The sequence below is a fragment of the Zingiber officinale genome, chromosome 1B, assembly GCF_018446385.1.
Source record: "Zingiber officinale cultivar Zhangliang chromosome 1B, Zo_v1.1, whole genome shotgun sequence".
Taxonomy (NCBI): domain Eukaryota; kingdom Viridiplantae; phylum Streptophyta; class Magnoliopsida; order Zingiberales; family Zingiberaceae; genus Zingiber; species Zingiber officinale.
This window is the reverse complement of record NC_055986.1, coordinates 6,737,148-6,809,236: the sequence shown is the minus strand read 5'-3', so window position 1 is coordinate 6,809,236 and position 72,089 is coordinate 6,737,148. Positions and strand designations below refer to the sequence as shown.

Genomic DNA, 72,089 nt, shown 5'->3' with positions numbered 1-72,089 from the left:
ATATTTATCTAGGCATTTTGGAGATATTAGACACCCACCTAGGATGTCACTTGTTAATAAGTGTTGTTAAATGCCTTTTGTCCTTAATTACAAGGAATTAAACTTAATGCATGATAATGTTATGACATACATCAAAAAGAAATAATTTTCAAAAGAAAATATCCTATAATTACATGATGTATGAATGTCATGACATGGTATTTTTGGATTTTTCATAATAAAACATGAACGCAAAAATAGACATGATGTCATGACATATGATGGGCAAACAATCATGGCAAGATTTAGCATAAATAAAATATACCTAGATTAACTATCTAAGTATCCTTAAAACCTTAGCTAAACTTACAACTTAAACCTAGATTGCCCTAAAGTGCTTCAAGAAAATGTCAAAGCCTAAATTGGCATTTCTAATTCCCTTGATTAATTTATGCTAGTCGAAATTAAGCATATTCTCAAATGTTGGCATATTTCATTTTTCCACAAGAGTAGCACTTCAAAGTTAAGGCCCGGATTGCCTTAAATTTCCTAAGAACATACCAAAATCCCAACTTGGTAGCTCTTATGAATTTCCCAATATGTGCCTTTTAAGATTAAAATCAAATTTTCACCACTAGGCACATTTTACTCTTTCAAGGAGTAAATAATAGTTCCATTTCATTTTCAAAGGTTAACAAAAACCTTGAAAATGCTCCTTGAGTGTCAATTTCCTCAAAGTTGGGTTAACTACCCTTCTAATTGGAGTTGACACTCTCTAACCCATCTATGGGTAGAGAAGATGCTCCTAGGAACCCAACACCTATTGGTGCTCCTTGGATGCTCTAGGTACTCACTAGGGATAACTTCCCTAGATACCTTCCTAGTGACCTTGTTGGGCTTCTTAGAAGCCTTGGTCACATTTTCTAGGTCAACCCTAGGGATAGCCTCCCTTGTGACCTTGTTAGTGACTTTCTTAGACTTCTTAGAAGTCTTAGTCACTTTGGTTGCAAAAATACTCTTAGGGATGACTTCCCTAGTATTCTTGACTTGGCCACTAAACCTAGGGTTTGTTCCATAACTATATGGAACCCTATGATAACTAGGCACATCCTTCTTAGCCTTTGGTTTGTATCCCAAACCTCTATGGCTATTTGATGGCTTTGACTTTCCTAGCCCTAGGTTTTGCTCATTTTGCCCTTTTAGGATATTTTCCATCCTTTTAGGGTCTTTTCCATTTTATCAAGTCTTGATCTCAAGACTTGATTTTCTATCATTAAATCCTTAGAATTTGGTTTTTCATTAAGTCCATGAGCATTTTTGTTTCTAGGCTTGTATCTACAATCCTTAGAGTTCTTGCCTAGACTTTTACCTACATTCCTAGCCTTAGGTGTAGTAGTTTTGGCATGTAGGGCCACATGCTTTTCCTTAAAGCCCTCATGCTTCCTATTCTTATGGTAAATCGCATTAAAATGATAAAAATTAGAACTATCATGCTTTTTACCATAATTTAAAGGAGTAGGCTCAATAAATGTTACCTTCTTCTTTACCTTGGAGGCTCCCCCTTGACTAATGCCTCCTTGAGCCTTGACCATCTTCTTCCCCTTGAGGCATTGACTCCGGTAATGCCCCTTTTGATTGCAAGAGAAGCATATAATATGCTCCTTGCTCTTCTTTGTGTTGGGGATGGTCTCCTTGGGCTTCACCTTGCCCTTTTGTGCCACTTGGCCCTTCTTCTTGGCTAATTTAGGACACTTGCTCTTGTAGTGCCCATGTTCCCTACACTCAAAGCATATAATATGATTTTTATTATTAATTGAAATATTTATACCTTTTGTGTAGGGGTGGCATCTTTCCTTTGGATCCGGAGGTAGAAGCTTCCTCTTGATCGGACCTTGATTCTCCTCCATTTGATTTTTCTTGACTTGTGGAGGTAGAATCTTCTTCCTCCTCTTCGTCTCTTGACCCGAATGTAGAAGCTTCTCCTTCTTCTTGATCCGGCGTCACCAAGGATTGCTCCCCCTCAATCCTAGAGGTGGAGACTTCATCATCTTGAACATGAAACAAGGAATATGCTCCCTCCTTGTTCCCTTCGTTGCATTCCCTTGAGGATGAAGTTTCTTGGATTTCCTCTTCTTCGGAGGTTGAGCATCTCTCAACCTCGGAGTCCTCCTCTTGGTCTTGCTCCAAAGAGTCACCCTCTCTGGATTCTTCATGATCTTGTACAGTGGAGGGGATCTCTTCATGAAGCTTGGCCAATTTGCTCCATAGCTCCTTTGCATCTTCAAACTCTCCAATTTTGCAAAGGATGGTGCTTGGCAATAAATTGACCAAAAGCTTGGTCACTTTGTCATTGGCCTCGCACCTTTGGATTTGGTCTTGGCTCCACTTGCTCCTCTTAAGTACTTTGCCCTTTGAATTTCTTGGAGCCTTGAAGCCTTCCATTAGAGCAAACCATTGCTCTATCTCCATCATAAGAAAATTTTCGATTCTTGATTTCCAAGAATCGAAACTCGTAGAAGTGTATGGTGGAGCCACCCTTGTGTCAAATCCAAGTCCATCTTGGAATTGCATCTTGAAGTTGAGCTTGATAAAGTCTTGAACTTGAAGAATTTGCTCCAACTTCTTCACCCTCTAGCTTTTCTTGTTATGCTTGACCCTTCCGGCGATGATTCCGGTGAAGAGCGGCCTTGCTCTGATACCACTTGTTAGGACCAAAAGTAGCTAGAGGGGGGGGGGGTGAATAGCTCGTCGCGTTCGCTCGGTGCACTTCGTTGCTGGGCGTTGCTTGTTTCTTCTTGGATGTGCAGCGGAAAATACAGGAACAAACACAAGCACGCTAACACTAGGATTTTACTTGGTATCCACCTCACAAGAGGTGACTAATCCAAGGATCCACACCAACGCACACACCCTCCACTATGAATAACACTCCTTTATGGTAACTACCAAAGGCGGAGAAGCCCTACAACACTCTCAATACAAGAAGAAGAAAGGGAAATACAAGTTAAGCAAAAGCTTACAAGATGTGCAGTAAAAACCCTAACCCTAACTTCTTCCTCTTGCAATAGATCCGCCTCTTGACTTGGAAAGCCTCCAAGAACCTTCAAGAACTGGCGATCACGCGCTTGTAGAGAGCTGTGGAGGAGCTGGAATGAATCTGAGAAGAGCTCGTGAAGAGATGCCGAAGACCACGCTCGCTGCGGCTTTAAACCCGACGCAAGTCGGATCTCGATCGATTCGAATGTTCCGAATCGATCGGAGGCTTGGATCGATCCACGGATCGATCCGTGGCTCGATCAGAAAGCGCCGATCGATCCACGGATCAATCCATCGCTATCGCGCGAAGCAGCCGCGTCCCGCGATCGAGCACCTGATCGATCCACGGATCGATCCGTGGATCGCTCATCGGAAGAATCGGATCGATCCACCGATCGATCCACACCGGATCGATCCACGGATCGATCCAGCACTTGGTTTTTGCCCAAAACCAAGTCCCAAACCTCCCTAACCAACATCCGGTCAACCTTGACCTGTTGGTACATCATGCCTCGCATCTGGTCACCCCCTTGACCTGCTAGGACTCCCCACCAAGTGTCCGGTCAATCCCTTTGACCCACTTGGACTTTTACTCGTCGTGCCAAGTATCCGGTCACTCCATTGACCTACTTGGACTTCCACCAGATGTCTGGTCAACCTTGACCCATCTGGACTTCCTTGCTTGCCAAGTATCCAGTCAATCCTTTGACCTACTTGGACTTCCCAACACCAGATGTCCGATCATCCTTGATCCATCTGGATTTCCTTCCTTGCCTGGCTTCACTCACTAGGACTTTCACCTAGCTTCACTCACTAGGGTTTTCCATCTGCCTAGCTTCACTCACTAGGACTTTCACCTGGCTTCACTCACCAGGATTTCCTTCTGCCTAGCTTCACTCACTAGGACTTTCACCTGGCTTCACTCACCAGGATTTCCTTCTGCCTAGCTTCACTCACTAGGACTTTCACCTAGCTTCACTCACTAGGGTTTTCCATCTGCCTAGCTTCACTCACTAGGACTTTCACCTGGCTTCACTCACCAGGATTTTCCATCTGCCTAGCTTCACTCACTAGGACTTTCACCTGGCTTCACTCACCAGGACTTTCACCTAGCTTCACTCACTAGGGTTTTCCATCTGCCTAGCTTCACTCACTAGGACTTTCACCTGGCTTCACTCACCAGGATTTTCCATCTGCCTAGCTTCACTCACTAGGACTTTCACCTGGCTTCACTCACCAGGATTTTCACCTAGCTTCACTCACTAGGACTTTCACCTGGCTTCACTCACCAGGATTTTCACCTAGCTTCACTCACTAGGGTTTTCCATCTGCCTAACATGCCAGTTAGGACTTCCCAGTCAAGTATCCGGTCAACCTTGACCTACTTGACTCTTCTTCGATCAATATCTTATTGTCAAACATCTAAACCCAAACCAAGACTCAGCTTGGTTAACCAGGTCAACCTTGACCTGAGGGATGTTGCACCAACAATCTCCCCCTTTTTGATGTTTGACAATACCACAATAACACTTACAATCCCACATGTAAGTTAGGCTAATCCTATAGCCTCCTTCTTCATGCCACTAGGTAATGAACCCATAAATTAAGCTTTTCATTCTCCCCCTAAGAGGGCAAACTCCCTCTAGGTAATGAAAACCTAACTTACTTCCTTTCATTCTCCCCCTATTGGCACACATCAACCTCCTACTAATAAAACACATCAACCCGTCTTTGGACACACATCAACCTATGCTCCAATTTTGGGCACACTTCAACAACTCCATTTGTTGAAGACTCTCCCCCTGAAGAGTTGCTCATCGTGATCACAATTTCACTCATTGTGATCAACTTAATATCGAAGGTCCCATACCCTTCATTATCCTTAACTTCTCCCTCAATGTTGACAAATACCCAACCTTGAGCATTTTCAACCACTTGAGTTGCCACTTGAAATGATGAGGATATCCACTCCCCATTTATCCCCATTTCAAGTTTAAATGCTCAACCTTGAGCAAGTTCACAACAGAAGGTTAACCAACTTCCAAGGTTCATGAAAAATAATTTTCATGTCTTTAAAGAGTCCCTCCCCCTAAAGACATGGTGGAAACTTCTGTCATTGCACCAACAATGACTTGGAATCCCTAAACCTTTAGGAAACCCAGATTTAGAAGTTTTGAGGTTCAAATGTTCAAAATTTGAAACAAACCTCAACCTAAACTTCAACTTAGCCTTCCTTTACCATTCCATCCTTGTTTTCAACACGAAAACACCCTTTTTATGTATACAAATGTATTTTAAGGGTTTGGAATGAGTACCTAGACTAAAATAGGTTTAGAGTGCTGAAATCAGACCTTCCCAGCCAAAATCAGCGTCCTGGATCGATTGGAGTTGGGTTCCAATCGATTCAACCTTTTTGAATCGATCCACTGATCGATTCAGGATGTGTGGATCGATCGGCTGATCGATCCAGCGAGCTTCTGCTCGCGAGATTGCTTTCTGAATCGATCCATGGATCGATTCAGCACTCCAATCGATCCATGGATCGATCGAAACTCTGATAGTTGCTGAAATTCCATTTCAGTCAACTTCAGAAACCCCTAGAAAATTCTACAAAAATCCAAAAATTATGAAATTTCGTGTAGACATTGTTTAGGGCATATATTATCAAGAAAAAATAGTTTTCTATGAAAATACATCATATTTTCAAAGATTGACACAAACTTGAAAACTTGCAAAAACTTTAGTGTTTTCTTTAAGTTTGTGTCTAACTATTCAATGGTGATTACTATCAAAAGATAGCCTTCACCAAGGTTTTCCAAAATCATTTTGAAAACTTTTTCAAACCAATATCCCACCATATTCCTTGGGCTTAATGCACATGACTTGTACATTAGCTTTCCCAATGATGGGAAAACACATATCTATGTGTTTTGATGAAACTAAAACTCAAAAGAATGCACTAAATCAGCATCTTGAGTTTTGTTCATCATCCTAACATCTCACTTGTATCTAATGTGCACTAAAACACATACAAGTCATCTTATAGGTCTTTGTGAGATGTAGATTTTGGTTTTGCCCTAATCTAGGGATCATGCATATTTATCTAGGCATTTTGGAGATATTAGACACCCACCTAGGATGTCACTTGTTAATAAGTGTTGTTAAATGCCTTTTGTCCTTAATTACAAGGAATTAAACTTAATGCATGATAATGTTATGACATACATCAAAAAGAAATAATTTTCAAAAGAAAATATCCTATAATTACATGATGTATGAATGTCATGACATGGTATTTTTGGATTTTTCATAATAAAACATGAACGCAAAAATAGACATGATGTCATGACATATGATGGGCAAACAATCATGGCAAGATTTAGCATAAATAAAATATACCTAGATTAACTATCTAAGTATCCTTAAAACCTTAGCTAAACTTACAACTTAAACCTAGATTGCCCTAAAGTGCTTCAAGAAAATGTCAAAGCCTAAATTGGCATTTCTAATTCCCTTGATTAATTTATGCTAGTCGAAATTAAGCATATCCTCAAATGTTGGCATATTTCATTTTTCCACAAGAGTAGCACTTCAAAGTTAAGGCCCGGATTGCCTTAAATTTCCTAAGAACATACCAAAATCCCAACTTGGTAGCTCTTATGAATTTCCCAATATGTGCCTTTTAAGATTAAAATCAAATTTTCACCACTAGGCACATTTTACTCTTTCAAGGAGTAAATAATAGTTCCATTTCATTTTCAAAGGTTAACAAAACCTTGAAAATGCTCCTTGAGTGTCAATTTCTCAAAGTTGGGTTAACTACCCTTCTAATTGGAGTTGACACTCTCTAACCCATCTATGGGTAGAGAAGATGCTCCTAGGAACCCAACACCTATTGGTGCTCCTTGGATGCTCTAGGTACTCACTAGGGATAACTTCCTAGATACCTTCCTAGTGACCTTGTTGGGCTTCTTAGAAGCCTTGGTCACATTTTCTAGGTCAACCCTAGGGATAGCCTCCCTTGTGACCTTGTTAGTGACTTTCTTAGACTTCTTAGAAGTCTTAGTCACTTTGGTTGCAAAAATACTCTTAGGGATGACTTCCCTAGTATTCTTGACTTGGCCACTAAACCTAGGGTTTGTTCCATAACTATATGGAACCCTATGATAACTAGGCACATCCTTCTTAGCCTTTGGTTTGTATCCCAAACCTCTATGGCTATTTGATGGCTTTGACTTTCCTAGCCCTAGGTTTTGCTCATTTTGCCCTTTTAGGATATTTTCCATCCTTTTTAGGGTCTTTTCCATTTTATCAAGTCTTGATCTCAAGACTTGATTTTCTATCATTAAATCCTTAGAATTTGGTTTTTCATTAAGTCTATGAGCATTTTTGTTTCTAGGCTTGTATCTACAATCCTTAGAGTTCTTGCCTAGACTTTTACCTACATTCCTAGCCTTAGGTGTAGTAGTTTTGGCATGTAGGGCCACATGCTTTTCCTTAAAGCCCTCATGATTCCTATTCTTATGGTAAATCGCATTAAAATGATAAAAATTAGAACTATCATGCTTTTTACCATAATTTAAAGGAGTAGGCTCAATAAATGTTACCTTCTTCTTTACCTTGGAGGCTCCCCCTTGACTAATGCCTCCTTGAGCCTTGACCATCTTCTTCCCCTTGAGGCATTGACTCCGGTAATGCCCCTTTTGATTGCAAGAGAAGCATATAATATGCTCCTTGCTCTTCTTTGTGTTGGGGATGGTCTCCTTGGGCTTCACCTTGCCCTTTTGTGCCACTTGGCCCTTCTTCTTGGCTAATTTAGGACACTTGCTCTTGTAGTGCCCATGTTCCCTACACTCAAAGCATATAATATGATTTTTATTATTAATTGAAATATTTATACCTTTGCTTGTAGGGGTGGCATCTTTTCCTTTGGATCCGGAGGTAGAAGCTTCCTCTTGATCGGACCTTGATTCTCCTCCATTTGATTTTTCTTGACTTGTGGAGGTAGAATCTTCTTCCTCCTCTTCGTCTCTTGACCCGAATGTAGAAGCTTCTCCTTCTTCTTGATCCGGCGTCACCAAGGATTGCTCCCCCTCAATCCTAGAGGTGGAGACTTCATCATCTTGAACATGAAACAAGGAATATGCTCCCTCCTTGTTCCCTTCGTTGCATTCCCTTGAGGATGAAGTTTCTTGGATTTCCTCTTCTTCGGAGGTTGAGCATCTCTCAACCTCGGAGTCCTCCTCTTGGTCTTGCTCTAAAGAGTCACCCTCTCTGGATTCTTCATGATCTTGTACAGTGGAGGGGATCTTTTCATGAAGCTTGGCCAATTTGCTCCATAGCTCCTTTGCATCTTCAAACTCTCCAATTTTGCAAAGGATGGTGCTTGGCAATAAATTGACCAAAAGCTTGGTCACTTTGTCATTGGCCTCGCACCTTTGGATTTGGTCTTGGCTCCACTTGCTCCTCTTAAGTACTTTGCCCTTTGAATTTCTTGGAGCCTTGAAGCCTTCCATTAGAGCAAACCATTGCTCTATCTCCATCATAAGAAAATTTTCGATTCTTGATTTCCAAGAATCGAAACTCGTAGAAGTGTATGGTGGAGCCACCCTTGTGTCAAATCCAAGTCCATCTTGGAATTGCATCTTGAAGTTGAGCTTGATAAAGTCTTGAACTTGAAGAATTTGCTCCAACTTCTTCACCCTCTAGCTTTTCTTGTTATGCTTGACCCTTCCGGCGATGATTCCGGTGAAGAGCGGCCTTGCTCTGATACCACTTGTTAGGACCAAAAGTAGCTAGAGGGGGGGGGGGGGGAATAGCTCGTCGCGTTCGCTCGGTGCGCTTCGTTGCTGGGCGTTGCTTGTTTCTTCTTGGATGTGCAGCGGAAAATACAGAAACAAACACAAGCACGCTAACACTAGGATTTTACTTGGTATCCACCTCACAAGAGGTGACTAATCCAAGGATCCACACCAACGCACACACCCTCCACTATGAATAACACTCCTTTATGGTAACTACCAAAGGCGGAGAAGCCCTACAACACTCTCAATACAAGAAGAAGAAAGGGAAATACAAGTTAAGCAAAAGCTTACAAGATGTGCAGTAAAAACCCTAACCCTAACTTCTTCCTCTTGCAATAGATCCGCCTCTTGACTTGGAAAGCCTCCAAGAACCTTCAAGAACTGGCGATCACGTGCTTGTAGAGAGCTGTGGAGGAGCTGGAATGAATCTGAGAAGAGCTCGTGAAGAGATGCCGAAGACCACGCTCGCCTGCGGCTTTAAACCCGACGCAACGGTCGGATCCCGATCGATTCGAATGTTCCGAATCGATCGGAGAGGCTTTGGATCGATCTAGAGCGCCTCTGTGCTCAGGAAACGCGCCTGGATCGATCCACGGATCAATCCATCGCTTATCACGCGAAGCAGTATCGTCCCGATCGATCGGCTGATCGATCGGGACCTCTGGATCGATCCACGGATCGATCCAGAAGCTTTCTGTTCGCTGGGAAGAATCTGGATCGATCCACAGATCGATCCACAGCCTGGATCGATCCACGGATCGATCCAGCACTTGGTTTTTGCCCAAAACCAAGTCCCAAACCTCCCTAACCAACATCCGGTCAACCTTGACCTGTTGGTACATCATGCATCGCATCTGGTCACTCCCTTGACCTGCCAGGACTCCCCACCAAGTGTCCGGTCAATCCCTTTGACCCACTTGGACTTTTACTCGTCGTGCCAAGTATCCGGTCACTCCATTGACCTACTTGGACTTCCCCCAGATGTCTGGCCAACCTTGACCCATCTGGACTTCCTTCCTTGCCAAGTATCCAGTCAATCCCTTTGACCTACTTGGACTTCCCAACACCAGATGTCCGATCATCCTTGATCCATCTGGATTTCCTTCCTTGCCTGGCTTCACTCACCAGGACTTTCACCTAGCTTCACTCACTAGGGTTTTCCATCTGCCTAGCTTCACTCACTAGGACTTTCACCTGGCTTCACTCACCAGGATTTCCTTCTGCCTAGCTTCACTCACTAGGACTTTCACCTGGCTTCACTCACCAGGATTTCCTTCTGCCTAGCTTCACTCACTAGGACTTTCACCTAGCTTCACTCACTAGGGTTTTCCATCTGCCTAGCTTCACTCACTAGGACTTTCACCTGGCTTCACTCACCAGGATTTTCCATCTGCCTAGCTTCACTCACTAGGACTTTCACCTGGCTTCACTCACCAGGACTTTCACCTAGCTTCACTCACTAGGGTTTTCCATCTGCCTAGCTTCACTCACTAGGACTTTCACCTGGCTTCACTCACCAGGATTTTCCATCTGCCTAGCTTCACTCACTAGGACTTTCACCTGGCTTCACTCACCAGGATTTTCACCTAGCTTCACTCACTAGGACTTTCACCTGGCTTCACTCACCAGGATTTTCACCTAGCTTCACTCACTAGGACTTTCACCTGGCTTCACTCACCAGGATTTTCACCTAGCTTCACTCACTAGGGTTTTCCATCTGCCTAACATGCCAGTTAGGACTTCCCAGTCAAGTATCCGGTCAACCTTGACCTACTTGACTCTTCTTCGATCAATATCTTATTGTCAAACATCTAAACCCAAACCAAGACTCAGCTTGGTTAACCAGGTCAACCTTGACCTGAGGGATGTTGCACCAACATATAGATGACCTCAAATATTTTTTTTGAATTAAGATAAATGTTTACATCAAGGTCAATTGGATGAATTCGAATTTGATCATGAATGTGTTAGTGTTTTAAATCAAAATGGAGTTTAGTTGAACTTGGTGGATTTAAAAAATGATGTTCAAGTGCTCAGAACGACAGGAAATCAGTTTGTTAGGGAGCGTAAGGTTCTCGTGATTATATCCATGAATTAAAAATAATTACGGAGCTAATTTATTTTGATTTGTGAATTTTTAAACTTAAATTTAATTTTTCAAACACATTGGGGGTTGAAAAAATAAAAGAAAAAATATATAAAGTAAAAAAAATATTTGAGGGCACATATGAAGTCAGGATAAATAGAGGAGCACACAGGAACCGGTTTCATCCAATTCGGAGGTCTCTAGGTCGGTCAACCGTGATTTTAAGAATAGGAAGGGTTTCCAACGAATCTGAAATTCGTTGGAGATTTCCAACAAAACGGCAGATTCGTTGGAAACGTTTCCAACGAATCTGCCAATTCGTTGGAAATTTCCAACGAATCGCAGATTCGTTGGAAAGCATGCTATGATTTAAAAACCCATTTGACCGACCTAGAGATCTCGGAATCGGATGAAACAAGTTTCTATGTGCTCCTCTTGGTCTCCTGATTCTATAGATGACCTCAAATATTTTTTTTGAATTAAGATAAATTTTTACATCAAGGTCAATTGGATGAATTCGAATTTGATCATGAATATGTTAGTGTTTTAAATCAAAATGGAGTTTAGTTGAACTTGGTGGATTTAAAAAATGATGTTCGAGTGCTCAGAACGAGAGGAAATCAGTTTGTTAGAGAGCGTAAGGTTCTCGTGATTATATGCATGAATTAAAAATAATTACGGAGCTAATTTATTTTGATTTGTGAATTTTTAAACTTAAATTTAATTTTTCAAACACATTGGGGGTTGAAAAAATAAAAGAAAAAAATATATAAAGTAAAAAAAATATTTGAGGGCACATATGAAGTCGGGATAAATAGAGGAGCACACAGGAACCGGTTTCATCCAATTCGGAGGTCTCTAGGTCGGTCAACCTTGAATTTAAGAATAGGAAGGGTTTCCAACGAATCTGAAATTCGTTGGAAATTTCCAACAAAACGGCAGATTCGTTGGAAACGTTTCCAACGAATCTGCCAATTCGTTGGAAATTTCCAACGAATCGCAGATTCGTTGGAAAGCATGCTATGATTTAAAAACCCATTTGACCGACCTAGAGATCTCGGAATCGGATGAAACAAGTTTCTATGTGCTCCTCTTGGTCTCCTGATTCTATAGATGACCTCAAATATTTTTTTTGAATTAAGATAAATTTTTACATCAAGGTCAATTGGATGAATTCGAATTTGATCATGAATGTGTTAGTGTTTTAAATCAAAATGGAGTTTAGTTGAACTTGGTGGATTTAAAAAATGATGTTCGAGTGCTCAGAACGAGAGGAAATCAGTTTGTTAGGGAGCGTAAGGTTCTCGTGATTATATCCATGAATTAAAAATAATTACGGAGCTAATTTATTTTGATTTGTGAATTTTTAAACTTAAATTTAATTTTTCAAACACATTGGGGGTTGAAAAAATAAAAGAAAAAATATATAAAGTAAAAAAAATATTTGAGGGCACATATGAAGTCAGGATAAATAGAGGAGCACACAGGAACCGGTTTCATCCAATTCGGAGGTCTCTAGGTCGGTCAACCGTGATTTTAAGAATAGGAAGGGTTTCCAACGAATCTGAAATTCGTTGGAGATTTCCAACAAAACGGCAGATTCGTTGGAAACGTTTCCAACGAATCTGCCAATTCGTTGGAAATTTCCAACGAATCGCAGATTCGTTGGAAAGCATGCTATGATTTAAAAACCCATTTGACCGACCTAGAGATCTCGGAATCGGATGAAACAAGTTTCTATGTGCTCCTCTTGGTCTCCTGATTCTATAGTGTTAGGACCAAAAGTAGCTAGAGGGGGGGTGAATAGCTCGTCGCGTTCGCTCGGTGCACTTCGTTGCTGGGCGTTGCTTGTTTCTTCTTGGATGTGCAGCGGAAAATACAGGAACAAACACAAGCACGCTAACACTAGGATTTTACTTGGTATCCACCTCACAAGAGGTGACTAATCCAAGGATCCACACCAACGCACACACCCTCCACTATGAATAACACTCCTTTATGGTAACTACCAAAGGTGGAGAAGCCCTACAACACTCTCAATACAAGAAGAAGAAAGGGAAATACAAGTTAAGCAAAAGCTTACAAGATGTGCAGTAAAAACCCTAACCCTAACTTCTTCCTCTTGCAATAGATCCGCCTCTTGACTTGGAAAGCCTCCAAGAACCTTCAAGAACTGGCGATCACGTGCTTGTAGAGAGCTGTGGAGGAGCTGGAATGAATCTGAGAAGAGCTCGTGAAGAGATGCCGAAGACCACGCTCGCTTGCAAACGACGCCAACGGTCGGATCCCGATCGATTCGAATGTTCCGAATCGATCGAGAGGCTTTGGATCGATCCACGGATCGATCCGAGCCTTTCGCGCAGAAGCGTGCGGATCGATCCACGGATCAATCCATCGCTATCGCGGCGAAGATCGCCCGATCGATCGGCCGATCGATCGGGACCTCTGATCGATCCACGGATCGATCCGAGCTTCTCATTCGGAAGAATCGGATCGATCCACCGATCGATCAAACCGGATCGATCCACGGATCGATCCAGACTTGGTTTTGCCCAAAACCAAGTCCCAAACCTCTAACCAACATCCGGTCAACCTTGACTGTTGGTACATCATGCCTCGCATCCGGTCACTCCCTTGACTGCCAGGACTCCCCACCAAGTGTCCGGTCAATCCTTTGACCCACTTGGACTTTTACTCGTCATGTCAAGTATCCGGTCACTCCATTGACCTACTTGGACTTCCACGGATGTCCGGTCAACCTTGACCCATCTCGACTTCCTTGCTTGCCAAGTATCCATCAATCCTTTGACCTACTTGGACTTCCCAACACCGATGTCCGATCATCCTTGATCCATCTGGATTTCCTTCCTTGCACGGCTTCACTCACGGTGACTTTCACCTAGCTTCACTCACTAGGGTTTTCCATCCGCCAGCTTCACTCACTAGGACTTTCACCGGCTTCACTCACCAGGATTTCCTTACGCCTAGCTTCACTCACTAGGACTTTCACCGGCTTCACTCACCAGGATTTCCTTCCGCCCAGCTTCACTCACTAGGACTTTCACCCAGCTTCACTCACTAGGGTTTTCCATCCGCCTAGCTTCACTCACTAGGACTTTCACCGCCTCACTCACCAGGATTTTCCATCCGCCTAGCTTCACTCACTAGGACTTTCACCGCTTCACTCACCGGACTTTCACCTAGCTTCACTCACTAGGGTTTTCCATCCGCCTAGCTTCACTCACTAGGACTTTCACCGGCTTCACTCACCGTGATTTTCCATCCGCCTAGCTTCACTCACTAGGACTTTCACCGGCTTCACTCACCAGGATTTTCACCTAGCTTCACCACTAGGACTTTCACCTGGCTTCCTCACCAGGATTTTCACCCAGCTTCACTCACTAGGGTTTTCCATCGCCTAACATGCCTACTAGGACCCTTCGATCATCTCCACAACCTTGACCTACTTGACTCTTCTTCGATCAATATCTTATTGTCAAACATCTAAACCCAAACCAAGACTCAGCTTGGTTAACCAGGTCAACCTTGACCCGAGGGATGTTGCACCAACAATCTCCCCTTGATGTTTGACAATACCACAATAACACTTACAATCCCACATGTAAGTTAGGCTAATCCTATAGCCTCCTTCTTCATGCCACTAGGTAATGAACCCATAAATTAAGCTTTTCATTCTCCCCCTAAGAGGGCAAACTCCCTCTAGGTAATGAAAACCTAACTTACTTCCTTTCATTCTCCCCCTATTGGCACACATCAACCTCCTACTAATAAAACACATCAACCCGTCTTTGGACACACATCAACCTATGCTCCAATTTTGGGCACACTTCAACAACTCCATTTATTGAAGACTCTCCCCCTGAAGAGTTGCTCATCGTGATCACAATTTCACTCATTGTGATCAACTTAATATCGAAGGTCCCATACCCTTCATTATCCTTAACTTCTCCCTCAATGTTGACAAATACCCAACCTTGAGCATTTTCAACCACTTGAGTTGCCACTTGAAATGATGAGGATATCCACTCCCCATTTATCCCCATTTCAAGTTTAAATGCTCAACCTTGAGCAAGTTCACAATGTAGGTTAACCACCTTCCAAGGTTCATGAAAATAATTTTCATGTCTTTAAAGAGTCCCTCCCCCTAAAGACATGGTGGAAACTTCTGTCATTGCACCAACAATGACTTGGAATCCCTAAACCTTTAGGAAACCCAGATTTAGAAGTTTTGAGGTTCAAATGTTCAAAATTTGAAACAAACCTCAACCTAAACTTCAACTTAGCCTTCCTTTACCATTCCATCCTTGTTTTCAACACGAAAACACCCTTTTTATGTATACAAATGTATTTTAAGGGTTTGGAATGAGTACCTAGACTAAAAATAGGTTCAAAGTGCTGAAATCAGGCTTTCCCAGCCAAAATCAGCAACTTGGATCGATTGGAGTTGGGTTCCAATCGATTGAACCTTTCTGAATCGATCCACTGATCGATTCAGACTACCTGGATCGATCGGCTGATCGATCCAGCCTCGGCCAATCGATTTGGATTCTTGAATCGATCCATGGATCGATTCAGCACTCCAATCGATCCATGGATCGATCGGACTCGATAGTTGCTGAAATTCCATTTCAGTCAACTGAAACCCCTAGAAAATTCTACAAAAATCCAAAAATTATGAAATTTCGTGTAGACATTGTTTAGGGCATATATTATCAAGAAAAAATAGTTTTCTATGAAAATACATCATATTTTCAAAGATTGACACAAACTTGAAAACTTGCAAAAACTTTAGTGTTTTCTTTAAGTTTGTGTCTAACTATTCAATGGTGATTACTATCAAAAGATAGCCTTCACCAAGGTTTTCCAAAATCATTTTGAAAACTTTTTCAAACCAATATCCCACCATATTCCTTGGGCTTAATGCACATGACTTGTACATTAGCTTTCCCAATGATGGGAAAACACATATCTATGTGTTTTGATGAAACTAAAACTCAAAAGAATGCACTAAATCAGCATCTTGAGTTTTGTTCATCATCCTAACATCTCACTTGTATCTAATGTGCACTAAAACACATACAAGTCATCTTATAGGTCTTTGTGAGATGTAGATTTTGGTTTTGCCCTAATCTAGGGATCATGCATATTTATCTAGGCATTTTGGAGATATTAGACACCCACCTAGGATGTCACTTGTTAATAAGTGTTGTTAAATGCCTTTTGTCCTTAATTACAAGGAATTAAACTTAATGCATGATAATGTTATGACATACATCAAAAAGAAATAATTTTCAAAAGAAAATATCCTATAATTACATGATGTATGAATGTCATGACATGGTATTTTTGGATTTTTCATAATAAAACATGAACGCAAAAATAGACATGATGTCATGACATATGATGGGCAAACAATCATGGCAAGATTTAGCATAAATAAAATATACCTAGATTAACTATCTAAGTATCCTTAAAACCTTAGCTAAACTTACAACTTAAACCTAGATTGCCCTAAAGTGCTTCAAGAAAATGTCAAAGCCTAAATTGGCATTTCTAATTCCCTTGATTAATTTATGCTAGTCGAAATTAAGCATATCCTCAAATGTTGGCATATTTCATTTTTCCACAAGAGTAGCACTTCAAAGTTAAGGCCCGGATTGCCTTAAATTTCCTAAGAACATACCAAAATCCCAACTTGGTAGCTCTTATGAATTTCCCAATATGTGCCTTTTAAGATTAAAATCAAATTTTCACCACTAGGCACATTTTACTCTTTCAAGGAGTAAATAATAGTTCCATTTCATTTTCAAAGGTTAACAAAACCTTGAAAATGCTCCTTGAGTGTCAATTTCCTCAAAGTTGGGTTAACTACCCTTCTAATTGGAGTTGACACTCTCTAACCCATCTATGGGGTAGAGAAGATGCTCCTAGGAACCCAACACCTATTGGTGCTCCTTGGATGCTCTAGGTACTCACTAGGGATAACTTCCCTAGATACCTTCCTAGTGACCTTGTTGGGCTTCTTAGAAGCCTTGGTCACATTTTCTAGGTCAACCCTAGGGATAGCCTCCCTTGTGACCTTGTTAGTGACTTTCTTAGACTTCTTAGAAGTCTTAGTCACTTTGGTTGCAAAAATACTCTTAGGGATGACTTCCCTAGTATTATTGACTTGGCCACTAAACCTAGGGTTTGTTCCATAACTATATGGAACCCTATGATAACTAGGCACATCCTTCTTAGCCTTTGGTTTGTATCCCAAACCTCTATGGCTATTTGATGGCTTTGACTTTCCTAGCCCTAGGTTTTGCTCATTTTGCCCTTTTAGGATATTTTCCATCCTTTTTAGGGTCTTTTTCCATTTTATCAAGTCTTGATCTCAAGACTTGATTTTCTATCATTAAATCCTTAGAATTTGGTTTTTCATTAAGTCCATGAGCATTTTTGTTTCTAGGCTTGTATCTACAATCCTTAGAGTCTTGCCTAGACTTTTACCTACATTCCTAGCCTTAGGTGTAGTAGTTTTGGCATGTAGGGCCACATGCTTTTCCTTAAAGCCCTCATGCTTCCTATTCTTATGGTAAATCGCATTAAAATGATAAAAATTAGAACTATCATGCTTTTTACCATAATTTAAAGGAGTAGGCTCAATAAATGTTACCTTCTTCTTTACCTTGGAGGCTCCCCCTTGACTAATGCCTCCTTGAGCCTTGACCATCTTCTTCCCCTTGAGGCATTGACTCCGGTAATGCCCCTTTTGATTGCAAGAGAAGCATATAATATGCTCCTTGCTCTTCTTTGTGTTGGGGATGGTCTCCTTGGGCTTCACCTTGCCCTTTTGTGCCACTTGGCCCTTCTTCTTGGCTAATTTAGGACACTTGCTCTTGTAGTGCCCATGTTCCCTACACTCAAAGCATATAATATGATTTTTATTATTAATTGAAATATTTATACCTTTGCTTGTAGGGGTGGCATCTTTTCCTTTGGATCCGGAGGTAGAAGCTTCCTCTTGATCGGACCTTGATTCTCCTCCATTTGATTTTTCTTGACTTGTGGAGGTAGAATCTTCTTCCTCCTCTTCGTCTCTTGACCCGAATGTAGAAGCTTCTCCTTCTTCTTGATCCGGCGTCACCAAGGATTGCTCCCCCTCAATCCTAGAGGTGGAGACTTCATCATCTTGAACATGAAACAAGGAATATGCTCCCTCCTTGTTCCCTTCGTTGCATTCCCTTGAGGATGAAGTTTCTTGGATTTCCTCTTCTTCGGAGGTTGAGCATCTCTCAACCTCGGAGTCCTCCTCTTGGTCTTGCTCCAAAGAGTCACCCTCTCTGGATTCTTCATGATCTTGTACAGTGGAGGGGATCTCTTCATGAAGCTTGGCCAATTTGCTCCATAGCTCCTTTGCATCTTCAAACTCTCCAATTTTGCAAAGGATGGTGCTTGGCAATAAATTGACCAAAAGCTTGGTCACTTTGTCATTGGCCTCGCACCTTTGGATTTGGTCTTGGCTCCACTTGCTCCTCTTAAGTACTTTGCCCTTTGAATTTCTTGGAGCCTTGAAGCCTTCCATTAGAGCAAACCATTGCTCTATCTCCATCATAAGAAAATTTTCGATTCTTGATTTCCAAGAATCGAAACTCGTAGAAGTGTATGGTGGAGCCACCCTTGTGTCAAATCCAAGTCCATCTTGGAATTGCATCTTGAAGTTGAGCTTGATAAAGTCTTGAACTTGAAGAATTTGCTCCAACTTCTTCACCCTCTAGCTTTTCTTGTTATGCTTGACCCTTCCGGCGATGATTCCGGTGAAGAGCGGCCTTGCTCTGATACCACTTGTTAGGACCAAAAGTAGCTAGAGGGGGGGGGGGGTGAATAGCTCGTCGCGTTCGCTCGGTGCACTTCGTTGCTGAGCGTTGCTTGTTTCTTCTTGGATGTGCAGCGGAAAATACAGGAACAAACACAAGCACGCTAACACTAGGATTTTACTTGGTATCCACCTCACAAGAGGTGACTAATCCAAGGATCCACACCAACGCACACACCCTCCACTATGAATAACACTCCTTTATGGTAACTACCAAAGGCGGAGAAGCCCTACAACACTCTCAATACAAGAAGAAGAAAGGGAAATACAAGTTAAGCAAAAGCTTACAAGATGTGCAGTAAAAACCCTAACCCTAACTTCTTCCTCTTGCAATAGATCCGCCTCTTGACTTGGAAAGCCTCCAAGAACCTTCAAGAACTGGCGATCACGTGCTTGTAGAGAGTTGTGGAGGAGGAATGAATCGAGAAGAGCTCGTGAAGAGATGCCGAAGACCACGCTGCGGCTTTAAACCCGACGCAACGGTTGGATCCCGATCGATTCGAATGTTCGAATCGATCGGAGAGGCTGGATCGATCCACGGATCGATCTAGAGCGCCTCTGTTGCAGAAGCGCGCTGGATCGATCCACGGATCAATCCATCGCTTATCGCGCAGCGATCGTCCGATCGATCGGTGATCGATCGGGACCTCTGATCGATCCACGGATCGATCCGAGTTTCATCGAAGAATGGATCGATCCACCGTCGATCCACGGACCGGATCGATCCACGGATCGATCCTTGGTTTTGCCCAAAACCAAGTCCCAAACCTCCTAACCAACATCCGTCAACCTTGACCTGTTGGTACATCATGCCTCGCATCTGGTCACTCCCTTGACCTGCCAGGACTCCCCACCAAGTGTCCGGTCAATCCCTTTGACCCACTTGGACTTTTACTCGTCGTGCCAAGTATCCGGTCACTCCATTGACCAACTTGGACTTCCACCAGATGTCTGGTCAACCTTGACCCATCTGGACTTCCTTGCTTGCCAAGTATCCAGTCAATCCTTTGACCTACTTGGACTTCCCAACACCAGATGTCCGATCATCCTTGATCCATATGGATTTCCTTCCTTGCCTGGCTTCACTCACCTGGACTTTCACCTAGCTTCACTCACTAGGGTTTTCCATCTGCCTAGCTTCACTCACTAGGACTTTCACCTGGCTTCACTCACCAGGATTTCCTTCTTCCTAGCTTCACTCACTAGGACTTTCACCTGGCTTCACTCACCAGGATTTCCTTCTGCCTAGCTTCACTCACTAGGACTTTCACCTAGCTTCACTCACTAGGGTTTTCCATCTGCCTAGCTTCACTCACTAGGACTTTCACCTGGCTTCACTCACCAGGATTTTCCATCTGCCTAGCTTCACTCACTAGGACTTTCACCTGGCTTCACTCACCAGGACTTTCACTTAGCTTCACTCACTAGGGTTTTCCATCTGCCTAGCTTCACTCACTAGGACTTTCACCTGGCTTAACTCACCAGGATTTTCCATCTACCTAGCTTCACTCACTAGGACTTTCACCTGGCTTCACTCACCAGGATTTTCACCTAGCTTCACTCACTAGGACTTTCACCTGGCTTCACTCACCAGGATTTTCACCTAGCTTCACTCACTAGGGTTTTCCATCTGCCTAACATGCCAGTTAGGACTTCCCAGTCAAGTATCCGGTCAACCTTGACCTACTTGACTCTTCTTCGATCAATATCTTATTGTCAAACATCTAAACCCAAACCAAGACTCAGCTTGGTTAACCAGGTCAACCTTGACCTGAGGGATGTTGCACCAACATATAGATGACCTCAAATATTTTTTTTGAATTAAGATAAATGTTTACATCAAGGTCAATTGGATGAATTCGAATTTGATCATGAATGTGTTAGTGTTTTAAATCAAAATGGAGTTTAGTTGAACTTGGTGGATTTAAAAAATGATGTTCAAGTGCTCAGAACGAGAGGAAATCAGTTTGTTAGGGAGCGTAAGGTTCTCGTGATTATATCCATGAATTAAAAATAATTACGGAGCTAATTTATTTTGATTTGTGAATTTTTAAACTTAAATTTAATTTTTCAAACACATTGGGGGTTGAAAAAATATATAAAGTAAAAAAAATATTTGAGGGCACATATGAAGTCAGGATAAATAGAGGAGCACACAGGAACCGGTTTCATCCAATTCGGAGGTCTCTAGGTCGGTCAACCGTGATTTTAAGAATAGGAAGGGTTTCCAACGAATGTGAAATTCGTTTTCCAACAAAACAGCAGATTCGTTGGAAACGTTTCCAACGAATCTGCCAATTCGTTGGAAATTTCCAACGAATCGCAGATTCGTTGGAAAGCATGCTATGATTTATAAACACATTTGACCGACCTAGAGATCTCGGAATCGGATGAAACAAGTTTCTATGTGCTCCTCTTGGTCTCCTGATTCTATAGATGACCTCAAATATTTTTTTTGAATTAAGATAAATTTTTACATCAAGGTCAATTGGATGAATTCGAATTTGATCATAAATATGTTAGTGTTTTAAATCAAAATGGAGTTTAGTTGAACTTGGTGGATTTAAAAAATGATGTTCGAGTGCTCAGAACGAGAGGAAATCAGTTTGTTAGGGAGCGTAAGGTTCTCATGATTATATCCATGAATTAAAAATAATTACGGAGCTAATTTATTTTGATTTGTGAATTTTTAAACTTAAATTTAATTTTTCAAACACATTGGGGGTTGAAAAAATAAAAGAAAAAATATATAAAGTAAAAAAAATATTTGAGGGCACATATGAAGTCGGGATAAATAGAGGAGCACACAGGAACCGGTTTCATCCAATTCGGAGGTCTCTAGGTCGGTCAACCTTGAATTTAAGAATAGGAAGGGTTTCCAACGAATCTGAAATTCGTTGGAAATTTCCAACAAAACGGCAGATTCGTTGGAAACGTTTCCAACGAATCTTCCAATTCGTTGGAAATTTCCAACGAATCGCAGATTCGTTGGAAAGCATGCTATGATTTAAAAACCCATTTGACCGACCTAGAGATCTCGGAATCGGATGAAACAAGTTTCTATGTGCTCCTCTTGGTCTCCTGATTCTATAGATGACCTCAAATATTTTTTTTGAATTAAGATAAATTTTTACATCAAGGTCAATTGGATGAATTCGAATTTGATCATGAATGTGTTAGTGTTTTAAATCAAAATGGAGTTTAGTTGAACTTGGTGGATTTAAAAAATGATGTTCGAGTGCTCAGAACGAGAGGAAATCAGTTTGTTAGGGAGCGTAAGGTTCTCGTGATTATATCCATGAATTAAAAATAATTACGGAGCTAATTTATTTTGATTTGTGAATTTTTAAACTTAAATTTAATTTTTCAAACACATTGGGGGTTGAAAAAATAAAAGAAAAAATATATAAAGTAAAAAAAATATTTGAGGGCACATATGAAGTCAGGATAAATAGAGGAGCACACAGGAACCGGTTTCATCCAATTCGGAGGTCTCTAGGTCGGTCAACCGTGATTTTAAGAATAGGAAGGGTTTCCAACGAATCTGAAATTCGTTGGAGATTTCCAACAAAACGGCATATTCGTTGGAAACGTTTCCAACGAATCTGCCAATTCGTTGGAAATTTCCAACGAATCGCAGATTCGTTGGAAAGCATGCTATGATTTAAAAACCCATTTGACCGTCCTAGAGATCTCGGAATCGGATGAAATAAGTTTCTATGTGCTCCTCTTGGTCTCCTGATTCTATAGATGACCTCAAATATTTTTTTTGAATTAAGATAAATTTTTACATCAAGGTCAATTGGATGAATTCGAATTTGATCATGAATGTGTTAGTGTTTTAAATCAAAATGGAGTTTAGCTGAACTTGGTGGATTTAAAAAATGATGTTCGAGTGCTCAGAACGAGAGGAAATCAGTTTGTTAGGGAGCGTAAGGTTCTCGTGATTATATCCATGAATTAAAAATAATTACGGAGCAAATTTATTTTGATTTGTGAATTTTTAAACTTAAATTTAATTTTTCAAACACATTGGGGGTTGAAAAAATAAAAGAAAAAATATATAAAGTAAAAAAAATATTTGAGGGCACATATGAAGTCAGGATAAATAGAGGAGCACACAGGAACCGGTTTCATCCAATTCGGAGGTCTCTAGGTCGGTCAACCGTGATTTTAAGAATAGGAAGGGTTTCCAACGAATCTGAAATTCGTTGGAGATTTCCAACAAAACGGCAGATTCGTTGGAAACGTTTCCAACGAATCTGCCAATTCATTGGAAATTTCCAACGAATCGCAGATTCGTTGGAAAGCATGCTATGATTTAAAAACCCATTTGACCGACCTAGAGATCTCGGAATCGGATGAAACAAGTTTCTATGTGCTCCTCTTGGTCTCCTGATTCTATAGATGACCTCAAATATTTTTTTTGAATTAAGATAAATTTTTACATCAAGGTCAATTGGATGAATTCGAATTTGATCATGAATATGTTAGTGTTTTAAATCAAAATGGAGTTTAGTTGAACTTGGTGGATTTAAAAAATGATGTTCGAGTGCTCAGAACGAGAGGAAATCAGTTTGTTAGAGAGCGTAAGGTTCTCGTGATTATATGCATGAATTAAAAATAATTACGGAGCTAATTTATTTTGATTTGTGAATTTTTAAACTTAAATTTAATTTTTCAAACACATTGGGGTTGAAAAATAAAAGAAAAAATATATAAAGTAAAAAAATATTTGAGGGCACATATGAAGTCGGGATAAATAGAGGAGCCACGAGAACCGGTTTCATCCAATTCGGAGGTCTCTAGGTGGTCAACCTTGAATTTAAGAATAGGAGATCTATGATTAAGAAATATGTTGGAAATTCAACAAAGCGGTTCCAATTCCATGACTCCACAAATCGAATCAACCGAATCGACGTTCGCGTTGGAAAGCATGCTATGATTTAAAACCCATTTGACCGACCTAGAGATCTCGAATTCGATGAAACAAGTTTCTATGTGCTCCTCTTGGTCTCCGATTCTATAGATGACCTCAAATATTTTTTTCGAATTAATATAAATTTTTACATCAAGGTCAATTGGATGAATTCGAATTTGATCATGAATATGTTAGTGTTTTAAATCAAAATGGAGTTTAGTTGAACTTGGTGGATTTAAAAAATGATGTTCGAGTGCTCAGAACGAGAGGAAATCAGTTTGTTAGGGAGCGTAAGGTTCTCGTGATTATATCCATGAATTAAAAAAAATTACGGAGCTAATTTATTTTGATTTGTGAATTTTTAAACTTAAATTTAATTTTTCAAACACATTGGGGGTTGAAAAAATAAAAGAAAAAATATATAAAGTAAAAAAAATATTTGAGGGCACATATGAAGTCGGGATAAATAGAGGAGCACACAGGAACCGGTTTCATCCAATTCGGAGGTCTCTAGGTCGGTCAACCTTGAATTTAAGAATAGGAAGAGTTTCCAATGAATCTGAAATTCGTTGGAAATTTCCAACAAAACGGCAGATTCGTTGGAAACGTTTCCAACGAATCTGCCAATTCGTTGGAAATTTCCAACGAATCGCAGATTCGTTGGAAAGCATGCTATGATTTAAAAACCCATTTGACCGACCTAGAGATCTCGGAATCGGATGAAACAAGTTTCTATGTGCTCCTCTTGGTCTCCTGATTCTATAGATGACCTCAAATATTTTTTTTGAATTAAGATAAATTTTTACATCAAGGTCAATTGGATGAATTCGAATTTGATCATGAATGTGTTAGTGTTTTAAATCAAAATGGAGTTTAGTTGAACTTGGTGGATTTAAAAAATGATGTTCGAGTGCTCAGAACGAGAGGAAATCAGTTTGTTAGGGAGCGTAAGGTTCTCGTGATTATATCCATGAATTAAAAATAATTACGGAGCTAATTTATTTTGATTTGTGAATTTTTAAACTTAAATTTAATTTTTCAAACACATTGGGGGTTGAAAAAATAAAAGAAAAAATATATAAAGTAAAAAAAATATTTGAGGGCACATATGAAGTCGGGATAAATAGAGGAGCACACAGGAACCGGTTTCATCCAATTCGGAGGTCTCTAGGTCGGTCAACCTTGAATTTAAGAATAGGAAGGGTTTCCAACGAATCTGAAATTCGTTGGAAATTTCCAACAAAACGGCAGATTCGTTGGAAACGTTTCCAACGAATCTGCCAATTCGTTGGAAATTTCCAACGAATCGCAGATTCGTTGGAAAGCATGCTATGATTTAAAAACCCATTTGACCGACCTAGAGATCTCAGAATCGGATGAAACAAGTTTCTATGTGCTCCTCTTGGTCTCCTGATTCTATAGATGACCTCAAATATTTTTTTTGAATTAAGATAAATTTTTACATCAAGGTCAATTGGATGAATTCGAATTTGATCATGAATTTGTTAGTGTTTTAAATCAAAATGGAGTTTAGCTGAACTTGGTGGATTTAAAAAATGATGTTCGAGTGCTCAGAACGAGAGGAAATCAGTTTGTTAGGGAGCGTAAGGTTCTCGTGATTATATCCATGAATTAAAAATAATTACGGAGCTAATTTATTTTGATTTGTGAATTTTTAAACTTAAATTTAATTTTTCAAACACATTGGGGGTTGAAAAAATAAAAGAAAAAATATATAAAGTAAAAAAAATATTTGAGGGCACATATGAAGTCAGGATAAATAGAGGAGCACACAGGAACCGGTTTCATCCAATTCGGAGGTCTCTAGGTCGGTCAACCGTGATTTTAAGAATAGGAAGGGTTTCCAACGAATCTGAAATTCGTTGGAGATTTCCAACAAAACGGCAGATTCGTTGGAAACGTTTCCAACGAATTTGCCAATTCTCTGGAAATTTCCAACGAATCTCCTATTCGTTGGAAAGTATGCTATAATTTAAAAACCTATTTGACCGACCTAGAGACCTCGGAATCGGAAGAAACAAGTTTCTATGTGCTCCTCTTGGTCTCCTGATTCTATAGATGACCTCAAATATTTTTTTTGAATTAAGATAAATTTTTACATCAAGGTCAATTGGATGAATTCGAATTTGATCATGAATGTGTTAGTGTTTTAAATCAAAATGGAGTTTAGTTGAACTTGGTGGATTTAAAAAATGATGTTCAAGTGCTCAGAACGAGAGGAAATCAGTTTGTTAGGGAGCGTAAGGTTCTCGTGATTATATCCATGAATTAAAAATAATTACGGAGCTAATTTATTTTGATTTATGAATTTTTAAACTTAAAATTTATTTTTCAAACACATTGGGGGTTGAAAAAATAAAAGAAAAATATATAAAGTAAAAAAAATATTTGAGGGCACATATGAAGTCAGGATAAATAGAGAAGCACACAGGAACCGGTTTCATCCAATTCGGAGATCTCTAGGTCGGTCAACCGTGATTTTAAGAATAGGAAGGGTTTCCAACGAATCTGAAATTCGTTGGAGATTTCCAATAAAACTTTAGATTCGTTGGAAACATTTCCAACGAATCTGCCAATTCGTTGGAAATCTCCAACGAATTGTTGATTCGTTGTGAATATCCAACAAATAATATTTTTGATGGAAATTTGTTGGAAGATCCCTAATTACATATCCTTACCCGACCCAATTTCTTCTCCTCACATCTTCTCTTGACCTAATTTTCCTTACGGCGGCTGCGGCATTTTTTTCACCTTCTCTGGACTGGTAAGCCACTCTCGTTCTAGCCCTTCTTTTTTCCCGTTCTCCCGGCGTCTCCTTTTTTCCCCATCTCACGGCGTCGCCTGGCGGCTCGCGGCGTCGCGTGGCCGGTCGCAGTCGCGCCTTGCCAATCGCGCCATCATCTAGCCGCGAGCGGCCACGCCTGGACGCGAGCGGCCGCTACTGGCCGCGACCGGCCGCGCCTGGCCGCCCCTGGCCGCGACCGGCCGCCCCTGGCCGCGACCGGCCGCCCCTGGCCGCGCCCGGCCGCGACCGGCCGCGCCTGGCCGCGACCGGCCGCGCCTGGCCGCGACTGGTGCCTGGTCGCGTGTGGCGGCGAATGGCAGCTCACGGCGGTCCCTGGTAGCTCAAGGTGCCGTCTAGGCCCTCGCGCTGGCGCCTGGCCTTAGCGCCGCTGCCTGGCCGCTCTCGCAGCTTCCTAGTTGCTCTCAACGGCGCTGAGGTTGGCCACTAGCAGCATCCCTGTCCACTGTCGGCATAGGATGGCTGATGGTGGCCTCACTTAGCTGTTGTTTGGCGTTGGTGATCCCGCTGGCGGCGTAGGCTGGCCACTGGCGACTGATGCTGTCCGCCAGCTGCTGATAGCATTGGGTGACCTCTGTTTGTAAACTGACAGATCATTGTTTGATGTCAACTAGTTGTTCTCAATCTTGATTGGTCGTGGGCTGTCTGTGCGTTACAGTGGCACAGCTGTCCGGGGGTCAATGCGTTGCCGTTGGGGCCAAGAATATATTTGATAATTTCTAGACTTTTTTATTTTATTGTAAATTTAATATTATTGTTTTTGCAGGTGTGGATTTGATGTGGCTGGGCGAGACTTTCGGTTTTATTTACCTTTGTTAGGTATATTTTTTTACACCTGATATTTTAATAATGATTGCATGCTTTTATTTTCCTATATTATATTTTATTTGTAGTTGTATGTGAGCTAAGTAATATTGACCATTAGTATTTGTGTTCTAGGAGTTTTTATTACTATATTTTATTTGAAACAGGCAACATGCAGAATGAAAGAAGTTGGATGTATAATAAAAATTTACCTGACCGTGGGGGTTTAACTGATGAGTTTATTACTGGGTTGAGACAGTTTTTAAATTTTGCATCTAGTAATGTTGAGTTTATGGATGGTAATTAGATACGATGTCCATGCAGAAAGTGTCATAATGGAAAATTTTTACCATCTAATAAAGTTTCAGAGCATCTTTGTAGATTTGGTTTTACTCCGAATTACTATAATTGGACATGTCATGGTGAACCATTCATATCTGATGAGGATTGTTATGGACACAACATACAAGTCTCTAGGGATCAAAGTTATTATAATCAATTAAATCCATATCAAAGAATGATATTTGATGCAGCGGCTCCGAATTTAATTCCTGAACCACATGGTGCCAGTTCTAGCTGCCCTCCAACAGTTGAGCAAATGTTTACAACATATGCATCACCATTAGAAGAGGTACAAGTGCCAGGTGTTGATGAAATTGTGAATAATGAAACATATCTTAAATTTCAGGAAGTGTTAAGTGCTGCAGATGAACCTTTATGGACTGGTTGTGACAAGCATACTAAATTATCATTCACTGCAAGACTGTTGAATATCAAGGCAGAGTCCAATTTGTCGGAAGATAATTTCAATAAGGTTGTTCAAGCTATTGAAGAGGCATTGCCCCAAGATAATATACTGCCTAATGATTTTTACAGTATGAAAAAACTTACGAAAGAATTAGGTCTTCCGGTGGAAAGAATTGACGTTTGCAGAGACGGTTGTATGCTATATTGGGGAGATGATGCAGATGCAAATGTTTGTAGATTCTATAATCAAGATAGGTACAAGATCTCTAGAAGGAGTCAACAACGACGTAAATCATACAGTCAGTTATTTTATTTGCCATTAACTCCTAGGTTACAAAGACTTTATGCATCAAAGACCACTGCTCAACACATGACTTGGCATGCAAATCATCGAACAGAGGAGGGATTAATGTGTCATCCATCAGATGCAGAGGCATGGAAAAATTTTGATAGAACATATCCTGAATTTGCGAAGGAGACTCGAAACATTCGGTTAGGTCTTTGTGCTGATGGTTTTGCTCCATTTAGTAAATCAGGAAGACAGTATTCTTGTTGGCCAGTTATATTAACTCCATATAATCTTCCGCCTGGGATGTGCATGAAAACACCGTATATGTTTTTAACATTAGTTGTGCCTGGCCCGCAAAATCCAAAGAAGTTAATAGATGTTTATATGCAACCACTGATTGCAGAGCTAAAACAACTATGGGATGAAGGGTTTCCTACATATGACGTCCATACTAATCAGATGTTTGTTATGAAGGCTGCTCTTCTTTGGACCATTAATGACTTTCCAGCTTATGGAATGCTATCTGGTTGGAGTACTGCGGGAATCTTAGGTTGCCCAATATGTATGGAGAGATCAAAGTCGATCAGATTGAAATATGGAAGAAAGCCGAGTTATTTTGATTGTCATAGGCAATTTTTACCATTAAATCATAATTTCAGAAGGAATAAAGATGAGTTCACTAGGAATAGAATTGAAAGAACACCTCCGCCATTAAGATTGACAGGTCAAGATATTTGGTATAGAGTGTGTCACTTTCCATCTGTTATTGAAGAACCACATGGTACAACATATGAATATGGAAGCACTCATAAATGGACTAAGCGGAGTATATTTTGGGATTTACCTTATTGGTATAGTAATTTAATTCATCATAATCTGGATGTAATGCATATTGAGAAAAATGTTTTTGATAATCTCATAAATACAGTGATGGATATTACCGGAAAAACAAAAGATAATTTGAATGCAAGAAAAGATATGCGACTAATTTGTAAACGACCCACTCTTGATGTGGATGAAAGTAGTAGGGGACCAAAGCCAAAGGCAATTTATACATTGAATAAAGAACAGAGACGTGTTGTTTGTGAATGGTTGAAATCATTGAGATTTCCTGATGGGTATTGTCTCTAATCTTGGGAGATGCGTCGATATGAAGGAATTCAAATTGATTGGTTTGAAAAGTCACGATTGTCATATATTTATGGAAAGACTTATTCCAATTGCTTTTAAGGAACTCTTACCAAATTTTGTATGGGGTACAATTACGGAGTTAAGCATTTTCCTTCATGATGTTTCCTCAACAGTTTTGAGATATTCACAGATGGAGAAGTTAGAAAGAGACATTCCAATTATTTTGTGTAATTTAGAAAGAATCTTTCCACCTTCATTTTTTGATTCAATGGAACATCTTTTGGTTCACTTGCCATACGAGGCTAAAGTTGGAGGACCAGTCCATTTTCGATGGATGTATCCATTTGAAAGGTATATTTTGTTTTATCTTATATACTTCGTTATTAATGCATTGTAAATTTATAACTTTTTTATATATATTCCTCTAATACAAATTGTTATATTTCAATCAGATTTTTATATCATTTGAAGAAAAAAGTAAAAAATAAGGCACATGTTGAAGCCTCTATTGTTAATGCATACATTGTGGAGGAAGTAACAACTTTTGCATCGTATTATTTTGAGCCTCACATTCAGACCAAAAGACGAAGACCTGGAAGAAATGATGAAGGTCCTATTGATCCCAATACGAACATATTCTCAATTTTTAATTATCTTGGTCGACCGAGTGGACAATGTAAGCAAAGATATTTAACTGATCAAGAATGGCGAGCAGCCCAGACATATGTTTTACTTAATTGTCCAGAAGTATCACCATATTTCGAGTTAGTATATCTTTCCTATTGTTTTTATCGTAACTTTTTGTTATTATAATTCAATTTTTTATGATAGGATTTTTCAAAACTTGTATTCTGATATGCCAACACTAGAGTTTGATCGTTTCTGCGATCAAGAATTTGCACCTTGGTTCAAATCATATGTAAGTAATTTTTACCTTGTATTCTAATTTACCGTATTGGTATAGTATATTTTAACTGAATAACATATTCATTTGAGTTTAGGTTTATGATAATCAAGCTCATCTCGAACATCAAATGTTATTTCATCTATCTTGGGGTCCAAAAGCAATGGTACGCACTTGGCCAGCATATTTTATAAATGGATATAATTTTCATACTCAAGAATATGGAAAAGGGAAGACTACAATGAATAGTGGGGTATGTGTTCAGTCATCCAATGATGGAGGTGTAAGCACTGATTTTTATGGTCTATTGGATGAAATTATAGAGATAGAATACCCTGGTCCAGAAATGCGAGTTATCTTATTTATGTGTCGTTGGTTTGATCCTATCAGAGGGATGAAGGTGCATCCATGTTATAATTTGGTTGAAATAAATCATAAAAGATTATATAAGAGATATGAACCTTTTGTTTTGGCACAACAAGCGATTCAAGTGTTTTATGCTTCATACCCTAGCTTTAAACGTGATAAAATGGATTGGTGGGCTGTTTGTAAAACTAAAGCACGGAAAAAAATAGAGGAACATTGGGAAGACATTGCATATCAACAAGAGGAGGTTGTAAATACATTTCAGACCGAGGAATATATTATTCCAACATTACGAGATCCTAGCGGAGTAGTGATAAATGTGGATGCCAGTGAATTTCATGAGGTTGATGATAATGATGAAGATGATGATGATGATGAGGAGGAGGAGGAGGAGGAGGAGGAGGAGGAGGAGGAAGAGGACGAGGACGAGGACGAGGACGACGACGACAACTTTGATTTTTAACATGTACGATAAGTTTTTTTATATTTAATTTTAATTTGTAAATTTATAAAATTCAAAGTTTAATTAATTGTCTACATAATATCTCATTGTTAAATTTATATATGTTATATTTGTGCTGTTTTTTGTTCTATAGGTCATTAGAGGTGAGACATTATCACTGCAGATTCTCGCTCTCTGGCTTTTATATTATGGATATTGTAAGTTTTTCATATTTCTTCAGCAAGCATTAAGTTTTTTATTTCTTTTATTCTAATTTTGATTTTTGGTTGACAGTTTCGACGGGCACGCCATAGACGACACCATTCAAGCATTGGCCAGATTGATTCACCGTCTGATAGGATGGTACCTACGCCCTCCCCTCAGGCAGGACCTTCTCGTGGGCAGTCGCCAGCAGAACCTTCTCATGGCCAGTCGCCGGCAGGACCCTCACGTGGACCGTCCTTGGCAGGACCTTCATGTGGCCAGTCACCGGCAGGACCTTCATGTGGCCAGTCACCGGCAGGACCTTCACATGGCCAGTCACCGGTAGGACCTTCATGTGGCCAGTCACCGGCAGGACCTTCACATGGCCAGTCACCGGCAGGACCTTCATGTGGCCAGTCACCGGCAGGACCTTCACATGGCCATTCACCTTCCCCACTTGAGTCGCCGATACCTGCCAGACACTCAACCGTTGATATTGCCGACGCTCGACTGCATATAGTCCCTCTTGGAGACTCGTAAGTATTAAAATTATTATATTTTAACTATCTTAATTATTTAACGTTGTTTATTGTAATTTTATGGTAGATTTGAAAATTCAGTAACTGTTGTTCGTGAGATTAATCAAATTGTGAATAACTTTTGGAAAGGAGACTCAATGTCATACTCAAGCACTCCAGCACCCACAAAAGAACTCTGGTGGTGCGAGTTTAAGGTATAGTTAATTTATTTTATATATAAAACAATTACGTTCATGTATAATCTATTATTTTTTTCATTTCAGCGATTATTTAGTTGGGACCCTTATTTTGAGATGGAAGTTAAAAGAATTTTCAAAAAGAAATGTGGTGATCACATTCGGCATGTATTAAACCATGCCAAAAGTACTGGAAAAAAGCCTCCCTTTATCACGACGGACAATTGGGTTAGGATCTGCAATTTTTGGCAAACTTATGAGTGCAAAGAAAGGAGTTTGCGGAATAAAATAAATCAAGCTTATAATTCTGGAGACTCACGTGCAATATATGCAGGAGGATCTATAAATATCGAGGAGCATTCACGTAGATTGGTAAATTTTCAACTCTACAATTAGATTTTTAATATATTTGTTGTTATTATATTATTTCTAATCGTATTATTTTTAGTCTAGGGATTTGGGAAAAGAGCCCGATTTTATAGACACTTTCGTCCGCACTTTTCAAAAAAAAGACAAGACTTGGAGTGGAGATAGAGCTAGAATAATTAAGGTTTGATTTAATCTTTAATCATAATTTTAACTTAGATTTTATTACTTATCTATTTGCTCTAATTAAGGTTTTAATTTTTCATAGGAGAGATATGATGAGCTATCATTATCTCAAAGAAGTTCAGGTGATGGTGATAATATTGAGGGATCTGAGCCGTCTGTTACTAATAATTTAGATTTATGGTTAGAGGCCAGTGGGGGAGTCAAAGGGGGAAGGATAATAGGTATGGGTTCTATGAGTAGAATCCATAATGTTCCTCGAAGATCTTTATGTTCTTCTACCCGACCGCAGTAACAGCACAAATTCATAGCTTAACTGAAGAGGTTGACAATTTGAAAGACATAATATCTCAAAGGGATCAGCAAATTTTAGAAATTCAAAAACAAAATTCACAAAGAGATCTAGATATGGTTGAAATGCGTAAACAGCAAGCCTTTCTTTTACAACAATTTCAACAATTTAGATCGGGTTCAAGCTATATTCCTCCTGGTATTGGTGATGATGCTAATGACGATGATGATGTCGATGATGATGCCGCCGATGATGTTGATGATGATGCATGAGTGTTTGTAATTAGAATTTTTGACTTCTTTTATTCTATCGCTTTTATAAATTCTTAATTTTTGTATTTTGATTAGTATTCTTATTTTTGTTTCAAACAGGGTTGGTAGGTGAAGATGATGGTGGTATTGATGTAAAAATATGTAAGTCTTTACCTATTTACTTTTGTGTTGGTTTATAAGATTTTCTTTTTCTTTGTTTATCTTTTGTTGTAGGTAGAAGAAGGATTTGGACTGAGAAGGATCTCCATAAGATTATCTTCAACTCTATCTTTTTCATGTTCTTGTATGATATTGGAATTTGGATACTATGACATGTTTGTTATAACTTTATTGTAGTGCTTGGTTTAGGGTGTTAGTTGTAGTTGTATATTGTTGTAGTTTGTATTGTTGGATGATGATGTGTTGTATTGTTAGTTTTATGCTCTTAGTTTAGGTTGTATATGGAACAACATGTTTTAATGGTGCATGTGTTTGGGTTTATATTATTGATGTTTGAATTTATTTTGTTGTACACTAATATGTTTGTTGATTTATGATTTATATTTGTGTTATTGTGTTTAGTGGTGAATATGTTGAATATGTTAATGTGTTTATAGTGCTGGAGATGTTGAATCTGTTTGAATCTGTTTAGTGTGTTATATATGTTGAATCTGTTTGAAAAAAATTGTAATAGGAAAAAATATTGAAATTAAATAGGGCTGGATATTTTTTTTTATTTTTGGGACAAATTTTGCAACGAATTTAGATTCGTTGGAAATATCGTATTTTATCAGAATACTGCAACGAAAAATATAAATTCGTTGGAAATTTCCAACGAATCCATATTTTCGTTGGAAATTTCCAACGAAATATAAATTCGTTGGAAGTTTCCGACGAAATATAAATTCGTTGGAAGTTTCCAACGAATCCTAAATTCGTTGGAAGTTTCCAACGAATTCTAAATTCGTTGGAAGTTTTCAACGACTATGATTTTTGTTGTAAATTTCCAACGAAAATATGGATTCGTTGGAAGTTTCCAACGAATTTAGAATTCATTGGAAACTTCCAACGACAATATGGATTCGTTGGAAATTTCCAACGAATTTATATTTCGTTGGTGATTTCCAACGAATATGAATTTCGTTGGAAATTTCCAACGAATATGAATTTCGTTGGAAATTTCCAACGAATATAAATTTCGTTGGATATTTCCAACGAAAATATGGATTCGTTGGAAATTTCCAACGAAATTGTATTATCGTTGGCAATTGCCAACGATAATACATTTTCGTTGGTAATATTACATTTTTAAACTTTTCCAACAAATAATTATTCGTCGCAAATCTGTTTGTAACGAATATGTTTTTTAGTTGCTAATTTGCAACAAATTTAGGGTTCGTTGGAGATTTTTTCTGCTGACATTTCCAACGAATATTTATTTTCGTTGCAGTTTTCCAACGAATTTTGCAACGAATTTTAATTTTGTCGCAAAGTTTCTAACGAATTTTGCAACGAATATGATTTTCGTTGCAAAATTTCCAACGAAATATTAATTTTTCGTCGCAAAGTTTTGGGACGGCAGATTTCCAACGAATTTTTTTTGTTGCATTTTTCGTCCCAAATCCAATTTCCAACGAATTTTTTTCTAAAATTTGTTGCAAATTTTGTCCCTAAGTGACAGTTTTTTTGTAGTGCTTGCATCCCTTGGAGCTTGGTTGGTATTGTTCTTCATCCTTGGTGAAGCTTTTGCTTTGGCCGAACCTAGCAAGGAGGAGAAGAAGGTGCTTAGGTGGTTTCTCATCTTGGAAGATCGTTGCCCACACAACGTCCGAGGTTAGAAGAGGAATATGGTAGAAGATCAAGAGGTCTTTCTAAAAGGTATAACTAGTAATTTTTCCTTTCCGCATCATACTAGTTATTTTTGGAAATAATACCAAATACAAGAGACTTATGATTCTAGTATTTCGAATTTATTTTCAATGTAGTGTTCTTATGTTTTCTTCTTTTCCTTGTGATTTGATTGTTCCTTTCGGTTAACCTAAAGTTATTTTAGGAAATTAAATACTAGCTTTCCTTAAATGATTTTGTCTAGTCAGTGGTGGTTGTTCCCATATCCAAGAAGGTCATGTGCCTCGCCACGTCAGTACTGGGAACCAATTATGGAAATTAATATTTAATGGAATTAATAACTTAGGTGATTTGGATCAAACGTGTTAAGTTCCACAGGAGATCCAAGTCTAAACCTAAAAGAACAAATAGATTAAGTTTTGGATCAAACGTGTTAAGTTCCGCAGGCGATCCAAAATTTAATTTAAAAGAACACATGGTAGCTAAGAAAAGGTTCAGACCTTTGTACAAAATTTTTGTACAGTGGAACCTCTAGGTTTTCCGAGTAGCAACCAACACCATGCTTATGGGAGGCGCCCTCCATGCTTATGGGAGACGCCTTCAAGCTGAAGATAGAGTTTCCATACCTTATAAAAAGGGCCCTGGAGCTAGGAAATTAATCATCAACTCTTGTACTCAATTCCTAACAACGATTAAGCTTTCATAGTGTGTAAAAGGCTTCTCCACCTTCATAGAAGGAGATTCTTACTGAGCTCTTGCAACCGCCTTGGATTAACAACCACCTAGGTTGTAACTAAGTCAAACCCTAAGTCTTCTTAAGTTCTATTGTTTTCTTTTATTTATTTCTATTGTACTTTAAGAGTTGAAAGATCAAGGAAGGTATCTTTTTCTATTTCAGACAATTCACCCCTCCCCTCTTGCCGGTCCGTTGCACCAACAAGTGGTATTAGAGTCCAATAGTCTCAGAAGGACTAACCACCGTCTGAAGTAACAAAGATCAAAATGATGGCCGGTGCAAATATTCACCCCCAAAATTTGACGGAGACTTCGCTACATGGAAACGTCGAATGGAGGTATTTTTTAAAACGGATTTTGATATTCTATTAATAATGAAATACAGTTTTGTAGCACATACGGATCAGAAAGGAGCCGAGAAAGAAAAATATCAGTGGACGAAGAAAGAGCAAGCCGATTTCGTGGCGAATAGGAAAGCAGAATGCCATTTGCTCAGCGTCCTTCCGCCCTAGGAGGTCAACCGAATCGACAACTACATCTCCACCAAAGATCTCTGGGAGAAGTTCCTGGAGCTCCACGAAGGTACTTCAGAAATGATGTTAGCAAAGTGGGACATCCTTCGAACTTAGCTAACAAATCTCTAGATGAACAATGGAGAAAAGGTAGTGTAACTCCAAGCACGAATCAAGGAGTTGATAACTCAGCTAAACAATCTCGGAGAATCGGTAACAAACCAAGATTCGATCCGGTATGCGTTCAACGCCTTCCTAAGAACTTCAGAATGGGCGTCCTTAGTAGATGCATACTACATCTCTAAGGACTTTGAGGTAAGTATGCTAGAAAATCTATTTTCTACCTTCGAACTTCATGAATCTCGAATTACAGATTCAAAAGACATAGAAAAGACAAACCTCAACGTTGCCCTAAAGGCAAGGATAACAGATCAAGAGTTTGAGACATCCATCGATGAAGAAGAAACGACTCTACTGGTAAAAATGTTCAATAAATTTCTTAAGTCTAATAAGTTTAAATTGCAGTCAAGAAGGCATTATCGAAACAAAAGAACTATCTGATGCTACAACTGTAACAAAGAAGGGCACATCAAGGATGACTGCCCAAAATTGAAGGAAAAGAACAACTACAAAAAACCAACTTCCTCCAAATACAAAACCATGAAGGCCACTTGGGATGATTCTTCATCCTCTGATTCCGAGGTAGCAGCCTTCTTGGGACTAGCGCTAATGGCTAACCATCAAGAAGAAAATGAGACCAGCTCAGAGATGAGCATAGATGAAGGGGGAGGATCAGAAGAAGAAAGCTACGATAAAGGGGGAGGATCATAAATTGAGGTAAGTGAGGTACGTGCTCTAACCCCCAAACAGTCTTTTCATTTTATCAAAGTTCTTACAAGAGACTTAGTGAAATCATAAAAATAGATTGCTGAGTTAAACATAATATTAGATAACCTGAAATTAGGGAATGAAAAATTAAAATTGTAAGTTGAAAATTCGAAATCAGATACATGTTGTCAAAAACCAAATATTTTTCAAAAGTCTAACCTTAAGATTTATGGAAAATTAAATTGGTACATTAAAAAACATCAAGGACAACTTAGAAGAATATCTAAAGGATATGTACCCCCTAGATATTTAATTAATCTAGTATAAAGGAACCTCTATTGAGTTTCAAAATTCTATCTAGATTAAAACCTTCTGTTAATTTTCATAAGAAAGTAAATGTTTTAATTCCTTAAAAGGTTTTGTCTAGAAGTGGTTGATGATTCAATAACCAAGAAAGCCTAGTGCCTCACCACAGCCTGGAAGCCGATTATCGAATTAAATGTTTAATTGACAAACTGACAAACAATTAAGATAATGCTTTTAAATTCTTATCAACTATTTAAGTGTTTCAAGGTTTTTTTGGAAATTTATAACTTGGAAATTGTTTCAAATTTTGTTTAACTTGGAAATTGAAAATTTTGAAAATTTACAACTTGAAATTTTTTTCTTTCTCGAATTTTTTTAATCTATACCTTTTTTTTATGTGTACCCTATTTTTTGATGTGATCAAAGGGGGAGAGATAAGTACAAGTTTAGGGGGAGTTAGAATATTTTGTCAAATTATTTTATTTTATTAGTATTACAATTTATTTTTTGCAAACTTTATGCTTGAAATGATGTTAGTTCTGTAATTTCTTTAAAATTACTTGTTTGTTTTACCCTAACTTGAACTAAGGTTGATGCACATCTAAAAGGGGGAGATTGTTGGACCTCGTGGCTATTTTAATGTGATCAACCAAGTTAGCTTGGGTCATATTTTGTTTTAATCCCTGTGTCTAAGTGTGCTAGAGCTTAGGAACGTAGAAAGTCGAGCGGAGGACGTAGTTGGCGAGAAGGACAGTACGGGAAGGGAGCTAACGGGCTCGGTGCGTCCGAGGGACAAAAGATGTGTGGAAGAGTACACCAGTGGATGAGAAGAATGTATGTGATGTTCGAATGAGGAGAAGCCTGCTCGAGGAGAAGACCGAAAATTGGGTTCGGGGTGAGCCCTATTTCGGTTGGCCGCAATCACCTAAGTGATCGGAGCTTTGGAAGAAGAAAAGGAGTGAAAAGAAGCTAGAGCTATTTATACGCTGCAGCATTGAGGGTGCCCTCCACATTGAGGGTGCCCTTCACATTGAGGGCGCCCTCCATGGCGTTGAGGGCACCCTCAACCCAGTCAAAGTGACTATTTCGCATTTGGATAAAATTTTATCCAAATTCCACGCTGGAGGCACCCTCCATACTTATGGAAGATGCCCTCAAGCCGAAGATGGAGTTTCCAGACCCTATAAAAATGGCCCTAGAGCTAGGAAATTAATTATTAACTCTTGTACTCAATTCCTAGCAATGATTAAGCTTTCATAGTGTATAAAAGGCTTGTCCACCTTCAGAGAAAGAGATTCTTACTGAGCTCTTGTTGTTGGTCCCTTTGGAGGCCGACAAGAGGGAAGGGGTGAATTGCCCTGCACAAAATCAAAAGCAAACCCTTCTTGGACTTCTTAAACTAACACTTGCATAAATAGATAAGAGAAATAAACTAAAAAAAAGAGGCACAAGATTTTACTTGGTTATAATCGGGGAGGTTGTTAATCCAAGGAGAATGAAGCACATTAGATATCTCCTTTCAGGCGGAGAAGTCTCTTACAACATTCAAGCACAGAAAAATAAGAAGCTAAACTAACAATGAAAGCATATAAGTGTTGTAATCAGAATTGCTTGTCTTGTTAAGCTTCTTGGACCAAGGCTATATATAGCCTTAATCGGGACGCCTGGAAGGGTTCGAGGTGCCTGAGAGGGGATAAAACTTTATCCCTTCTCTCATAGATCATGTTTGACCGTGATCTGGATAATATCCAGGTCCGGGCACTCGGAAGGGTTCCAGGCGCCTGTACCAAGAAAGTCAATAGTGTTGACTTTTTTTGTCCGGGCCCTCTGCTCCGGTTCAGCTCACCTTGGTCTGGGTCTTCCACTCTGGCTCCGCTCGCTTGGGTGATCTTGGCCATCTGGAATAGGGCTCACCCAAACCCAACTTCCGACCTTCTCGAGTAGGCTTCCACTCTGGCTTCGCATCCCTCAGAATTGTCGCGTGCTTCCTTCTCGTCCGCCAATGTACTCATCCGTAGCTCTTCGTCCCTCGGACGCACCGAGCCCGTCGGCTCTCTCCCGTGCTGACCTTCTTGCTAGCTGCGTCTCTTGCTCCCCAAGCAATCTTCTGCTCCGACTTCTCGTCCCTCGAAAACACCGCACGCTTCCTTCTCGTCCGTCGGTGTACTCTTTCGTGGCATCTCGTCCCTCGGATGCACCGAGCCCGTCGGCTCTCTCTCGTGCCATCCTTCTCGCTATCCGCGTCTTCCGCTCGACTTCCTGTGCTCCTAAGCTCCTGCACACTTAGATACAAGGTTAAACCACCACAGGACCTGACTTGTTTGATCACATCAAAACAATCTTGGGGTTCCAATAATCTCCCCCTTTTTGATGCGAACAACCCAAGTTAAGCTAGGCTTAACCAACATAAATTAAGAGTAATAAAATTTTGCATGAAAGTGCAAAAAGAAAATTTTTTTAAAGCTTCCTCCCCCTTGACTTAATATCCCCTTCTCCCCCTTTGATCACATAAAAAATGGGATTCCTTAAAACGTCTAAGGGTACATTTTCAAGACAAATAAGAGAATTTAAACTTTGAATTTATCAAGTTAAAATGATTTGAAAAAAAATTGTTAATCTTAAACACGAGTTTTAAAAAAATGATAGTGAAAGCCTTAAGTCAATTTTGAAATCTTGAAATATTTTCTGAAAAATAAAACATGTATTTTGACAGAAGAAAATACCTTTTCAAGATTTAAACAAATTGTATAGAGATAAGCCTTTAAAGCAATTGAATAAAATCAAATGAATTTTTTTTGTAAAAAAATTACGAAAAGAATAATGCTAGCATACTCTTAAAAACAAGAAAATTTTAAGTTATTGCCAATTCTTTTCATTGTAATACTTAAATTTTTATTTTAATTTATCATAATTTCTCAAATTTAAAGTAGAGAATTTTGAACATACAGAAAATTTTAAACTCTGTATTTGTTCTTCTAACATGTTATTTTCTATTTTTAGTTTGTCAAAATCCTTTAATCGACAAACTGTTGCTTGAGTTTCTTTTAACTCACTATTCTTTGTTAATAGCTTTTTAGTTTCTAATTTGCAAAAATCTTTCAAGAATATGATTTCTAATTTGCAAAAATCTTTCAACAATATAACTTTTACTTTGCAAAAATCTTTCGACAATGTTTTGATTGAATTAATCAATTGGCCAGGAGGTGGAGACCATACCTGACTTACTTTGTCAGCTGTTAATTCTCCCCCTGTTGAGTTGTTTTCTTTCGAAGACTCTCCCCCTTCATCATGCTCATCTAAAATGAGCTTTTTGTGTTCTCATGATGGAATTCGACTGTTAGGGTTGTTCCGGCAATTTTCTCGATCTCGGACTCTTTTGACGGTGACTTGGGGTCCAGCGAGGAGTTGGATTCAACTTTAACTAGTTTTTCATAGAGCTTCAAGAACTTTTCCCAAAGTTCTTTTGCACTTTTGTATTTTTCGACTCTGTCGAGATCCTTGTCAGGTAATACGCTCAAAAGGTTGGACTCAGCCTTACCATTTTCCATAACATCGTTGCGTTGCTCGTTAGTCCATTGATGTTCCTCAAGTTCTTCTCCTTCTTTGCTTTTGGGCACTTCAAAACCATATTTCATTGTTAGACACATATTAAAGTCAGTTTTAAAATAAACCTGCATTCATCGCTTCCAAAACGTGAACTCCCACTCGAACATTGGTGAGCAGATGTTAGCTCTGACCATCTTGTTGCTTCGGTCGACGGTTAGTCCTCCTGAGGTGTCCTTGCTCTGATACCATTTGTTGGTCCCTTTAAAGGCCGACAAGAGGGGAGGGGTGAATTGCCCTGCATAAAATCAAAAGCAAACCTTTCTCGGACTTCTTAAACTAACACTTGCATAAATAAATAAGAGCAATAAACTAAAAGAAGGGGTGAATGTAACTTGAGTTTCACTTTTTGTAATGTACAAAATGAGACGGTGGAAGGTTCACTCGAGATGGGGTTACGAGGAGGGTGCGAGCAACACAAGGTGGTCAAAGGAAGGAGCTTGAGAAGCTGTTGACCTTAGGTTGATCATCCGATCTTCTCATTAGCTTGAGAAGATCGTAGTAGGGCCATGACTAATCACAAAAATTAATTAATTGCTTGTGTGTGTGTATGTGATGCATGCTAGATTAGATTAGATCTAAGTCGCACACATGATGCACCTCCATGATTAGATTAGATCTAAATCGAGTATATGATACACATCGTCGATTAGATTAGATCTCAATCGCGTCAACTCAAAATGCCTACCATGTCGTGATACCTATCACTACCTCGATAACATGTAGTTGTTTAATCTACCAAAGCAGAGCAACACATATTATCTTGGTAAGGTACGGAGGGACAATCTTGGTCCCGCCTATCAATGCATGGGTGAGTAAAAACTCAATTAGATTGAGTACAACTAGTTAAATCAAGTTTAACTGTAGGCATTTATCCAATAGTTGGAAGATAGGACAAAATCACGTTTATATTAACTCTTGGGCGAATTAGCCAAAGCTAACTCGAGTTTTAATATAAATACGGATCTTGATCCTATAAACAAGAGTTGCATAGAGATGTAATTGGTAATTAGTTATCTACCGATCATACTAAGTCTTGGACGATTTAGTCAAATCTAACTCAGGGCATAGTATGATGTGGATCTTGTCCCACATGAATTCTATAATTCAGTGCGAGCATCATTTAATTAAAGGCCTAATTAGATGATTAATAGAATATGATATTTATTTTTCTATTGTAGATAACCATGACGTCAAATACGAACTCTTTCTCCCTGCGTTCCGTCCTTGAGAATGACAAGCTCAACGGAGCTAATTTCCTGGACTGGTACAGGAACCTGAGAATCGTTCTTATACAGGAATGAAAACTGTACGTCCTGGAGCAGCCCATTCCTGAGGCACCTCCTGTCACTGCCACGCGAGCTGATCGTGATGCTTACAAGAAGCATCAAGATGACGCATTAGATGTGTCATGTCTTATGTTCGCAACCATAAACTCTGAGCTTCAGAAGCAACACGAGTTGATGGGCGCTTATGATATGGTTGAACATCTTCGTCAACTATATCAAGGACAAGCGAGACACGAGAAATTCGAGATCTCTAAGGCACTGTTTCAGTGCAAGATGCAAGATGGGACTCTCGTAGGCCCATATGTACTCAAAATGATTGGGTACATAGAAAACCTAGAGAGGTTGGCATTCCCGCTTGGCCAAGAGCTGGCCACTGACCTGATCTTGCAATCCTTGCCAAATAGCTATAGTCAATTCGTTCTAAATTATAACATGAACAAAATTGACAAGCCACTGCCCGAGCTGCTTAGCATGTTAAGAACTGCTGAGCTCAACCTTAAGAAGGTTAAGCTCAACTCTATTCTGATGGTTCAGAAACACAAGGGCAAGGGCAAGCCCAAAGGTAAGGGAAAGTCCCAAGCCAAGGGCAAAGGCAAAGCACTGAAACCCAAAGGAGGGGTCGCCAAGGATGCTACCTGCTTCCACTACGGTCAGACCAGACACTGGAAGAGGAACTGCAAAATCTACCTGGAAGATCTTAAGAAGAAGAGAAGTGAGACTTCTACTTCAGGTATATATGTTATAGAAGTCAATCTATCTATTTCTTCATCATGGATATTAGATACCGGATGTGCTTCTCACATTTGTACTAATGTGCAAGCACTGAGAAATAGCAGGACATTGACGAAGGGCGAGGTGGACCTACGCGTAGGCAATGGAGCACGGGTTGCTGCTGTTACTGTAGGAACTTATCATCTATCTCTACCTTCTGGGCTTGTATTAGAATTAGATGAATATTGTTATGTGCATGCTTTAACTAAGAACATAATTTCAATTTCTTGTTTGGACAAGAAATATTTTATATTTATAATAAAGAACAAATATTGTTCAGTTTATTTAAATGATATGTTCTATTGTAGTGCACCTCTGATGAACAGACTATATATTCTAGACCTTGAGAACCCTATCTATAACATAAGTACCAAGAGGTTCAAGTCAAATGACATGAACCAAACCTATCTCTGGCACTGTCGCTTAGGTCATATAAATGACAAACGCTTATCCCAGCTCCATAAAAATGGTTTGCTGGACTCATTTGATTTTGAATCATATGAGACATGTGAGTCATGCCTTCTTGGCAAGATGACCAAGACTCCCTTTAGTGGACACAGTGAGAGAGCGACTGACTTGTTAGGTCTTATACATAGTGATGTATGTGGCCCTTTCAGTGTCACTACTAGAGGTGGTTATAGGTACTTCATTACATTTACTGATGACTTCAGTAGATATGGTTATGTGTACCTGATGACACAAAAGTCAGAATCCTTTGAAAAGTTCAAAGAATTCAAGAATGAAGTACAAAACCAGCTTTGCAAGAGTATTAAGATACTTCGATCAGATCGAGGTGGTGAATACCTTAGCCATGAGTTTCGTGACTATTTAGCTGAGTGTGGGATTCTATCTCAACTCACTCCTCCTGGAACACCACAGTGGAATAGTGTATCCGAAAGGAGGAATCATACCTTATTAGATATGGTACGGTCTATGATGAGTCACACAGATCTTCCTATGTATCTTTGGGGCTATGCTCTAGACACAACAACCTTCATTCTCAACCGAGTTCCATCTAAGGCTGTAATAAAGATACCATATAGGATATGGACTGGGAGAGATGCCCAGGTGTCTTTTATGAGGATTTGGGATTGTGAGGCTTACGTTTAACGTCAAGTCTCAGACAAATTGGGACCCAAATCCGATAAGTGCTATTTCAATGGATATCCCAAGGAAACGAAGGGATATTACATCTACATTCCTAGTCAACACAAGGTAGTTGTGGCTAAAACTGGGGTATTTCTAGAAAGGGACTTTGTTTCTAGAAAAATTAGTGGGAGTACGTTCGATCTTGAAGAAGTTCAAAATGTGGACCATAGCACTAAAGCCTCGATGGAAGTTGAACTGGAACAACAAAGTGTTGTGGATGATGTTGTTCCACAAGGAGTTGAGGAACCACAACCAGTTCAAGTAGACCTACCTCTTCGCAGGTCTGATAGGGTACGTCGTCAGCCTGAGAGATATTCATTTCTCTTGTCTGACCATGATGACATTGTACTCATTGAGGATGAGCCTACCTCCTATCAGGAAGCTGTGATGATACCAGATTCCGAGAAATGGCTAGAGGCCATGAGATCCGAGATGGAATCCATGTACACTAACCAAGTATGGACTTTGGTTGATCCACCTGAACGGGTCAAACCCATTGGGTGTAAGTGGGTCTTTAAGAGAAAGGCTTACATGGATGGACTTATTTATAAGGGTCGCTTGGTAGCTAAGGTTTCAAGCAAATTCATAGTATTGACTATGATGAAACCTTTTCTCCAGTAGCGATGTTTAAGTCCATTCGGAGCATGCTTGCTATTGCAGCATACCACGATTATGAGATCTGGCAGATGGATGTCAAAACCACGTTTCTGAATGGAAACCTGCTCAAGGATGTGTATATGACACAACTTGAGGGTTTTGTAGATCCACAACATACTGGCAGAGTATGCAAGCTGCATAGGTCCATTTATGGACTAAAGCAAGCTTCTCGGAGCTGGAATCTTCGATTCGATGATGCAATCAAATAGTTTGGTTTCATCAAGAATGAAGATGAACCTTGTGTCTACAAGAAGGTTGTAGGGAACACAGTTGTCTTCCTTATATTGTATGTGGATGACATACTACTCATTGGGAAAGACATCCATTTACTGCAGTCTGTCAAGACGTGGCTAGGGACTTGTTTCTCAATGAAGGACTTAGGTGAAGCATCCCGCATTCTAGGTATACAGATCTATAGAGATAGATCTAAGAGATTGCTTGGCCTAAGTCATAGTACATACATTGACAAGGTATTACTTCAGTTTACCATGCAGAACTCCAAGAAGGGATTTCTGCCGATGTCACATGGTATGAGTCTTTCGAAGACTCAAGGTCCCTCTTCTAGAGAGGAGAGAGACCGCATGGATCAGATCCCTTATGCTTCAGCCATAGGATCTATCATGTATGTCATGCTATGTACTCGTCCTGATGTCTTGTATGCTTTGAGCATGACGAGCAGATACCAGTCAGATCCAGGTGAAAGTCACTGGATAACAGTCAAGAATATTCTTAAGTACTTAAGAAGGACTAAAGAATATTTCTTGATATATGGAGGTGATGACGAGCTAGCTGTAAAGGGTTACAGTGATGCTAGCTTCCAAACTGATCAGGATGATTATCGATCGCAGTCAGGGTTCGTGTTTTGCATAAATGGTGGTGCTGTGAGCTGGAAGAGTTCGAAGCAGTACACAGTTGTTGATTCTACAACAGAGGCCGAGTATATTGTTGCATCAGAAGCAGCAAAGGAGGCAGTTTGGATCCACAAGTTCATTACTGAGCTTGGGGTGGTTCCTAGCATAGCTGATCCCATAGAGCTCTATTGTGACAACAATGGAGCAATAGCACAGGCCAAGGAATCTCGCTCACACCAGCGAACCAAACACATACTACGACGCTTCCATCTCATTCGAGAGATCATCGATAGAGGAGATGTGAAGATTTGCAGAGTACCCACTGAGGCTAACATCGCAGATCCCTTGACCAAGGCTTTGGTACAGAGAAAACATGAAGGTCACACTAGGTCATTGGGCCTTAGAGCCTATACTGATTGACACTAGTGCTAGTGGGAGATTGTTAGTTAGAGCCCTAGAGCCAATCATTTGATAATTGTTGTATGGACTCGTTGTATCATATTCTTATATATATATAAATGCATTTGTTTATGGTTATTATGTTTACTTGTATTGGTGCCAAATAACTAAGTATAATAGCGTCCTTGAGTAGAAGGTTCTTACCTATATCAATCGGTTAATTGAATCAATAGTGAGATGATATAGGGAACACTACTCTTAATCATTCCTAGTCAAGTATTAGCATTCAAGGACAATGTTAATGCGACGAGACTAGCATGTAGGTCAACTCGATGACTTGATCTCACAAGTCATGGATATGGAGATATCAAGTTGACACATGGGTATGTATTGGAGAATGTATACTGAATAACCCGCCATGAGAAAGTATCATGGATCGTTATATGAGTGTCATATACATTCTCATGTGGCTATTAGTATGACTATTAGTCCTTGGACCTGAAGTCACCATGGTTCCCTACATAAGGAGTTACATACTTTGGCTTTGTCAAACGTCACCCGTAACTGGGTGGACTATAAAGGTGATTACTGGGTATGTAACAAATTATGCGGAGGGATGTGAGTGATGTAGATGGGATCTATCTCTCCTATATGACGGGAGTGACATCGATATTCTTGATAGAGTGAGACCACTAAGTGCATGGTCATGCCCAAATGAGTCAATATGAGATGTTAAGCTCATTTGATTGAGTGAGTCTACTTGGGATTCAAGATTTAGATTGATTAGAGGATGACACGGTCTATGCCTCACATTGATCAATCTAGATGTCAAGGATAGACGAACACTTGTCATATATTGTGAGGGGTCACAATTAGTAGTCATAAGGTAATGTTGGATCTCAACATTCTTGTAACTTGGGTAGTAATGATGTGTTGCTAGATATCGCTCATTACTTATGCTTCTAAAAGGGTTTAGGAGCATTGCCAATGTTACAAGAACCTATATGGTCACACACAAAGGGAAAATTAGATGAAGATTAGGTTCATTTGATGAACCTAAAGAATTAAGTCCATGTGATGAACCAAATTGGATTAAGAGTAATCCAAATTAGGCTAATTGAGTTGGACTCAATTTGGTTCATGTGTTAGATGAGTCTAATTTGGACTTAGACTCATTGAGTCAATTTAATTCAATGAATAGAGATTCATTAAATTAAAATTGACTTGAACCAATGGTTAGATTTGATCAACCATGGGAGAGAAGTAGTCAAGTTTGACTTGACTTGAGAGGAAGATGAAGGGTCAAGTTTGACTTGACCATTTTCCACCTCAATTGTGAGTTGGCATTAAGTGAGCTAATAATGATGTGCCACATCATCAAGGCTAGCACATGTGTGTGCCACCTCATGAGGGAGACCAAGAGTTGTGACTCTTGGTATCCCATGGAGGTTTAAAAGGCTTTGAAGTGGCCGACCACTTTATGGTTGTGTGTGAGTTTCATTTTGATTTTATAACTCTCATCTTCTTTCTCAAGCTCTCTTCTCTCCCTCTCCTCCACCTTGGCCGAACCTTTCAAAGGTGCTAGCACACCTTTTGTTTGGTTTCTCCATCTCTTGCTTGTGTGGATACACATAGAGGAGTATCTACTTTGATACTCTTGAGATCCGGCGAACCTTAGACGAGCGGGATTAGCGAAGGGCATTACATCAAGGGTAAAGCTCTTCTCCTTTGTAGATCTAGTTTTGATCTAGGCTAGAAACTCGTACTTGAAGTTTTACCTAAATTTTATTTCTTCGCACGGATCCGGTGGGGAGGTTTCAGGGTTTTCGCAATGCAAAAAGTGATTTTTACAGTCCGAAAAACCCAACAAGGAAGTAGAGTCTTAAGCGGCGAGCCATGAGAACCAACCTATAAACCAACTACTCGAGGGTCATGTATCGAGACTTGGCCCCTTTTAATAGGTGGTTGAAGCAGTACACTGGCCGTTGTACATCATCCTGTTCTTTCACTAACACTGCCTCCACAGCCTCAGGGGTAGCTAACAGATATACCAGAGCGGTTCCCCAGCAATAGGTTTAAACAGTGAGGGTAGGGTCTCCGGGTGCTGCTTTAGTTCCTTGAAATCTTTGTTGCATTCTTCGTCCCACTTAAACTTGGCAGCTCTTCGGAGAACCTTAAAGAAGGGGAACGCTTGATCTGCTGATCGGGATATGAACCTAAAGAGTGCCGTGATTATGTCCACCAGCTTCTGGGCTTCTTTCAGATTCTGAGGCGCCTACATTTCTCGGAGTGCTTGAACCTTCTCTGGGTTGGCTTTAATCTCTCGCTTGTTAACGAGGTATCCTAGGGATTTTTCCCCTCGATCTTCAAATAGGCACTTCAATGGATTTAACTTTAGCTCATATTGCCACAGCGTGTCCTAGGTCTCCTCTATGTCAGAAATCAAGTTTATTGCCACGGTGTATTTGATGAGGATGTCATCCACGTAGACCTCTACATTCCGCCTTATTCGCTCTGAAAAGATCTTATCTATCATCCTCTGATAAGTAGCCCCTGCATTCCGTAACTCGAACAGCATGACCGTATAACAGAAAGTATCGTCGGATGTTATGAAGCTAACTTTCTCCTGGTCTTCCTGAGCTAAAGGAATTTAGTGGTATTCTTGGTAAGCATCAAGCATGTTGATTCTTTCGCAGCCTGAAGTTAAATCCACCATCTGATCGATCCTTGGCAATAGATAACATTCTTTAAGGCTGGCCCCGTTGAGGTCCCAAAAGTCGATGCAGACCCTCCACTTATTGTTAGGTTTGGACACCAAGACCATGTTAGAGAGTCAGGGCAGAAATTGTACTTCTCTAACGTATCCTGCTTTCAAGAGCTGATCAACTTCAACTCGGATGATCTTATTTTGTTCGACCGAGAAGTTTTGCTTCTTCTGCTTGACCGGCTGGGAATCAGGCAGGAGGTGCAGCTTGTGCTCAGCTACCTCGAGCTTGGCTCCCGGTAGCTCCTCAGGGGACCAGGCGAAGATGTCCCTGTTGCGCTTTAGACATTCGACCAGATTCGTCTTAATCTCGATAGGCAGGTCGCTTGATATGCGAGTGACACTCTCTAGATGACCAGGGTAGAGATGGACCTCCTCCCAAGGAATAGGTTCTTCGGCTATAGGCAGAGGCTCCTTTTAGATGACGTGGATTCCTCCATCCTGGGTTCTTTGAGCCTTGTAGGCCTCGACTTTCACCATGTAATATAACACCTGGGAGAGACCAATTGTTTGCCTTTGACTTCCCGGATCTAGTCTCCCACAGGGAATTTAATCTTCTGATGAAAGGTGGAGACTGCCGCTCGAAACTTGTGCAGTACGGGTCTTCCTAGGATGACATTGTAGGAGGATGGAGAATCCACTACGATGAAAGTGCTCCTCCACGTCCTCACTAATGGTTCACTATCCAAAGATATGACTAACTTAATTTGACGTATTGGTCGGGAAGTAGATACAGGTTGGTGCTCACTAGTGTCGATCTGCATGCCTTCGAATGCATTCTTGAACAACACATTGAAAGAATTTCCCGTGTCAACAAAAACTCTAGTCATGCGACTGTTGGTGATGACAACTTTGATTATGAGGGCATCATCATGAGGAAGCTCCACTTCATCCAGGTCTTGCAACTTGAAGCTGATTACGGGCCCTGCAGCTTATTCCCGGTTGCACCCCACCGCATGTATCTCCAAGCGGCGCTCATGGGACTTTCGAGCTCTGGTGGAGTCTCCATCAGTGGATCCTCCGGAGATCATGTCGATCTCCCTAATGGCGGCATTTCCCCAGTTCTCTTCCTTAGGGGATTCCATTTGCTCCTTGTCCCGGCCTGACAACTAAGTTCCCTAACCTCTGCTCTCGGGCAGGGGTTTACTTGATTGCCTTACTACAATAGGTTGGCTGGTCAGCAACTTCTGAAGCTTGGGCGCGATCTCGGGCGGAGGCAGACCCAGTTCAATTGCCCGCCGAGAATCTCGGGTGAACTGGACTCAATCTCCTATGGAATAGGTGTGGGACCTATGGTAGGTACAATAACAGGCCCCCCACTGACCAGGTCTGGGGGTTTAAACAGCTTCAACTCGTTGCGCCACCCTGGATTCCTGACTATGTAGAAATCCTTGTCGGGCATCCTTGGAGTGGGGAAAGGGTCGAGCTAGAGGTTGGGGCGGTCTTCTCTTCGACTTGTTGGAAGGAGCAGGTGCCTTGTCTACTTTCCGTCGAGCCGCCTGGGCTTCCTCTATATTAATGTAGTTGGCTGCCTTCCCCAGCATCTCATCAGAATTCTTCACAGACTCTCAAATGAGGGCTTGAAAGAACTCTCCTTTCACCAGACCGTGGGAGAAGGCGCTCATCAAAATCTCTGAGGTAACGGACGGGACATCTTGGACTACCTGGTTGAAGCGTTTTATGTAACTTCTCAAGGGTTCTGCAGATCCTTGCTTAAAGGAGAAGAGACAATGATCTGTCTTATGATATTTCCTGCTACTAGTGAAATGACGCAAGAAAGTGTTCTTAAAGTCCTAAAAGCAGGTTATAAATCCGACAGGCAACCTATCAAACCACCTTTGTACCGAGCAGGATAGGGTATTTAAGAATACCCGACACTTAATGGCATTGTTGTACTGATGTAACAGCACAGCTTTCCAAAATTTGCAAAGGTGATCTTCTGGATCCCTGCTACCATCATACTTCCCGATGGCTGGGGGTTTATACCCCATTGATATTTTTTCCTAAAGCACCCTCAAGGAGAAAGGTACTTGCAACTCCTCGGGCAACTCCCTCAGCTCCTCCCTGACAACTATGACCTTCCCCTTCTTCGATTCTCTGGGCGGGAAACTCTCGGCCGTCGAGGCCTAGTGCTGCTTTTTCTTATTGTTATAATAGTCCGAGCAGGGGTCGCGATAGAAATCTTGGGGGAAATCCTCAGGCTGCTTCCTCTTAGATCCCCTGTCTGAAGCGTGGGTCTAGTCCTTTGAAACTGCAGGCATCTTATGTGGTTATGAAGCAGTGGTGTGCCTCTCGGAACCTGCTCGCCTCTTGGCTTTCTTGAACAGTTTGTACTCTCTGGCTGTCATAGTGACGTTGATTTTGCCCGTGTCCTCCATCGTCTCGTTCCAGAACATTTGAAGGAGATTCCCACAGACTATACTAAATTGATCCTGTCCGAAATCTGAGTCTGACGAATGCCGACTGAGATGGTGCTGGTATTGACAGAGAGGTGACTTTGACACACCTAGTATGTGCACTGGAATAATAAACCCCCACATGGAACTCAGGGGCAGTGGTGACGAAACCGGCGGTACTCAGGCTCTGCACACACTCAGATAAGCACACAGAGCATTAGAGACCATAAGCCAGAGAAAAAGTCCCCGGCGCAAGCCCTCCGATGCTTAGTCAAGTACTTTTTCCCCAGAAGAACAGTGTACAAAGGAAAAAAAGAACTGTAGAAGACGAGTACGAATGTGTGCGTACCTAGCTAAGGGAGAGGACCTCCCTTTGTGTACCTTCAGAGTCTGCATGTCGTCAGAGAATGTCAGATGTTAGAGCCTGTCGGGTGAGAGAAGATGTACGGTGGCCTCCTATGGGTGGAAAGAAGGTTTCATTCGTAGGTGATAGTAGACGATTGGAATATTCCCTGACGCATGACAGTTATTCTCTAACAGGAGAGTACGATTCCCTGATATTGTTTGTCGCTTAGCGCTTTCCATCCCGCCCAAGTTTAGCTATGGACAGCTTGGGATGACCGTTCAGAGGTATCACCTGACTTGAATCTTGATGATGAGACTGAGTCGTGGCAACCCGCCTGGGCTTTATCTGTTATCTGTATCTAAGACTGTGGCGAGGGACCCATCCATCATGCCTTGATTGCTGCAAGGCCAACCGAGAGTTGTTTTAGTGAAAGTACCCGACCTGCTCACACGACTCGAGCTGGGGAAGTCTAATCAGTCAAGGGCAAGTCAGGAACTAATCCAGGGCGCCTCTTACGTCTCAGATCTGGGAACCTGCCCTGTCTGTGGCTGACCAGGAATTATGCGACTGATGACACGAGGCAGTGTAACTCTCTCTTTCTTCTAACTGTTGACTGTCACGTCCCTTTGACCTTTGACCATCACACCCCCATAACTTTTCACTATCTTTAACTATCATATCCCCTTAACTTCTATCCACCACGTCTTATTGAAACCCACCTTTATATACAATATCACTTATATTTAATCAATTAATTTAGAAATTTTAAGTTTGTTCTGTACTTCCAGTATGAAATAACATTAGGAAATCCACCGGTTAATGAATTAAAATCGGTGAGTTAAAAAAACATCAAAATTAATTAAAAGAATAATCGAAATGAGAAAAAAAATCGGTATTTATTATTAAATTCATTATTATGGACTTAACGTAGATTTTTATTTTTGAACAGTTGGGTGTGAATCAATCATTCAAATCCGGCTTTCCACTCGAACAGGACTGAACACCGGTTCAGGTTAACCCCGCAATATAAATGGACATAGAGGAGTGCTTTCACCGAATACCTTCGAGACTCAGACTAGCGATGAGTTCCGTCGCCGAAACCGACGCCGCCGATCGGAGGCCACTCCGTCTCTTCTTCATTCCCTACTTCGCCTCAGGCCACCTGATACCTTTGGTCGACATTGCCCGCTTCCTTTCTTCCCGCGGAGTCGATTCCACCATCCTAGCCACGCCCTGCAACGCCGCCCTCGTCCGCGCCACCGTCGACGCCGCAGCCGGCGCTGGCCTCCGGATCCAGCTACTCGAATACCCCTTCCCGTCCGCGGAGTCCGGCCTCCCTCCGGGTGTAGAGAACATCAGCGCACTTCCCCCCTCTGAGTGCCACAAGATTGACTCCGCCATCGCCTTCACCCGCCCCACCCTCGAACACCTGCTCGGCCTCCACCACCCTGATGCGGTTGTCGCCGACGGCCATTTCCCGTGGACTATTGATATCGCTCGCGAACTCGGCATCCCGCGCATCACGTTCGGCGCGTTGGGGACCCTGGCTTACTGCGTCTCGCATTCTGTATTGACGAACCAGCCGTTCAAGGACGTCATCCGCGACGACGAGCGCGTTCCCATCCCGGACCTCCCTCACCCGTTGTTACTAGCACGATCTGAGCTCCCCGACTTCCTTGTCCAGGATACTGTCTTCGGTAGCCTCATGGAAGAAGCCCGCGAAGCCGACAAAGCAAGCCTCGGCATCATCATCAACAGCTTTACCGAGTTTGAGGGGATCTACCTCGATTACTTCCATCAGATGTTGAGCATCAAGACCTGGTTCGTGGGTCCTGTCGCCCTGATGGATTCTGAAGCCGTCGGCCTCGGGGTCCGAGGTGGCAACGTCGACCCTGTCGCCGTTGCGAACAGAGGACGTTGCCTCTCGTGGCTCAGCGAGCAAGAGCCGAGTTCGGTAGTGTACTCCTGCTTCGGTAGCTGGAGCCAGTTCACTGGAGAGCAACTCAGGGAGATGGCGCTTGGGCTAGAGGCTTCCGGCCACCCGTTTTTGTGGGTGGTGCGCGAGGCGGACGGGGCCGAATGGATGCCGCATGGGTTCGAGCAACGGGTGAAGGGGCGCGGGCTTGTTCTTTGGGGGTGGGTCCCGCAGGTAGAGCTGCTTAGCCACGCCGCCGTCGGCGCGTTCGTGACGCACTGCGGGTGGAACTCGATTCTGGAGGGCGTCTCCGCCGGGTTGCCGATGGTGACGTGGCCGATCGGGACGGAGCAGTTTATAAACGAGAAGCTGGTGGTGGAGCGATTCCGCGTGGGTGTCAAAGCGTCAGACAGCATAAGGAGTGCGATTGATCCAAATCGGACGATCATGAAGGCAACGGAGCTGGCAAAGGCGATTGGGAGCATAATGGACGCTGGGGAGGCGGCCGAGGGAACGAGAAGGCGGGCGAGGGAGCTCGCGGAGAAGGCTAGAGCGGCGGTAGAGAAGGGTGGATCGTCCGACAAGGGGTTGAACGATTTGATAGAGGATATATACGTCTGGCACGAAAACAAGAAGTCCGCCGCCGGGAAGGCAGTCAACATTTAGCTTTAGCAGCGTGATCGTTGATTTCTCTGTTGATTGGTGTTCACTTGTTTTGTTTTCAGAATAATTGCATGGAAGCCCCTATTTGTTATATGTATTACTAGTATTTTTCTCGTATATTCCTCTTAATTTTGAAAACATAGAAGTAACATGTAGCTATTAAATATTATTATAATGTTCCAAATTGTATTGCATGTGTTCCGGTCAAATACCGTGTGTTTCCATTTGGAAATTTGTAAATTCATCCACGTAAAGAACGATAATACCGAAGTCTTCTCCTAACTTCTTCCCATAGCACCGTGGTTATCTACAGGGAACATGCCTTCCCCGTACTTTACCCATCTACACTAATAATTAATAATTATTAATAATTTATATCTTTAATATTGATCTAAGGACGGATTAATAAGAGTATTTAAGATGAATAAATCATTTTTTACCACGTAATTATCTACATAGAGGTTCTCTCTAAATAGTGTGATGGCTAAGACACAAGATGTTATCATATAAGATTTTGATGTCGAAATTTAGAGGATTTGAGCATGTCTTTTCCCATGTCTTGTCACCTGTACTAATGACTAGTAGTCACTTGTGATTTATCTTCTCCGTGTTGGCTTAAGAACATAAGTGTTGGTAACGATTTAAATTATTTATTGTTATACTTGCATAGGAAAGTATAGGATGTTACAGTTTCCTTATTCATGTATTCAACCTCACTGTCCGAAGGTTCTTTAGGAGAGATTTTATGGGATTGTTAAATCAAGTTAGTCCAAGGGATTGTGGGCCTTGGAGTAGTAGTCACGGGACTATGAACCGAGTAAAAAAAATATCTTTATTTTCTGTTGTGCATTTTTCTATTTTATTTTTCCGATACGTACTCTATTTATGAAAATAATTTTAAAATAGGAAAAAGATTCACCCCTCACCTGTTCGTTTCAATCCTACAAGGACATGAAACACACTTCAACATAGGGTTGGAAGTGGCCAAGCAAAATGTAATCTGATTAACTGAACCGTGTTAAGTTGTTATTTACCTTCTGAGTTATCATTTGCCTCCTGAGATGATCTTTTCATAATGTACTGAGTGTTGGTACAATCAACTTCCAGGGGTTTGATGTTTGATAATTACCTAAGTCCAGTTAGTTTGACGAAGGACTGATCCAAACAGGATTTGATTCTTGAAAGAGAGAAGTCTAGTTAAGATTAGATAATTAGTAAGGGTAAGTCCTAATCGGAGGTTTGGTAGGTAAGAAGTCTACTTAGTGGCTAGTTATAATTGGAGATTAGGTAAAGGGAAGTCCTGGTGAGTGAAGCTAGATAGTGAAAAGTCCTAGTGAGTGAAATTAGGTAGTGGAAGTCCTGGTGAGTGAATCCAAATGATGAAAGTCTTAGTAAGTCAAGTTAGGTAGTGAAAGTCTTAGTGAGTGAAGTTAGACAGTAGAAAATCGTAGTGAGTGAAGCTAAACATTGGAAAATCCTAAGGGCAGGAAACTTTATGTAATGAGTAATCTTGGATAAGTAAACTTCAAGCATATGTTATCGAATGGTTTCCAGTCGACTGCACGTGGTCGACTAGACCAGCGAATCTTGAATATTGCTAACACTACTTTACTTTAATATTTTATATCTATTGTGCTAACTTGATATTGTAGGAAAATCTTAGTTGATCAGATTGATCATATACTAAGATAGATTAGAAAAAATCCAAACAGATCTGGATGATTAGATATTTGGTAAATAAGGTTAGGTAAATAATGGGAGGAAAGAGATCTAGTGAGGACGAATCCCAATGGGACTGTAAGCATTGATCTAACTTAGATTTATTTTAAAAATTTAAGTTGAGATCAAAACTAGATCCTAGTCGTGTCGAACATGATCCTAGTCGTGCTCGAGGTGTCTCAACTGATTGGAGGTGCCCTGAGCAAGACACTAGAAGCACCCTGGATGGATGAAGATGCCTCCGAGCAGATAAACTTCACAGATGAAGTTTTAACCATTAGAAACACTTTGTTCTAGGTCATTAGAGGCGCCTCCGCCCTCCAATATAGTATAAAAGAAGGGTTCAACTAGCTCTTTCCACATCACTTCTGAACAAGCTTTTTCGATCATTCTACTGCGTTGTCTCTCCGCTACCACTCTATTGTAACTTTGCTATAATTTTGCTACGCTCAACTGTCAGAGAGATATCGACCTCGAGTTATGAACTATATCTACTACAAGTATAGCAAAAAGTGCACTTTCAACTATTACTATACCTGTATAGGTAAATATAAGTTGTTATACTTTTTTATTTTTTAATCAACCTCTTTATCTAAAAAATTTTTGAAAGAGATTTTAATGAATTAATATGATGTAAGAAATTGTATGTGTCATTGAAGATTTTAACTCAAGCAAATCAACTTACGTATTTATTTTTTAATATATTATTCTTACTAAATTTTTTTCACTGCATATTTATTTCCTGGATAAATTTTTAAAATTGGAAAAAATATTTTAAAATGAGAACCATCCTCGCTCGTTCGATTCGATCCTACAATAGTCACGTTGGCTTTGACGGTTTCGAACCGATATATTTTTTTTAATCTATGTTGGAGTGGATTTAAACTCGCGATTCCAGTCATGCGACTCCGGTTCAATTGCCCTTACCGGAGATGACAGGTCCAAACTGGACTTGGAAGGCGACGTTAAATGAGTAAGATCTCAGCATTACGTCATGATGAGTGCAATGTTCCGTAAACAAGTCGGGAAATAGCGATATATTTGGATCATAGTTGATTAAAAAAATCATAGAATCGCGTGCATTCCCTATCCATTACCTAATCATCATTAAGTAACATATCAATAACGATTAAGTTATGCATTTCTGACGGACAGTCTGAGACTAAATGCACCAACCTAGAATATTATAGCATCCAAACAATTCATGGAGGTTGAAGTTATAGAGCAGATACAACTAAACAAGACAACCGCTTCATAATTTATTGTAGACCTGAGTAGCACGATAGAAGGCACGTGACAACAACATAAGGAGCGGCAGTTAAGAAGGGTGGCCATCCGACAAGAAATCCATCGCTGGGTAGGAAAAATTTATCAATCTGCCCGCAGAGCGTGTCATGTGTGCACGTTTTAATATGGAAAAATTTACGTGCAGTCGTTAATCATAAACTAAATTTTGTAGGTAGTTTGTGGTGACAAAATTTTTTATTTCCACTCCTTAATTAAATATAATGAATACTAATTTACTTAATTATTTTTGATATTTTTAAATATAAAAAATTTAAAAATGAGTATAATTCATCTTAAATTCAGTATATTAAACTAGAATATAGTATATTTTTTATCAAATTGAGCACGACTTTTTTTCCATGGATGAAAAATATACTACATTTTCTTTAAATGATACTCAATTGAATTGAAAATATAATAGATTTTCTTTAAATGCTGCTGAATTTATGAGTAATTATATTAAACAGGAAAAAAACAATACTCAATTTGATAGAAAATATACTCAATTCTAGTTTAAAGTACCGAATTGATAAAAAATTAAACTCGTTTTTAGACTTTTTGTACCTAAAAAAATATGAGAGACAATTTTGATAGAAAATATACTCGATTCTAGTTTAAAGTGCTGAATTTAAGAGGAATTATACTCATTTTTGAACTTTTTATACTTAAAAAATCTAAGGGGTAATTAGAAAGTAGTACTCAATTTTATAGAAAATATAATTGATTCTAGTTTAATGTACTGAATTTAACAGGAATTATATTAATTTTTAGATTTTTTGTATCTACAAAATATGAGGAACAATTTTGATAGAAAATATACTCGATTCTATTTTAAAGTGTTGGATTTAAGAGGAATTATACTCATTTTTGAACTTTTTGTACCTAAAAAATCTGAGAGGCAATAAGGTAACGATATTTCTATGAGGGAGTTGAAGCAAATAAAACTTTGCATGTAGAGAGTGGAAACAAAGTTTTTTAGACATGGAGATTGCACACAAAGTTAAAGTTGTGCTTGGAGATTTTTCTCTAATTTACCATTCTAATATCTTTTTAAGTAAAAAAATTATTTTTTTATTAAAAAGGTTCACATGTGGCATGCTTTGAATGAGATGCGTGTTGGGGAGTCCGATATAGATGCGTGCTAAAATATGTTGATCCTGTCCGAAAGTCGATGAGATGGATGCTGGGGATGTGTCGCTCCTGTTGACCTCTTGTGGACTTTGCTCCCGCCTGCAACACAAGCAGCGTCAGTGCCGAGCCAGGGAAGGGGTCCCCGGTGATGGCCCTCTGACGCTCAAGTTAGTCTCCGACGAAGCAAGAAGAAGCAACGAGAACTATAACGCAACAGTAAATATCGCATGTAAAGCATACCTCCGCCGGTGTTTGAACCCCCCCTTTATACAGAGCTTCGAAAGCGTGCTTGCATGCTTCCCAAGCCAAGCACACATCTCAAATCTTTTTCTGAAAAGATGTGTCAGCAAAGTGTCCCTGACACAGTACCTTAACGGGCCGAGCATATCTATGAAGTGATAGTAGAAGTTTTCGCTATACGATCCTCTGTCTAACCATGCCGCCTGTCAGCGACACTAGCTCCCAAAAGGATGTCGAAAGATATCCTACCATGTCTGTTGCCTGGCCGAGCGGGATAGCCGCTCAGTTGGAAGTCCATCGCTCGTGTATTGTCTGCTGTTAGGCCGGAGATAACCACTCGGCCGGAAGTCCAATGTCCTCATGATCTGTCGCTGGACCGAGCGAGATAGCTGCTCGACTGGAAGCTCACTATCCATGTGCTCGGCTAATGTTGAGTCAGCATGTTTGGCTGAGTGAGGTAACCACTCGGCTCAGCTTCCGTACGTCGTTCTCCCTTGAGCGTTGGGTGTTTGGATGTTATGTCGAAGTTGACGATGGATCGGGGCCTTCTCACTGATCAAGGAATGTTCCGCCCGATCGGCCGATGCTATCTACTCATTGACCGTCTTGACTTTGGCCTCCACCGTGACAGCAGGGTGGGATCTCCCTTATCACCGCATCACAAGTCTCCCCCTCAAGTCTAGTCGAAGGAGGCTATAAGTACGACTGACTGGACAATTGTGTGAGTAGATTTCCTCCCGATTGTCCTTCGGCCTTGTGTGTGTTAGGATCGATGATCGCGGCTAGAGAGGGGGGGTGTGAATAGCTGACCCCAAATTTCTCGTTTCTTCCTACGATTAGGGTTAGCGCAGCGGAAATAACTAAATAGAAACGTAAAGGAAAAAGACAAACCTCAAACTCGATGGATGTAACGAGGTTCGGAGATGAAACTCCTACTCCTCGGCGTGTCCGTAAGGTGGACGAAGCCTATCAATCCGTCCGCGGATGAGTCCCCGGAAACCCGGCTAATAATCACTCCTTCTGGGTGGAGAAACCTCGCCACAATGTCTTGCAACAGCAAGATAAACAGGAGTACAAGAATACAGCAAGAAACTAAGTACAATACAAAAATGTAATAACCCTAGCTTGCCTTCTTGTCGACTAGATGAAGCAGCAGCTTCAAACGACGCCTACAACAGCAGTAACCCAGCCGATGAAGCTCACACGAAGCTTCAAGCAGAAGCGAGCTCAGCAAAGCTCAAATCACAGCAGTGAAGAAGAACAGCAGCTCGAGGAGGAAGAAGAAGAAGTGTAGTCAGCAGCCCTCGATTTCTTCTTATAACCTCTGATATCCTGAGCCAACCTGCGAACCTGCAAGCAAAAAGAACAGAACACAGAAGCCCGAAATAACCTAGCCGTTGTCACTCACAACGGCTAGTCCTGGACCGATCAAGCTCCAACCTGATCGGTCCACACTATCCCTGATCAGTCTTGGGGACCGATCAGGCTAAGCCTGGACCGATCAGGCTATGTCCTGATCGATCCAGGAGGAGTCTGATCGGTCCCTTGGACCGATCGTCTTTCTCCTTCTTCTCTACTGTTTGCTTCCTGATCGGTCTTCAGACCGATCAGATAATCCACAGAAGCATTCTGTTTGATTACTGATCGGTCACCAGACCGATCAGCCGTATCACTAGATCGGTCCCCAAATCGATCCAGAGCTTAGTTTTTGCCCAAACAAAGTCCCAAACATTCCAAACCAACATCCGGTCAACCTTGACCTGTTGGTACATCATGCTTAGCATCCGGTCACTCTCTTGACCTGCTAAGACTCCCCACCAAGTATCCGGTCAATCCCTTTGACCCACTTGGACTTTTCTCTTCGTGTCAAGTATCCGATCACTCCCTTGACCTACTTGACCTTCTCAACACCAGATGTTCGATCACCCTTGATCCATCTGGATTTTTCCTTGCCCGACTTCACTCACCAGGACTTTCACCTAGCTTCACTCACTAGGGTTTTCACCTGGCTTCACTCACCAGGATTTCCAATCTGCCCGGCTTCACTCACCAGGACTTTCCAACTGCCTGGCTTCACTCACCAGGACTTTCCCACTGCCTGGCTTCACTCACCAGGACTTTCACCTAGCTTCACTCACTAGGGTTTATCCGTTTGCCTGGCTTCACTCACCAGGACTTTCCACATCCGGTCCAGAGAACGAGCTACCGAGCCCTCTCTGACCACAGTTCGGAGAACGAGCTACCGAGCCCTCTCCGACTTCCATCCGGTCCAGAGAACGAGCTCCCGAGCCCTCTCTGACCACAGTCCGGAGAACGAGCTACCGAGCCCTCTCCGACTTCCCATGTGCCAAGCTTCCATACTTGGACTTCTCCGTGCCAAGTCTCCATACTTGGACTTTTCCCGTGCCAAGCTCCCTGCTTGGACTTTTCCGAGTCAGGTCAACTTACCTCGGGTCAACCAGGTCAACCTTGACCACGGGTTGCACCCACAATCTCCCAAGCTTGTTCTCGTCAAACATCAAAATACAACTCGAGTCAAGTCAACTCAAGTCTGGTCAACCAGGTCAACCTTGACCTAAGGTTGCACCAACAATCTACCATCATGTTCTCGTCAAACATCAAAATACAACTCGAGTCAGGTCAACTCGAGTCGGGTCAACCAGGTCAACCTTGACCTAAGGTTGCATCAACAATCTCCCCCTTTTTGATGTTTGACAAAAACCCATAATCAAGTTAGGTTAACCCGATAACCTAACTTAGGTTTTCTAATGTTCTTCCTTGAACATTCTCTATTCTCCTCAAACCTACACTCTCCCCCTTTTTGACACACATCAAAAAGAGTGAATCAAGGTCAAGAGTTTCTTTCTAATGAAAGTCCCATACCTTTCATTGAAACTCTTAATTTCCCCCTTGATACTAAGGTCAACAATTAACTTAGTGATAATCCCATATCACTCAAGTCTTTAGGAGTAAAAACTCCCCCTAAAAGTCAATTCCCCCTTGACTAATAGGTAAAACTCTCCCTAAAGGTCAACTCCCCCTTGACCATTGCACCAACAATGTCTTGGAGAGTTTCAACCCTTTAGAAATCCAAGACACCACTTCCATAGCTGCAATTTCAGACAAATAGTCGAAATTCAGCAACTTGGCACGCTCTGATCGGTCACCAGACCGATCAGCCTTCACTGGATCGGTCCAGTGACCGATCCAGCATCCCCTGGATCGGTCCTAGTGACCGATCCACTCTTTCCTGGACCGATCAGAATCCTCTCTGATCGGTCCACAAGTCTGATATCAGAATTTCTGATTTTCCTCCCGAAATTCAGAAACTCCTAGAAAATTCCAGAAAATTCCAAAAATTGTAAAACTTTGAGGATACATTCCTCATCACATATACTATCATGCTTCCATTTTTAAATCTTGATACAAAGTTCGAAAAACTTTGAAACAGTTCAAGTTTAACTCAACTTTGTATCAACTTGCTCAATGATGAATGCTATCACTAGAAAAGCTTCATCAAGGGTTTTCAAATCAATTTTGAAATGATTTTAAAACAATTCAATTTAGGACCATAATCTTTGGGCTAAATGTACATGACTTGTACATAAGCTTTCCCTATGATCCCCAATTTTGAATTAGGCTCATCTAGGTACAAGAACCATGCACCTTGTTCCTAACTCATCATCCTAATATTTCACACACATCTAAGGTGTATCAAAAACACATCCAAGTCAATTTTGATGTGAGATATGGGTTTAGGTTATCTTAGGCTAAGGTCTCATGCATTTTCTAAACATCAATTTGATCTCCATATCAAATTGTGTTTTTAACCTTAAATCAATTTCATTGATTATAAATGCAAGAAAAGAGATGATGACATGACATATAATGATATCATACATAATAACATGTGCCAATGTCATGATGTCATGGCATAAAGTATGAAACTTAAATAAAGCATGACATATAAATAACCTAAGCATTATCATGACATTTTAAATGATCATAGATTAAATATGATGTCATGACATGGCATATGGCAAACAATATATGACAAATAACATGTCAAGGTATAGAAAATACCTAATTCTAGCCTTAGTTGTCATTTTTGATAATTTTGATCATTTTGCCATAAATTCTATATTCCTAAGTGTAGTAGACCTAAAATCATATCCTCAAGACTTTTAGATCACTATGTGCCAACTAGATTGACTCTAGAAAATTCCTCAAATGTGGTTGGCACATCCTAATCACCTTAGGAATAATTTTCAATTTCATTTTCAAGGCTTGATTGCACCTTGAAAAATCCTAAAGTGCCACCTTTTGCCATGATTAGGTTAACTACCTATTCAAGTAAGGTTGGCACACCCTAAACCATCTATTGTGATGGAATCACGCTCCTAGGAACCCAATACCTATTGGAGCTCATTGGGTTCACTAAATATTCACTAGGGATAACTTCCCTAGCAACCCTCCTAATGACCCTCCTAGGCTTTGAAGCCTTGGTCATTTGGGACTTATCAAGATCAACTCTAGGGGTGACTCCCCTTGTGACCTTGGTGATGGTCTTCCTAGCCCTAGATTTTGTTCCATAATCGAATGGAACATTGTGATAAGTGGGCTTGACCATTTGGGACTTAGGTTTGTGACCCAAACCTCTCTTGTCCTTTGTCTTTGGTTTTTGACCCTTAGACCCTAGAGTTGACTTCTCTAAATTTTTAAGGGTCTTTTCTAAAGTGTCAAGTCTTGACCTCAAGACTTGATTCTCCTTTTCTAATACCTCAAGTTTTAATTTGTCATTTTTCTTTGAGGTATTCTTAGGCATATGTCTAGTTGTTTTGGGATTTCTACCTAGGTTCTCCTTAACATTAGATGAGTTGATCCTAGGGTTGGCTTTCCTAGTGTTATCTTTATCTAGGCTCACATGTTTGGCACCTAAGCATGTGTATCAATTTCTATAATTATCATGCTTATAATTATTGTCAATTGCAATCAAACTACTAGCATGTGTTCTATTTGAATTGCAAAAATGAGCCTTAGAGATTACCTTAGGGTTTGCCTTAGCTCCCCCTATCGATGTGCCCGTCTTCTTGTCCTTGTGAGGTTGCCTCCCCCTCGGACATTGGCTCCGATAATGTCCCCTTCGCTTGCATTGGAAGCACACCACGTGCTCCTTGCTCTTGCGTATCGGGACTCCGGCTTCCTTGATCTTTGGCGCCGGTGGAGTCTTCCTAACCCTCTTTGGACATTTACTCTTGTAATGTCCAAGTTCTCTACACTCAAAGCATAATATATGCAATTTACTAGAACTTAAATTGCTTGAGTTACCTAGGGTTGAGGTGGGATGTAAGCTCTCTCTTTCATCCCTTCCGGAGGTAGAAGCTTCTTCTCCTTGCTCCGAGCTTGAAGAGGAACTCTCCTCCTCTTCTTCTTTAGATGTTGAGTAGCCCTCAACTTCTAAATCCATCCCTCCATGATGTGAACTCCTTAGCTCACTTGACTCCTCTTCATGGCTTGAAGTGGAGTTCCCCTCATGGAACTTTGCCAAATTGTTCCACAACTCCTTGGCATTGTTATATCCACCTATCCTACACAAAACATCATTAGGTAAAGAAAATTCAAAAATTTTTAATACCTCATCGTTGACTAGGGATTGGCGGACTTGTTCCTTGGTCCACTCCTTCTTCTCTAGGGTTTCTCCTTTCTTGTCCATCGGAGGCTTGAAACCTAATTGAACACAACTCCAATTTTCAAGGTTAGTCATAAGAAAATACCTCATTCTTACCTTCCAAAACGCGAAGTCGTCGCGATCGTAGAAGGGTGGAATGGTGATGTCTTCTCCAAGCTGATCCATCTCTAGCTTGTGCTCCCTCGGGTGTTAATCCGGCGAAAAGCGACCTCGCTCTGATACCACTTGTTAGGATCGATGATCGCGGCTAGAGAGGGGGGGGGGGTGTGAATAGCCGACCCCAAATTTCTCGTTTCTTCCTACGATTAGGGTTAGCACAGCGGAAATAACTAAATAGAAACGTAAAGGAAAAAGACAAACCTCAAACTCGATGGATGTAATGAGGTTCGGAGATGAAACTCCTACTCCTCGGCGTGTCCGTAAGGTGGACGAAGCCTATCAATCCGTCGGTGGATGAGTCCCCGGAAACCCGGCTAATAATCACTCCTTCGGGGTGGAGAAATCTCGCCACAATGTCTTGCAACAGCAAGATAAACAGGAGTACAAGAATACAGCAAGAAACTAAGTATAATACAAAAATGTAATAACCCTAGCTTGCCTTCTTGTCGATTGGATGAAGCAGCAGCTTCAAACGACGCCTACAACAGCAGGAACCCAGCCGATGAAGCTCACACGAAGCTTCAAGCAGAAGCGAGCTCAGCAAAGCTCAAATCACAGCAGTGAAGAAGAACAGCAGCTCGAGGAGGAAGAAGAAGAAGTGTAGTCAGCAGCCCTCGATTTCTTCTTATAACCTCTGATATCCTGAGCCAACCTGCGAACCTGCAAGCAAAAAGAACAGAACACAAAAGCCCGAAATAACCTAGCCGTTGTCACTCACAACGGCTAGTCCTGGACCGATCAGGCTCCAACCTGATCGGTCCACACTATCCCTGATCGGTCTTGGGGACCGATCAGGCTAAGCCTGGACCGATCAGGCTATGTCCTGATCGGTCCAGGAGGAGTCTGATCGGTCCCTTGGACCGATCGTCTTTCTCCTTCTTCTCTTCTGTTTGCTTCCTGATCGGTCTTCAGATCGATCAGATAATCCACAGAAGCATTCTGTTTGATTACTGATCGGTCACCAGACCGATCAGCCGTATCACTAGATCGGTCCCCAAATCGATCCAGAGCTTGGTTTTTGCCCAAACAAAGTCCCAAACATTTCAAACCAACATCCGGTCAACCTTGACCTGTTGGTACATCATGCTTAGCATCCGGTCACTCTCTTGACCTGCTAAGACTCCCCACCAAGTATCCGGTCAATCCCTTTGACCCACTTGGACTTTTCTCTTCGTGTCAAGTATCCGATCACTCCCTTGACCTACTTGACCTTCTCAACACCAGATGTTCGATCACCCTTGATCCATCTGGATTTTTCCTTGCCCGACTTCACTCACCAGGACTTTCACCTAGCTTCACTCACTAGGGTTTTCACCTGGCTTCACTCACCAGGATTTCCAATCTGCCCGGCTTCACTCACCAGGACTTTCCCACTGCCTGGCTTCACTCACCAGGACTTTCCCACTGCCTGGCTTCACTCACCAGGACTTTCCGAACTGCCTGGCTTCACTCACCAGGACTTATCCGTCTGCCTGGCTTCACTCACCAGGACTTTCCACATCCGGTCCAGAGAACGAGCTACCGAGCCCTCTCTGACCACAGTTCGGAGAACGAGCTACCGAGCCCTCTCCGACTTCCATCCGGTCCAGAGAACGAGCTCCCGAGCCCTCTCTGACCACAGTCCGGAGAACGAGCTACCGAGCCCTCTCCGACTTCCCATGTGCCAAGCTTCCATACTTGGACTTCTCTGTGCCAAGTCTCCATACTTGGACTTTTCCCGTGCCAAGCTCCCTGCTTGGACTTTTCCGAGTCAGGTCAACTTATCTCGGGTCAACCAGGTCAACCTTGACCACGGGTTGCACCCACAATATCCCAAGCTTGTTCTCGTCAAACATCAAAATACAACTCGAGTCAAGTCAACTCAAGTCTGGTCAACCAGGTCAACCTTGACCTAAGGTTGCACCAACAATCTCCCATCATGTTCTCGTCAAACATCAAAATACAACTCGAGTCAGGTCAACTCGAGTCGGGTCAACCAGGTCAACCTTGACCTAAGGTTGCACCAACAGTGTGGTCTCCGAGAGGGATAAGACCGATCCTCCCTGATCGACCTTTTGAAACTTGTCGCTTAGTCATAAGCATTCTCTCTCGATCCGATCAGCAGGACGAAGGTTTGAACTCGTAGAAATTTTCTTAGGGTTGTCTTGGGTGAGCGCGGGCTAGGCTGACGTCACCCAAATTTATTGGGAATCATACAAATCCCCGTTCATCAAGGCTAAACATGTTCCCACGCCTTCATTAATTACCGACCCGTGGTGGTGCGCCACATGTCATGCCCGTTATCGTCGCACGCCTGACATGACAGGTGTGATGTGACATTTGATGATTTGAATTCAATTGCGAGATCTTGGCCTGAGTTTCCGTGACCTAGATCGGACGGCTCCGGTTGGCCGAGCCCGATCCTTATAAGCCCGCTGCACCGCTTCATTTGCACACTTCACGTTTTGAGTTCTGGTGATCGTCTCTGTGTTCCTGTGCGATCCACTCTCCGACGATCCTCCACGCCTCTTCTCCGACAACCTCTACCTTCCCGGTGACCTTTCTCTAGTAAGCTTTCTCCCCATCGCATCTGCTTTCGATCTTTTTCGACATTTCTTTTTGTTCCGATAGTATTCCAGTGACCTTTCACTACAAGAAAAACCCTCATAAACATCGGTTTTCCACCGCTGTCTATTACAAAATCGACCAATGTCTATAAAGGCGGTGTAAAAGGTCTGTCATTTTAGACATCGGGTTATAACCGATGTAGTATCACTTAACGACACCGGTTTTCGAATCGGTTAAGAACCGGTGTAGTATCAATTAACAACACCGTTTTAGCAATGATGTAAAACCGATGTAATATATGTTAATAACACCAATTTTGACAACAGTTTATGACCAATGTAATATTAACAACACCAATTTCATCAACGATGTAAAACTGATGTAATATTAGTTAATTACACCAGTTTTGACAGCGGTGGAAAACTGATATAATATCAGTATCGTTTAACGACACCGATTCGATTTCTGAAACAGTGAAAAATCGATATTATACAACATTTTAATAGTACAAAATTTAGTTAATATTATTATACATCAGTGTATCTAAACACACCAAGTCAATATCCATGTAACCAACACATAAACATTATTCTTACAACATAAAAATATAATAGATATTGTACACATCAAGTCCGTATCCATAAATTACACAAATATTCTTCTTACAATATCAAAAGGTAATAGATATTGTACACATCAAGTAAGTATCTATAAAATACACAAATATTCTTTTTACAACATCAAAAGGTAATAGATATTGTACACATCAAGGTAGTATCCACAATTTACATTCCATGCAAATGCATGCATCATCCAAAGTTTTCAAAAATCAAATACCTTTCCTACTCAAATGTAATCTAGCATGCATTCAACTCACTCGAACCACACTTCATCAATTTCAACTCTAGAGTACTTGAGATTTGTAAACTGTAAAAACACATAAATAATATATTAGTAAATCAAGACAAAAAATCATAGTTGAAAAAATAGTAAGAGCACCAGGTAACAAGATGACTAATTGGAATGCTTAAAAAGAAAAATGTTCATCAATTATCTCAACCACATCATATAGTGATAGATCTATCATTCATGGGAACTTAATATAATCCAAACCAGAAATTATTGCAACGAAGTTTTCTCATAATTGCAATTTAATTAATCAGTACTTATTTATGACTTACAGTATATACAAGCAGAAAGATACAAACAAAAACAAATTTCACCAAGTCTGAATATCTAAAACACTATAAAAAAAGGTTATTTGTTGAAATATATGCAATTTATAACCTTAGTATTAAACACCAGTTCTTCACAAGTTGAATACTGAACTGTAAGCCTTTTTTCACTAGAATTATTGCTGATATGGATATTCTTACAAGATTTATAGTTTTGGTCATCAGCTAGAGGGGCTATATGTATTTTGTTCGAGTATAAACTTAGTTGTATTCCAAGATAATTAACTATGATGCCTAAATCACATTGGCTGATGACAAATCATCGACAGGGGCTAAATCACCTTGATTAAAAATTTAAAAGAATCCAACTACATAAACAACAATTTTAATCTTTCAAATTCAATTTATTAGTAGTTGATCCAAATGACATAACTGTTTATTGCTAAGAGTACATGGAAAGTAAATAAATTCACTTTTAGTTTGCAAATATTAAATTCACTTTTATCACTAAGAGTACATGGAAAGTAAATAAATTCCTCAGTAGTAATAAAGATGAGTAACATCAATTTATTTATATGATTTCCAATGATACAATAACATCAAAACAAGTTTTTATTTCAAGGGGAAAATAGCTAAAATGAAAACTAGTCAACACGAATTTCAAACTTTATCCTCTTCGAGCTAGGCTTATGAAATCATTTCTAAGAACAAACTCGACAAATTCAAGACTGTTCTTTCAACCAGACAAAAACTTTGTAGAACTAGAGGAAATCAAATGAAAGATCAAATCATAAACCCCAAGCGCAACAACTGGAGCAACGAATATCTAAAAGGGATCTCTCTACTTGTTCATCTCACATAAGAGAAGTTCAAAGACTACATAGAAACACATCAAGCACCAGGGGAAAAGCATAGCAGTAGCAAGATCTGATATAATGAGGGAAAAACTAAGAGAAGTTCATAATCAATCAAATCAAATATGAGTTTGTTTTATATCAAATCAATTATGATACTGAAGTAGTGTTGGAAAATGCAACAAATTTTCTTTAGGACTTTATATGCAAAATGGAAGATATTGTATTATTACCATTGCTGGAAGTGAATCTTTGTGGTCAACTCCAAAATTTTTAATTATATCTTTCATATATCACATGATATAAAAACCACATAACTCCGCATCCGGTTGTTGAGGAGCCTATGTTAGAAAAGAAATATTGAAATAACTTCGAATTTGAAATGGAATATAACTAATTTCATTTGCCATTATGCAAGAAACCAACCCTGAATGAAATAAAGCTTATAAGAAATCCAGCAAAGAAAGAAAAGTGGTCTCAGGATCTTGTTCAAAGTACTTAATGGTGATGGTTAATTGAATCAACATAATTGAAGATGAAGTTCATTGAATCCCATAAGAAAGATATTTTGCATAACTACAAATCATAAATTGCAAAAGAATCCATAGGATAACATGAAGTAAGTAGTACTTGCCAAGAAGTGATTGGCTTAGTATAAAAGAAACCTGATGGAGAAATATGCAGTTGCTTTGCCCGATCATTACAGCATCCTAGTAATGCAGGGGAGAGATTGCTATTGTTTTCAGCCACTCTATCTTCTTCTTCTATTGCCTCAAATACACTTGCTCTGAGCTCAGCCTATCCAAAAGAGAAGATATACTAAGAAAATGGATATCCAGATTCCAGTGTAGTCCTAGCAACAAAGGCCATCATGACAGTTGCCAGTCCAAAACACAGAACACTTATTTAGTAATATCAAAAAGTTGATAAAGGAAAAAAAATAATAGTCTTCCTTCATATAAATCATTGCTCTAAAAAGTAGCCTAAGTACTACTTTGGCATTTTAGACAAGGGACTGCCTCACTTATGCAATATCCAGTCCCTTCAGGAAATTCAAGTACCTTGATGAGCTAGGCGGGTGCCTATATGGGGTAGATGGACCATCTATGTGGTAAAAAGAAGAAAACAAAAATCCTAGTTTGGTTTATTTGATATTCAGAAGCTTAAGGACTTGTATGATAATTTTTCTACACTAAAGAAGACAAATCTTGTCATTATGATGCACTAACTTTGTTTTTATCACTTAACTGGTAAGTAATAACTTAAACATTTATTTTGCAAATGCTAAACACTTCCAATTTTTATGTAAATGTTTTTATCACTATGTTTTTATCAGTATGTTTCTTATGTAAATGTTTGAAATATTCCTAATGACCACACAAATGCTGCCGCATGCAACAAATGCACTGTGCAGTGGTCATAGAAACAACTTTTAAACCTTAATATAAACTTATTTGATTTTTCATACAACCAATTAGTTTTGCATGACAGGAAATAAACCACTAACTGGGACATGGAATAAGAAGGCAATAACTAAATTCCTTCAATAACACATCTGTTGATGTAAAAGGTTACACAAATTTCAGAAATTCAACTTAAGATGCTCATGATTGGATCGATCGGCTTCCAAATTCCTTAAAAAACTCCAAAATGGCTCCACACACTTGTTTCAATAATAAATAGAGAAGTAATGATTCTGTAGAAGAGCCTAATCAAGCATAGAGAGCAAAAATCAGTAAAAATTACATAATATTAGAGATTTCTTGCAAAGCTGCAATTTGTAAATGTTTTCCACTGAAATAGTTTCCTCGGAAGGATTGGAGACCCAATCACCCATTCATTCATTCCAACAGGATAAATCCCGTCATGCATTTGGGGGAAAACACAAACTTAACGGAGAAAGGGTAAACAAACTTAGTTCTCAAATCAATAAACACAAGAGAAAGCAATTTTGCATTAGAATTTAGAAGACGAGAAACTATTAGGGGGACGACAAAAAAGGGCGAGGGGTAGCTATCAAACCCTAATCCTGACGAGGACACCTTTCTTCTCGAGGGTTCGGGTGACCAGAGTCTTGAGCTCCATCATCTCCCTTGTGTAGTCGTCCATCTCAATCCTCGTCCTCGCCCACCTTTTCCATCTCAAAACATGGCATATGAAAAGAATTAGCATAGATATGAAAGAAACTTGATAGGATCGTTACAGGGTCCGACTGTAACGTCTCAGCAAGGACCGCTATATCTCCATGAGAATTTGGGTGTAGTGTTAAATAGGCAAGAGTTCTCACACCATAGGTTAGATAAGAACAAATATGATATGAAAACTAATAATCTAAGATTTAGAACATAGAAGATAGGAACTCTCACTAGTAAATCAATGGAGGTAGTTGATATGATGATTAGGAGAAAAATTAGTATTTTGTGTGTACAAGAGATAAAATGGACAGATGAGAAGGCAAAGATGATAGAGAGCTTGAGTTTTAAGTTATGGTACATTGGAAAGAGTAAAATAAGAAATGGAGTGAGTATTATTGTAAATAGTTTGTTAAAGGATGAAGTTGTAGGGGTAGTTAGAAAATGGAATAGAATTATAGCCCTTAAGATAATAGTGGCGAAAGAAACTATGAACATAATTAACGTATATGCACCACAAGTAGGATTAGATGAAGCTACCAAATCAAGGTTTTGGGAGACTTTAAATGAAATATTACAAAATATTCTACCAAATGAAATGATTTTAATAGGAGGTGATCTAAATGGGCATGTTGGAGTGAAAAATGAGGAATATGAGAGAGTACATGGGAGTTATGGGTTTGGAACGAGGAATGAGGAAGGGAAAACTATATTAGATTTTGCGATAGCATATGACCTTATATTAGCTAATAAGTTTTTTAAGAAAAGAGAAGAACACTTAGTCACATTCAAAAGTGGGAATAATAAATCGCAAATTGACTTTCTTATGGTTAGGAAGAAGGATAGAAAGATTTGTAAAGATTGCAAAGTTATCCCTGAAGAAAGCTTAACTACCCAACAT

At 40.4% G+C, this 72,089-nt stretch overlaps 2 protein-coding genes across 2 annotated transcripts; both read left to right on the top strand.

The window, feature by feature from the left end:
* Positions 1 to 31,215: 31,215 nt before the first annotated feature.
* Positions 31,216 to 33,724, top strand: LOC122048327. The gene is made up of 8 exons (XM_042609913.1): positions 31,216 to 31,236; positions 31,367 to 31,430; positions 31,507 to 31,952; positions 32,023 to 32,149; positions 32,219 to 32,503; positions 32,580 to 32,681; positions 33,344 to 33,385; positions 33,458 to 33,724. Coding segments are annotated over exons 1-7 (1,035 nt in total). The 5' UTR covers positions 31,216 to 31,234; the 3' UTR covers positions 33,353 to 33,385; positions 33,458 to 33,724.
* Positions 33,725 to 52,657: 18,933 nt separating this feature from the next.
* LOC122048318 (scopoletin glucosyltransferase-like) lies at positions 52,658 to 54,372 on the top strand. The gene has a single exon (XM_042609906.1). The coding sequence runs from the start codon at positions 52,708 to 52,710 to the stop codon at positions 54,256 to 54,258; it is 1,551 nt and encodes a 516-aa protein (XP_042465840.1). The 5' UTR covers positions 52,658 to 52,707; the 3' UTR covers positions 54,259 to 54,372.
* The last annotated feature ends 17,717 nt before the right edge of the window (positions 54,373 to 72,089 follow it).

Bases quoted from the DNA above. Each gene is read 5' to 3' on its own strand.
- LOC122048318 (XM_042609906.1), top strand. From the start codon at position 52,708: ATGGACATAGAGGAGTGCTTTCACCGAATACCTTCGAGACTCAGACTA.
- LOC122048327 (XM_042609913.1), top strand. The intron at 31,953-32,022 runs GTAAGTATTAAA...ATTTTATGGTAG, and splicing joins ATAGTCCCTCTTGGAGACTC to ATTTGAAAATTCAGTAACTG. The intron at 32,150-32,218 runs GTATAGTTAATT...TTTTCATTTCAG, and splicing joins TCTGGTGGTGCGAGTTTAAG to CGATTATTTAGTTGGGACCC.